Source organism: Ceratotherium simum, chromosome 17 (assembly GCF_057802395.1).
Source record: "Ceratotherium simum simum isolate JZ-2026a chromosome 17, ASM5780239v1, whole genome shotgun sequence".
In the NCBI taxonomy this organism is placed as follows: Eukaryota; Metazoa; Chordata; class Mammalia; order Perissodactyla; family Rhinocerotidae; genus Ceratotherium; species Ceratotherium simum.
The window spans coordinates 20,459,176-20,519,958 of NC_141916.1; the positions used below are offsets into that span (position 1 = coordinate 20,459,176).

At 37.5% G+C, this 60,783-nt stretch overlaps 2 protein-coding genes and 3 pseudogenes across 2 annotated transcripts; 1 reads left to right on the top strand and 4 right to left on the bottom strand.

The window, feature by feature from the left end:
* Positions 1 to 15,072: 15,072 nt before the first annotated feature.
* On the top strand, positions 15,073 to 16,008 carry LOC101393805 (olfactory receptor 8S1-like). The gene has a single exon (XM_004428947.2). The coding sequence runs from the start codon at positions 15,073 to 15,075 to the stop codon at positions 16,006 to 16,008; it is 936 nt and encodes a 311-aa protein (XP_004429004.2).
* Positions 16,009 to 27,266: 11,258 nt separating this feature from the next.
* Positions 27,267 to 28,217, bottom strand: LOC101405075 (olfactory receptor 8S1-like). The gene is given in 1 exon segment (XM_014786768.2): positions 27,267 to 28,217. A coding segment is annotated over 1 exon segment (939 nt). The 5' UTR covers positions 28,206 to 28,217.
* Positions 28,218 to 31,391: 3,174 nt separating this feature from the next.
* Positions 31,392 to 32,345, bottom strand: LOC101404817 (olfactory receptor 8S1-like; annotated as a pseudogene).
* An 8,587-nt stretch (positions 32,346 to 40,932) lies between these two features.
* On the bottom strand, positions 40,933 to 41,888 carry LOC101404558 (olfactory receptor 8S1-like; annotated as a pseudogene).
* A 14,757-nt stretch (positions 41,889 to 56,645) lies between these two features.
* LOC101404294 (olfactory receptor 8S1-like) lies at positions 56,646 to 57,581 on the bottom strand (annotated as a pseudogene).
* Positions 57,582 to 60,783: the final 3,202 nt, after the last annotated feature.

Sequence of the window (60,783 nt, forward strand, 5' to 3'; positions counted from 1 at the left end):
CTCCCCAAACCTACAGTAGCTCTTACACTCTTTCCTGTTCCCTCCTCCACCTACCTCAGCAGAGTCCATGGTGGAGGTGCAGTGGTAGTTTTGCAATAACATCAGAATTTGGGTTTTACAAAGAGTATAAGCGTAGGCCACCAAGAAACCACTATCTGTTCTGAAGTGTTCTCCCCTCTTCTTCTCAGAAAAGGAGTTGAGCTTCTGCATTTTAGCTTTCTTTAATCGTCCAGGGCCCCAGGCCAGGCAGAGTTTGTGTGCAGAATGCAGAATCTCTATTGCCAATGCTCATGACTACTCAGAAAAGAAAAGTAGTCTCTCTGGGCAGCTGAGTACAAGATCCCACCAAAGGGGAAAGGCAAGGAGCACTGATGCAGAGACAGATGGTAACAGGAGGCACAGCAGGGAAGAGATTCAAACTGAGAGGATATACCTTAGAGGAATGGGAAGAGAAGATCTGAAGAGGAGAGAGAAACAACTGGAAAAAAGCTGGAAAGACAGAGGAAAAACATTGAGAGAAATCATATCTGACCTACCAAGTTGCTGGCTTTTTTGGTATAGAACACTTCCGTTTCTCTCTCCTGTCCCTGATGAGCTTGTCTGAGGTCAGTAATTCTTCACACAAAAGAACCAGTTCTTCTAATGGAATATAGAAGCAGCACACAATACTTTTTTTTCTTGTAGAAAGCCACAAATAGGCAAGAAAATAGGGAAGGCGAAATTCTTGATATGCTCAGAGGAAAATCTTCATTATCCTTATCTTTGGGACACGTCCCCACAGTGAAAATAATAAGTGTAGAATTTCTCTCATTTGATCCTAAGCCCTGTCACTTAAACCTCTCTTCATTTATTTCTCATTGTACATCTATCTACAGTACTAAAGCAACATGAAAATGAGTGATTTTCAGATCTAGTCTTTTAGAATGACATCTATATGTAGAATGCCAATGTGTTGGCCAGTGGAACCTGGCAATCTAAGAGACATCTGGCCAATGACTGTATTCCCTGAAGTCACAGCCTCAAGCCAGATTTTAACTCATTGTCTAAGTAAAGTTAACTTCTAAGCCACAGGGAATTCTTTAGCATGTGGGACTCTAGGATCTTCTGGGTTGACACAGTATTTTTAACTCTTGGATGAATGTTCCTGAGGGTCTGTTGCCCCTCAGAAAGGAGGCAGAGCTGGAGAATTTCCGCATTTGATACTTACTGGCTGGAAACCTTGAATGTGAATTCCTGGGAGTTGTTCTGTGTACTATTCCTTGTTTCCGTAGATTTTCCTGTGGTCACTTGAGCTGCATTTCTGAACATAAACAATTTGATGATAAAATGAGTGAAACAACTGAAGAAAGAAAATTTTTTATGTGGATATTGTATTGGAGGAGTCTGTGAACCCTCAACCTATACAATGGGCCTGAAAAGGGCTAATGTGAAGACCGGCTTGAAGCTAACACACCTTTTCAGGTGCAGTTTTATCTCCAGATGAATTATCAAGAAAAAAATGCAACTACATGGTCAGCATAAAATAAATTTCTAGAATTATTTTTGACATGACTGTTTTGATGGCAGAAATGTCAAAATGCATTTTATATGATTCGTACATAGATCCATACATAATAATTAACACATAGAAGACCAGGTTACTGCATTACTTAAGAGCGAGAATGGAAGGTTAATTTTTTAAATATTAGCTAAAGAAACTTATATTTTCTTCCCTATCAATTCTTGGTACTGAGACATAGACCGGAGATTCTCAGTAAAATAAGATACACTTCTTGCTCCTGAAAAACTTACAATCTAGGCAGGAGTCTGACACACATCTCTAAAATGTTCTTCTTCATGAGAATAAATTCAGTCCCAATCTGCTGACTGTCTGACTTTATCTGATAGTATTGACTGAATGGATTAGCTCAAAATTTTTTCTATAAGTGGTCTTTTTAAAAAGTGCTGCCTTGCTGTGAATTTTACGTTATGTGATGATTATTAAGCTTTGGAGATGGGTACCACCTTTGTAAAGTGTGCTATGCAAAAGGGCGATTCCTCTACAATCATTTTGGAAACTTTCAAAGGACTGAACTTGCTTACAGCATTGGTCTAGTCCAACCAGGCCTGTTGAGTGAAGAACTGGCTCATAAGAACCTGGGAGGCATGTTTTGGAATATTGATGTAGTCATCTTCAGAGATGACCCAGTTCAACTTCTGTTCAAGTTATTCAAATAAATATCTTGGATCTAGAGAGAAGAAGAGAGACTGGCTCTAAGTTATACAGAATTTATGACCGAGCTAGGACAACATTTTCTTACATTTTTCTTTCTAATTTTCAATATGCCCATTATATGCAAAGAACTATGCACAACATTTAGCTGCCTCCAGGTTTAACTCTGACACATTTGGATGTATAAAACTAGTCAAACATTTATAATGTTTTATTGTTATTGGTAAATATCACACTGATAGACATTAGAAGAAAGAGTGAAAGATTAGGTAAATATTTGAAACAGAATAGAGAACATGTATGAGATATATAAACATATACACACAGACATATACATATATCTTTCAGTATATATATTATCCTTATCACACAAAAAATTATCTTTATCACAATTAAGATACTGACGATAACGTCTGAAGTCTTCCTTAGATAGTAGATTTTGATAAAACTATTTGATTCGTAGACTTGAATAAACTCACAATGGGCACAAAGTCTTGATGGCTTATGTGTATACTAATGAGAGTTTAGTCAGAAGTCCTATCTAAATATTTGCGGTTACCATTTTATAATAAAATGTTAAACTACTGTATTAAGAAAACTGAAACTGGATTATAGATAGTGTAAAATTTTGCTTTAATAGCACTTTTTAATTCATTTGTTAATAGTTCTGCACTTTGTATATAGTTAGAGAATTTAACTTCTATTTAGAAACATAAAGATATATTTTCTGATTCATATATGTGAAAGCAATTTATTTTCCTATTTCCTGTGCCTGCCAGAATATTGCCCTGGGCTTCTGCTTATCAAAAGGCATTTTAAAAGCCCAGAACGAGCTACAAACATAATTATGACAATGATTATGGGAAAGTCGCTGGTCTACAGAGATTTTGGTCATCTAATGAGGGTCATATGTATGACAGGGCAGTGATGGAGCAATGTGCTTATGTACTGAAATGGCAGTGTGCCAAATGCAATATTGATGTAGACAGAAGACACCTCTTACCCACCATGCTTGAAGATGAGTGGTCAGGTGGACAATTTGAATAAGTTAAAATATATGAAAATAGCATAATTCTTCTGTAAAAAATCATGAATTTAGTGATTCGAAACTGAAATCCATTAGATATGAGACTCTAGAGGTAGATTATCAGTGGTTTTATATTTCACGCTAAATAAAGTAACCTGGATTTAACTTCTCCAAGCACTGGACTTAAGATTTTTAGCTTAAGGGCTTTAAGGGCTGAATTCCTTTGCTACTTAATTTTTTTCAAGCCCAACTTAAAACCTGACCATCACTGTGCACTCAGACCCTACTCCTCCATGAGCTGTCTTGTCTTACTTGGCAACTCCTTACAGTAATCTTGACCTGTCCAAATGAACTCTTAATCTACCCCAGTTTCCCCAGAGTTTACCTGATATGACAGTCCGACACTGGTCTTGCCAACAGCATTCACCATAACAAATTCACTTCCTGCTGGGCCCATGAATGTCTCAGTTTCTGCTCTTCAAGGGTTTCCCCTCTTTCTCTTTTAAGTATTTAGTCAAGTTTCCATATTCCCAATTCTTATCAGAACCCAAATTCAAGTTACTTCTCAGTTTTGTCTGGTGTAATCTGCAGCCCAGGGTGGTGACTCAAAGTAATTCCCATTCTGCAGTGAAGAATGACCAGGTGAAGAAACCATTTTTTCTTAAATGTAAATTTGTAAAATTCTGTTGAAATAAACAGTTACTTTATATTCTTCCAGCAGAGAATTTTCTCTGCATTTGGAATTTACTGTCTGTTTTGGCCTAGATATTTGCTCCAATTTCTTCATATTTAACTTTCAATATAGACCTGGATATTATCCCCCCAGGAACCTGAGCACTCGGTGTAAGTGAACTCCAGCATGTGCAAAGGATATTGAAAAAGCTGTTATTTGAAATATTTTAAAACCTCTTTCCCATGCTAAAAGCCCGCACAACCAATCAACAAGGCAGGTGGAAGCCCAAGTTGTGAGATGCCATGATCTGCTAACCCCGGCCCCCAGGACAGATCCTCTGACTGGAGACACGTGAAGAGAGGGTTTCGTTTCAACCTTGCAATAAAAGGCACGCGCTAATTCCATTTTCTGCTCACTTATTTTGCAAGAGGAAATACTGCTGCTTCAATATACATTGAAGTCAAATTCTTATTTCTAATTTTACAAAAAGGAAAGGAGACGGGAAATTTGGTGCTTACATAGAGAAAAACAGATGAAAAGAAAGTGGAATCTAGTGAGATCGTCTTACTAAGGTCTGTAATTTACCCATTAACTTGAGTAGCTGTGTTTGAGTACTTGTCAAACAGGTCACTTTTTGGTATCTTGTGTATGTCTGTGAGATACTGTATTAAAGAGAAGTAGAACAAGACACGGCATTTTCTAGATCATTTTTTTAAAAATCCCAAATAATAGTCACCATTCATCCTATGATTTATATCTAAATTTATACTACTGTGAATTCATTCCACTTAAATTAATATATGCCAAAATTTAAAATTCAATTATTTCTGAAGACAAAGCACATTTAATCCTTTTATAAATTATTAACTCCTTTAGATCCAATGATCTTATATAATTTCCATTGAAATTGGTAACTGAGAACACTCCACAAAGAAGTATTTCACGATTTATCTATTCTATCTATTTGCAACCACACAGAAAATGTTAGTTAATTGCATAAATGACTGGATAGGTAGATTAATGAAAGGTAAGTCTAATGCTACAAAGCAGAAATGGTCTTGGTAACTGTTATGGGGACTTTAAGTCAGTCAGAAGAAGATAAAGACCCTGGGTATCCCAGGAACATCTGAAATGGGGAAATGGGCCACAACACTTGCCGCCTGTGTGTATGAAAACAAATTCCATATAACTCAATATTTTCCTTGGAAACTTGCCTGAAATGTACTCTTCCCCCTTCTCTTTTACGTCAATAATTTTGTTGGCCAGAGTTGATGGTGTGGTTAATAATAGCAGAAAAATAAACTATTTTTAGCTTGTGCATTTAGGGTCTAGAAGAGGAGGAGGACTCTAGGTTACTAAATCTCACTATCTACTCTGATGTGATTTTACCCACTCCTCCCAGACTGGGAACCTCTTAGCTCTCGGTCTCAGCTTCCCAGATCCATGCAGATTTTACAGTCAGTGTACGCTCAACACTTCTTAGAGAGCATAAAGTGGATTTATTTAATAGATTCCAAGAGCAGCTGAAGATAAGAGCCTCACAGTAGGTAAAGACCCATAAAGCCACTTAGCTTCCTTTGTGATTCCAAGTGCTGAACAAAGAATATCAATGAAGCAGGTGAGGTTCAGATATAATCTAGTGGAAAGGAAGCTAGTAATTTGGCTGACACAGCTCAGAATCTCAAGAGAGCAGTATTCCCTGAAGTCACAGTCTGAAGCCAAACTTGAATCTCATTACTTGGAAGAATTGAGGTTTCTACTAGTTGTAGGGCATTCTCACAGATATAGGCTTTGCAACTTTAGGGTTGAAGCTCTAACTGTAAACCCTAGGGTCTGGTGGACTTTAAAGTAGGCAGGATGGATAGTATTTTCCTGTCGTCAACTTTGGAAGGAGTCTTCATTTGGAAATTATCTAGGGAGGTGTGTAGTGAGATATGGTTCGCCAGGCAGGTTTGTTCCCCATATTCACATGAACCGTGTCTTTAGACACATTTGGTCTGAATAATCTGAGGATAAAATGAGTTTAAAAATCAGAAACGGTTATTTTTGTCTCTATCCAATTTACATCTGACACATTCGTGAGCCCTCATCCCACACAACTGTGTTGCAAAGAACAGTGTAGAGACTTCGGCAGTCACAGGATCCTGCTTTGAGTTAATGAATCTGCTTAGGGGAGGCAGCCTCATCTTTAGAAAAGAATTGTTTAATCAAAATGAGTATCTACTAAGGCAGTGTGAAATTTTTGTTTTAAAGGTTATTCCAAAAACAGAGATAGCACCGTTCACCTCTGTTGCAATAGGGAGAATGCCATAACATATTTTATATGATGACAAGTTTATTAATACACACAGAGGACTGGAGTCAGTGACTTTGGTCACTCAGAGGAAAACTTATTCAAAAGTCAAAAATATTTATTTACTTCTAGTACATTGTTGAATAGAAGTGGTAAAAGTGGGCATCCTTTTATTGTTCCTGATCTTAGAGGAAAAATTTCAGTCTTTCAACATTGAGTATGATGTTGCTGTGGCCTTTTCATATACGGACTTTGTTATGTTGAGGCAGTTTCCATCTATTCCTGGATTGTTGAGCATTTGGGTTTTTTTTTAACTCATGAAAGGGTGTTGAATTTTGTCAAATGATTGAATTTTGTTAAATTCTTTTACCACATCGGTTGAGAATATCACCCGCACTCCAACCCCACCCGCCCAGTCGTTCTAGAATGTGTTGAATTGCGTTGATTGATTTCTGTATTTGAATGCAACTTGCCTTCCTGGGATACATCTTGCTTGATCATGTTGTATAGTTCTTTTGATAAGCTGCTGGATTCAGCATATTTGCTAGTATTTTATTGAGGATTTTTCCATATATTTATAAGGGATATTGTTCTGTAAGTTTGCTTTCTTGTGATGTCTTTGGCTTTGGTCTCAGGGTGATGCTGGCCTCATAGAATGAGTTAACAAGTGTTCCCTCCTCTTTTATCTTTTTTAAGATTTCGCGAACGATTGGTGTTAACTGTTCTTTAAACATGTTGTAGAATTCACCAGTGAAGCCATCTGGTCCTGGGACTTTTTTAGTTGGGACTTTTGAATACTGATATAATCTCTTTGCTTGTTATAGGTTTGTTCAAATTTCTTATTTCTTTTTGAGCGAGTTTTGGTAGTTTGTGTGCTTCCAGGCAATTCTTCATTTTACGGCAGCTATCTAATTTGTTGGTATTCAGTTGTTCATAGTATTCTCTTATAATTTTTTAAATTTCTGTAGTATAATAGAAATGTCTCCACTTTCATCTGATTTTGTTGAGTCCTTTTTTTTAGATCATTGCAGCACAAGCCTTGTCAATTTCATTAATCTTTTCAAAGAGCCCACTTTTGTTCTCTTTGATTCTTCCTATTGTTTTTCTATTTTTTATTTCATTTAGCTTCACTCTAATATTTATTATTTCCTTCCTTCTTGTAATTTTGGGTTTAGTTTGCTCTTTTACTTCCAGTTCCTTGAGAAGAAAAATTAGGTGATTCATTTGAGATCTTTTTTTCCTTATATGTAGGTATTTACAGATGTACAGTTCCCTCTGAGTATTACTTTTTTTTTGTGAGGAAGATCAGCCCTGAGCTAACATCCATGCCAATCTTCCTCCTTTTTGCTGAGGAAGACTGGCTCTGAGCTAACATCTATTGCCAATCCTCATCGTTTTTTTTCCCCAAAGCCCCAGTAGATAGTTGTATGTCATAGTTGCACATCCTTCTAGTTGCTGTATGTGGGACGCGGACTCAGCATGGCCGGAGAAGTGGTGCGTAGGTGCGCGCCCGGGATCCGAACCTGGGCCACCAGTAGCGGAGTGCACGTACTTAACCACTAAGCCATGGGGCCGGCCCTGAGTCCTACTTTTATTGCATTCCGTGAGTTTGGTATGTTGTGTTTCCATCTTCATTCTTCTCAAAGTATTTTCTAATTTCCCTTATGTTTCTTCTTTGACCCATTGATTGTTCATGAGTGTGTAGTTTAATTTCCGTATATTTGTTAATTTTCCAGTTTCCTCTGTTACTGATTTATAGCTTCATTCCACTGTGGTAAGAGAAGATACAAAGTATCTCAAATTTATTGAGAGATGTCTTTTGGCCTAAAATGTGCTTTATTCACAAATGGTCAACAGGTGCTCAGTCATCATCAGAGAAATGCAAATCAAAGCCATAATGTGATATAACCTCATGCCTGTCAGAATGGCTATTATTAAAAAAACAAAGGACAACAAGTGTTGGTGAGAATGTGGAGAAATTTGAACCCCTGCAAACTGTTGGTGGGAATGCAAAATGGTTCAACTGTTATGGAAAACAGTATGGAAGGTCCTCAAAAAATTAAAACTAGAACTATAATACTATCCAGCAATCCCACTTTTGGATATTTTTTGAAAAGTGTTGATATCAGGATCTCAAAGAACATTAACTCTCCTACATTCATTGCAGCACTCTACAATAGCCAAGATGTGGAAATAATTTAAACATTAATCTATGGATGAATGGACAAAGAAAATGTGATATGTGCATGTAATGGACTACTATTCAGCATTTGGTTTTTTTTTTTATAATTTTATTTATTTATTTTTTCCCCCAAAGCCCCAGTAGATAGTTGTATGTCATAACTGCACATCCTTCTAGTTGCTGTATGTGGGATGTGGCCTCAGCATGGCCGGACAAGTGGCGTGTCCGTGTGTGCCCGGGATCCGAACCCGGGCAGCCAGTAGCGGAGCGCGAGCACTTAGCCACTAAGCCACGGGGCTGGCCCTATTCAGCATTTGAAAGAAGGAAATTCTATAATATGCAGCAACATGGATGAACCTTGAGGACGTTATGCTATGTGCAATAAGCCAGTCGCAGAAAGACAAATAGTGCGTGATTCCACTTATACGAGTTATCTAAAATAGTCAAATACGTAGAATCAAGAGTGGAATGGTGGTTCTAGGGGATGGGGGGAGAGGGAAATGGGTAGGCAAATGCCTAATCAATAGGCATAAATTTCCAGTTAAGCAAAAAGAATAAGCTTTAGAGATCTGCTGTGCAGCATTTTACCTATAGTGAACAATAACATATTGTACATTTACAAATTAAGAGGGAAAATCTCATGTCAAGTATTCTTACAGTGATAAAATAAAACGTTAAAAAACTGTAAAAACACACTCAAACTTTAGTAATCAGGGAAATACAAATAAAAATTATAATTAAAAATTATACATGTATTCATATATAGGCAAAAATTTAAAACTGAAACTGCTAAGTGTTGAGGATATGAAGCAGTGAGAATCCTATGCTAGTTTATAAAAATATCTTGTCTGTTGTTTGACTCCTCTGATCCCCACAATTTGTAACCTAGGTATTTATATTCCTAAACTCATATGGATGGAGAAAAGTAATTTAGAAGTAAGCTGTGGGACCATGCATGGCATCCCCGTGATCTCCTAAATGAAGTATCCAGCTCCTTACAGGTCCACAGGAAACTGCTACCCAGGCTTCCACCTTTCAAAGTCCACTAGACCTCCACCTAAGAGTCAAGTCCGTTGTTTTGACCCAAAAGTTCTGAGCACAACTTATCCTAAAGAATGCTCTATGGTTCTTACAAATCTCAACTCTTCTAGTTAATTAACATTTGGCGTTGGTGATGACTTCAGGGAATTCAGCAAATGGGCTCATCTGTCCCCTGAGCCACCAAACTCAGTTGGCCAAATTACTGATTGCCCTTCTGATGGATTATATCTGGAAATTGCTTTTTTCGCTGATACTTTAGCCCAGTATTTAGAATCACAAAGGCAGCTAAGAACAGATGCTCATGTGATTTCGTCTGGATCATTTGAGAGAAGTTTCTCTGAAGAATCTGAGTGTTTTCCGCTGTGGTGAGTTATTAAAAAAGGCCTACCCAAGTAATTTATTTGAAGCTCCTTCATCAGAGACAGTCTATTTTCCTTCCATAACTGAGACTTCCAACTAAGAAAAAAAATTGTCTCCTGGTTCAATGATTGGGCTTTAGAAGTATTGGTTCTTGTGGCAAAATGAGCACCTGACTACAGATGATTCTTTATTCTATGGAAAGACCAGAGTAAAATGATGTTTTCTGGGCCAGGAAGTGTTAGGAGATGGGTATGTTTCCCATGGTTTTTGTAATGGTCTTCACCTGACTCCTACCCCCACTGGAGACTTCCAGGTTATGTTTCTCTTCTCCTCCTGCCTTCTAGTCCTGACTCTCTGAGGCCACTCTTCTCATCTGCACCCTCTTATCACGATTTCCCTGTGATGCAGCTGAGCTCTGGACTCTAAGCACCAGTTATATCAGGGCTTTAAGGAATTTTTTCCACCAAGGGTTTTGTCATCAGCCACTCTTACTATCTACTCAAGAGTGCCTCTCTGTGCTTCCCGAGTATTGTTGAAAATTGATTTTGGTGATTTCTCATACTCTTGCTACAAAATTTGCCTTAATCTGGAAATTTCAGGTTTAAGGGAAGCGGAAACAAGCAGCTGAGAGGTTCCTATTGTGGACAGGTGTGGGGGGATCACATCAGAGTAGACAGGGAGTTCCTGGAGGCCTAGAATCCCCCTCCTCTTCTAAAAGTCTCATCACATATGCCAGAGAAGAGAGTTCACTTTTTAGCTTTTATTTACCTCCCTATCAATTCTAGCTGCCAATCATGTAGGTGGTAAAGCAGAAGGAGGAAAGGACAAAAGAATTTCAGGAAAACATACTGAGGTATGTGAAGTCTAAATTTCATGCACATTATTTCTCCCTATTTCGGGGGCCTCCCAGAATACCAGGAGCAGACAGGTTCTGCCTTCCTGAACGAGACCTCCTATCTTTCCTACTCTCCTCATTTCTCCATCTTCCCAGACATTTATTCAAATTACTAACATTTTCTGTGTAATTATACTGGGCAGATAAAGTGTTAGACATGGAGCAGGCCTCAGCTACCTATGTCTTTGGAAATAATAGGATAAGACTATTAGAACTATAGGATTTAATAATTTATAAATAAAATAATGTGTTATGTCTCCCAGAGCTGATTGAATTTTAAATTTAGACACAAATTATTTTAAGAAATGTGAATTCCCAGTAGTGAAATTCCAGCCATAAATCATCTGATTTTTTTTCTTAAAATGAATTAAATATTTTTCTTAAAGTGACTCAAAAAATCAACCTCATGCTTTACTTCTCTTTAAGATTGAATTTGAAAAAATGTAGACAAGATACTAATAAGTGACCATCTGAGAAGTGCTCAAGCAGAGCTATTCCTGGGAAATTGGCAAAATAAGTATTATATTAAGAGGAAAGCCCTGGGCTCCAATTTTGGGCCTACCACTCTTCTCTGTAAGCAATGAAATGTGTCCCTCTTCCTTCTTTCCTGATTTTCAAAAATAGTCATTCAGAAGTCAGTGTGAACTGAATCCACTGTGTTCCCTCTTTAAAGGTAAGTGAGCAGAATTTGGAATTTGTGTTTATCTTTCACTATACAGTTAAAATAAGCCTTGTCCTCATTTTGCCAATAGAGGATCTGTGTTGGTGACTGGGGTGAGAAAGTCTGGAATCCCACATATGGGCTTCTACCTCCTTTGCTGATGGGTTATGTGGATCTGTGCTGTAGTAGATCTAAATGTGATAGAATTGAAGCAATCATCAACTCAAAGCTAGGCAGCAAATTGAAAATGCTTAGAAGTTTTTCAATTGAATTGAATAGATTTAATTTGCTAATGTAGAAGTCAGAGAGAATGTTTATTTCAACAAGATTTTACAAGCACAGAGATGAGAAAAACACCCTAAAATTGTCTTTTCCTTTTGATTTTTATTCTTCACTGCAGAGTCTGAATTAACTAGGGCCACTAGCCTAGACCACACATTACCCCTTGGACACAACTGAGAGGTAATCTGGATCTGATATCTAACAAAGGCATGGAAGATACCTAAATGCTATACAGCATGACTGAAGAAAGCCAGGAAGAGCAAGGACTAATTCATGGGCTGTCCCAGCAGAAATAGAACTTGTTAATTTGAGTCCTATGGGCAGTGCCAACATCAGACAATTTCATATCAGGTGGAAGCCAAAGGATTCACAGTTTCAGTGGGCAAGTTAGGGTTACTGTAAGAAGTACCATTTCAGGCAAGAGGGACCTTGAAGGGGCAGAGTTTAAGTGTATAGTGATGGTCAGATTTCAACTTCGGTATGAAAAAAAAAGGCTAGCAAGGGAATTTAGCCCTGGATATTGGGAGAGTATTATTTGAAATCTAAGACAAATAAGTGCATTCAATCAACAGTTCATCAGAGGTTTATGCCAGGCTATCAATCAATTTATTTTAAGCACAGCACCCTGCACAATGTAATCTATACATACCTGTTGATTCCTGAGTGAATGAATGAATGAAAGTACGGATGAACAGATGGATGGATAGATAAATAGATGACTGAATGGGCAAATAGGATGAATGATGGAGTGGATAAGTGTAACATTAGATGGATAATTAATTAATGGACAAAAATGAATGAGTGAATAGATAGACGATCGAATGTTGTCGTTTTAAGCAATCTTCCTGATATGGACAGAAAGGAGATAGTATGTGTGATCTGCTCCCTGTGGATCAAGGTTCTGTAGGTGCTGTTTAGTTATCAGATGTCTTCTTAAGACCCTTTACAGCTAGAAGATAAGCTCCACACTCCTCCGCATTTATTTTCCTTTCCTGTCTCCTTCCTGGTTGGTTTGCTTTTGAAACTGGAATTCAAGTTGGGGATATTCCTCAAGGAGAGGCCCTACATTGTCTGTCTGATTTTATTTATCCTTCCTATTCTTTCTACATTTAACAAAGCTTGATTAAGGACTCATCATGTGCCTCACACTGCAATGTGTGTTCAGAGTATTCAAAGTAATATAGAGCTTAATCCCTATCCTCAAGGATCATGCAGTTTAACTAAAAGAGAAGAAAAGAAAAACACCCATTATTAAATGCCAAACTAAGATAGATATCCACGTGAAGGCACAAAAAAGTCCAGAGAATACATTACTGAAATAGGACATACAGTGGAGAGAAGTAGATATGCTTAAGAAAATGGGAATCAGATAGCCAAGGCAGCAATCACAGATATTGCAGTTATGTATGGCTGTAAGGCTTATCCTCTCATTTCCTCTGTCAGTACCAGCAAGTTTCCACAACATATTTTAGCTTCAGTTTCCTCATTTGTAAAAATCAGGACAATGCAACCGTCCTAGTTTTTGTTGTGATAAATAAATACGGGGGAAGTTAAATATTTAACAATATCCAGAACATAAATGGCACTAAAGAAATAATAGATGTCATTATATTTCACAGTGTATATGATTCCATATTTTTGGATTTCCAGAATAAAAAAAACAAATGCATAGTAATCAAAATCAGAATAGTAGTTTCATCTGATGGGGAGATGAAAAGGAACGTGACAAGATCTTTCTGGCATGATGGAAATGTTCTGTATCTTCATCAGTATGACAGTTAGAATGGTGTATACATTTTTCAAATTTAAAAATTTTTCAAAATATATACATTTAAAATTTTTGTATTGTAATGAATGTACATGTATAATGGTTTTCATTATTATTTACCTGTGTTGTTGCGTGTATCAATAGTTTGTTTATTTCTTGCTGAATAGAATTCCACTGTAGGAATATACTACTGCTTTTTTTTTATCCATTGTTTATCCATTGTCCTTGATGTTTATTTGGGTTTTTTCCCCCAGGTTATGGCAATTGGGAAAAAAGGTGCTATGAACATTTTTGTACAAGTCTTTTTGTCAAACATGCTTTCATTTTTCCAAGAGTGGAATTGCTGAGTCATAGAGTAAGTGGTTTACTCCTTTTTTTTTTTTTTTTTTTTGGTGAGAAAGATTAGCCCTGAGCTAACATCTGTTGCCAATCTTCTCTTTGCTGAGGAAGATTGGCCCTGAGCTAACATCTGTGCCCATCTTCCTCTATTTTATGTGGGATGTCTGCCACAGCCTGGCTTGATAAGCAGTGCGTAGGTCCCCACCTAGGATCTAAACCTGTGAAACCTGGGCCAATGAAGCAGAGCCTGCGAACCCAACCACTATGCCACCGGGGCAGCCCTACTCTTAGTAGTTGCAAGAAATCGCCCAACTTTCCAAAGTGATTATGCTGTCTTACATTCCCACAAGAAAAGCTCCAGTTGCTCCACACTTTTCACCAACACTGGCCAATTTTAGCCATTCTGATGAGTGTTTAGTGGTACCTCATTGTGGTTTTATTTTACATTTCCCTGATGACTAATTATGTTGTGCAGCTCTTTATCAGCCTACTGGCCATTCTGATACTTTCCTTCATGAAGGCTTTGTTCTATTTATTTGCCCACTGTTGTATTGGATTACTTTTCATTTTTATTATTGTAATATTTATTGTCATTGACATATTTATTATTGCTTCACAGGTATTTGTTACATATATGTGTGCTTTATTCAATATTTTCTCCCAGGCTCTAGCTGTCTTTTCTCTTTTTTAATGGTTTCTTTTGATGAGCAACTCAGTTTTATTTTACCTTTATTATTTTTTAGCTTTACTTTTTAACTTTAAAAACTAGGTTTAGCAATTTCCTCCCTATTTCAACTCCCCAACACAGACAGCTTTCGAAGTTGTTTCTGGGATTAAATGTTCCAAATATATGAAAGATATTAATAAAGAGGAAAAAGATATCACAAATAGTATATAATTGAGTAATCATGAACCAATACAGAGTTTCGAATGGGAGGTGCAAGACTGAAACTGAGATGAACAAGGAAGATTAGAACACTTTCTGCAGAAAGTGAGCTCTTGACCTGAAGGTTCAAAATCAAGGCCCAGTTTAAAGAGATAGAAAATTATTCAAGAGTCAGATTTGAAAAATTATGTGAATTTCTCTAGAGTTATTTGTACGGGAAGAGCAACAAATGCAAAGAGTTCAGAAGGTTCAGGGCTTGTGCACCAGGAAATCAACAAAGGAAAGGGTGGGCTTCAGGAAACTCCATGCAAGTTATGAGACAACTATGGCAATTACGGGCAGTTGAAGAAAAAAGTATGTGTACATAGAATGAGTGGAAACTCTGAGTTGCCAGAGGAGGCAGTGATGCTTCATTCCTCTTTCTGTTTTTTCCCAAAGCATTATCAGCTTTAAATGGCCTTGGGAAACCACAGCACCATCGTTGAGTTCCTCCTCCTTGGGCTGCCTGCTGATCATCACACCCAGGCCCTACTCTTTGTGCTTTTCCTGGCAATTTACCTCCTCACTCTGTCAGGGAATCTGTTGATGATCCTGGTTATCAGGGCCAATTCTCACCTTCACACCCCCAAGTACTTCTTCCTGAGTCACCTCTCCTTCCTGGATCTCTGTTACTCTTCAGTCACTGCGCCCAAGATGCTAGAGAACATCTTGTCTGAGAAGAAAACTGTCTCAGTGGAGGACTGGTTGACCCAGGCCTTCTTTGTGCTTGACTCTGGGGGAACAGAGCTCTGCCTCCTGGCAGTGATGGCCTATGACCGCTATGCCGCCATCTGCTACCCTCTACTCTATGGTCAGATGATGAGCAATGAGCTGTGTGTGGGACTGGCACTGGGATCTTGGGGCCTGGCCTTTTTCGATGCTTTCATCAACACCCTCCTAGCTTGCAATTTGGACTTCTGTGAGACTCAAGTCATCTCCAACTTCGTTTGTGAGATACCTTCTCTATTCCCTCTATCCTGTTCCAATAGCTCCAATAACTTTGCTGTCCTGCTCTGCTCTGTGCTCCTGCATGCCATTGGGACCTTTCTCCCGATTTTCTTCTCTTATGCCCACATTGTCTCCACCACCCTGAGCATCAGCTCCACCTCAGGCAGAAACAAGGCCTTCTCCACCTGCTCCTCCCACCTCACTGCAGTGACCTTATTTTATGGCTCAGGTTTTCTTTGCTATCTCATGCCAACCTCAGGTTCCCTGTGGGAGTTGGTTTTTTCCATGCAGTACAGTGTGATCACTCCCCTAGTGAATCCCGTTGTCTACAGCCTGAAGAACAAGGAAGTAAAAACAGCTCTAAGAAACATGCTGCAGAAAAGTTTACAGTATCTCAGGTAGCAAAGAACAGGCAGAGGATGATTGGGAAACAGGGCAGAATTACAGCAAGATACCTGAATAATAGACATTAAGGAAAATTTTCCTTTGCTCATAATGTCAGACATGACAAACTATCTTGAAAAGCCTCCTTTCTTGGAAATACACCAAAAACTAGCAGCAAAGTATTTGCCTGGTTTAGTTCATATTTTATCTTTCTCAGAGGCGGAAAGAAATGCATCAAATAGCTATTTTAATCTAGGAAATATGGTTACAGACATAGAGATATATAATTCCCTTTGTTTGTGAAACATTAACAAAATGCTTAGCATTGGGAAAACTGTTTATGTCCTGAATTATTACATGGATTCCTGTGGGTATGAAATTAGGGGTAAAGCTTTGCTATGAAGTAAAAAGCCAGGGTCTCCAAAGGAAGAAAGACATGGGCTTGAGACTCATGGAGGAGTGGAAGGTGGGTTTAAGATGAGCTTGGACTGAAGAGGGCGTTAGAGAGAAAGTGGATGCAACTGAAGGGGTCTGAGAGAGGAAGTCAGCTTGTAGGGATGAAGTCCAGGCTGCCAGAAGTCTTCCACAAGCTCTGTGAAGTGTTATCTGGTATGCGGCAAATGGTGGAGAATTCCATTCATTGTAGGGGAGAATAACATCCCTGCTTGTTACCCCCTCTGAGTTTTACTGGTGACTCCTTATCCTTCAGAGATCTTGTTCTGGAGAAAAATTTTGAAACATTATTGATTTCTGTACAGCACAAAGTAACAGACATCTTTTGCCTGATTGACAAAAGTTTTCAATTTAGAGATTTTGAAAAATACGAAAAAGATTCTGGTTCTCAATGAAAATGACTAACATTTAGTTCCATTTTTCTCCAAATTTTGTTGTGGAAAGATCTTTGGTATGCATTTTTAACCATAATTATAACCATATTTATATGAAATATTGTATCCAACATTTTAATTTATTATGAATAAATACTTTTCCATGTTTCAAAACATAATTTGCAAGTTCTATTATATTCCACTAAGCACATAGACATTGTATATTTAATAACTCTCCTACTTTTAAATGTTTCTAATATTGACCTACTTTATTAATCACGCAATTGTTCCAAAGACAATATAAAGTCAGAATTTCTGCCTTCCTTCCTTCCTTTCTTCCTTTGTTCATTTGTTTGTTTCTTCCTTCCTTCCATCTTTCCTTCCTTTTTTCTTTTTTTCTCCCATTTAGGACCACATGTCACAGAATTATAACCATAATCCTTCATTCATAATATATTATATTGGTCCACACATGTATGTCTTTTATTTTATTTTGATTCATTTTACTTTTTGTTTGCATATTTGTTTGTTTCTGTTTAATAATAGTTTAAACACTCCGTGCCCCCACCACTTAGCCTAAAAACTAAACTATTGCTAACAAAATGCATCTTTGTGAGTTTCTTCTCCATCCCAAACGATAGTCACCAAATATTTCACAAGTGTTTTTCATCTGACAAAATTAACAGTAAATTATCATATTAGTTTCAGTTTGGTTTTACCCATATTTAACCATTTATGTGTTTACCATTTTTTCTTGCAACTTAAACATCTTTGGGATTATTTTCCTTCTTTCTCAAGTACATTCATCAGATGTCTTTTAGAACACATCACTAAACTGTAAACTTTTTCAGTTTTTGTTTATTTGTGAATATCTTTATTTCTCATTCATAAAAGATTTTTTTTGATGGATACATAATTTTAGGTGAACACTTGTTTTCTTTCCACATTTTGAAGTATTTTTCCTTGGTAGTCTTTCATTATTGCTGTTCAGAATCCACTTGTCATTCTGATCCTTTGGGGAATATCTTCCCTTTTTTTCTTGTTGTTTTAAAGACTTTTTCTTAGTCATTGATATTATGTACTTTATGCAGCTTTTCACTTATTACTTTGATAAAAAGATAACCTTAAGAAATTCACTATTATAAGTAATATAATTTTAGACATTTTAGCCTTTTCTGTGTTTTGTATATCTTCCAGATGAGAATCACTACGTCAAAGAGTATGAGAAGACATCTCAGCCAAAGTGACTTGCAATGAGGATGGTAATAAATTACACTGAAATAGCAAACTATGAAATTGCCTTTTGCACCCCATCTGTAGTCACTAAATTAGATTTAACTTGTTTATGCAAATTGCAGTACCATGACAGTCAACTATATCATTGCAGATTTATTTTTTACTCATTTACTAGTGAAGTTGAATTTTTTCTGCATTTTCTTATCAATTACAATTTGAACCCATTATGTCCTAATTATACTATTTATGAAAATAGTTTGACATATTCTCCATCTATTGAGCTAATAAGGATTTAGTGAGTTTCTCGTAAGAGTTCTCTCTATAAAAGAATATTAATCATTACATCTATATTGGTTGCAAACATTTTTTCATGTCTCTTTTGTCCCTTTCTCTTAACTTTTGTGTTTGTTTTCTTTGAAATTATCTCTTTATTGTGCAAACTAGTGATTTAAAATATATTTGAACAACTTACATCACTCACTTTCTTTTCTTGGTACCATTAATTCTGCATTGGTAGCCAAATCTCCTGAATGCTGGTATATAGGGAGGTTACATAGCTGTAGCAGCTTCAATTTTTCATGTAGTCCTTATTTTTTGATCAGAAATTTTCGTTTCCCAGTTACTTTTACATAACTTCATTTCATCTTATAATGACAGCAGTGTCTTGCAACATTGTAATATAGAATGGAAGGTAACTTACTACATCCCCTAAAGAAGTAATCTGGTTTGGAGCTCATATCCATTATGACTTGAGACCACACTTGTTTCATAAACTTCAAATACTAAGCAACTAGTGAATATTTATCCAGGAGACTCTGGGTGTTGTGGTATTGAGACAGGGCTCCAGCCTCTTTTAGTAACTTGCATTCACCCAGTGAGAAAGATATTCATTGTCACATTCACTTAGTATAGTATTTATGTAGTTGTAACGATTCTTTGTCCGTTATTCATAGCAGCAAGAAATGTCATATTCCTTTATTTCTCTAAATCAAGCAAAGCCTTCTCCCAGCACTACTCTTATGAGTGGAAGAAAATTTCTTCACTCACAAGTGGACTCCCTATACCCATCTCTGAGATCATATATGAATTCCAGGCCTTTGTGTTTTTATTTGGCCCCTCTTGTGTGGCGGGTAAAGAACCTGTGTATGTGTCGGGTAACAATTTGGTGAGCCAGCCAGGAGCCACAGGCAAAGAGCCAGCAGCTGCCTAGGTGATTTGCCCTAGGGACTGTTCCCAGTACTTTCCGTCTGACCTGGCACCGCTGACCCTAGGCGCATTTTCTATGGCAAGGAAACAGTCTCTAGAATTGTTTAGTTATTTGTTTGTTTGTTTTTGCTTCTGCTGAGTCGAGGGACTTAATCTGCAATTGGGTAAGTAGCCTTGGGGATGCCCATGAACTTTCTTCCCCTCCATCTGGGGTCTCTTCTGTTCCTGGAGGGGCCATCTGGATGTGCATTCGGAGTGGGAACAGTTGTAGGACTTTCTACCTAAATCTGGGAACTGGTTCACTGGTGTCTGGTTTTTCTGTGTCTAGATCTGTGTGTCTGTCCATCTTTGTGTATGGGAATGGGGAATGTGCCATCTGTCCCCAAGTGGAGCTCATTGGGGCTGATCTGAGTAGATGGTCTGATTATAGTTATAAGCCAATGTCTAAAAAGGGATGATTTTCTTTTGTAACACCACACGGCCACAATAGTGTTTAGACTCTGGAGAAAAAATCGCCGAACAGTGGATCCTTAAATTGGAAAAGTTTTAGAGAGCTCTCATCGTAAACAGCTGTTTTATTGGTGCTTATGAAAAGGAAATGCAATAACTAGTCTTAAAAAACTAAAACTCGGGGTTTTGGCTTCCTTTCATGGTCTTACAGATGCTAATGAAGGCATTGAGCTAACTGAGGAGTGAAGGGAAGCTAGGAGAAAAAACAAAGGGACTCTTCTCAACAAGGTGGAAATTTTTAGAGGAGTTAAAAATAATAATAAGGTAAATAAGACGGTGGATTAAATCAGACAAATATTAAAGGGAGAAAAACAAAGAAAAATCAGAAAGGGAGGAATCACAGGACTCATCTCAGCAGGATGGAAATCTTTAGTTATTAAAAAGAAAATGGGATAAATGGAACAGTCATAAATGAAATCAAAACAAAGGTTTTAATAAAACACTGCCTAAGGTTGGATGAGCTAAAAGGGACCCCCTATTGGCCTCCCAACATTAAAGGACCTCAGACAAGCCTGTTCTATTCACCCTAACTTGAAAAATTTAAAAAGCCAGAAGGCAGAAATCACAATGAGAAACCTGACCAACAATCGTTTGCGGCAACAGTTAGGCTGCTCAGGTTAATATGATTATAAAAATTAAACTGTTTAAGCTAATATTATATGAAGAGATTATGTCAATTTTGCCTGATACCTTTTTGGAAATAAATATTATGTCTGGCTGGGAATGCTTCCCCTACACAGTATTGTAATACTGAAACTTGTTAATGGAATCCTGATAGAAGTTGCAATTAGAGGTATAAGAGTTGATAAAAGATGAAGTTTTGTAAAAGTTGGTATATTTAAATGGGCTTTATGTAAAATGATTACGTCTCTTTTGTCTGATTGTATTATAGATTATATTATGGGATAGACATTGTGTCTCAGTGGGGAAAAGGAACATTTCCCCTGCCTGATATTGTAAGAGCATATAAATCCACCCTTCAGACAATGTTAATTAAACATGCTAAAGGAGATCTCATTTTAAAATGGCCAAAATGGGGCAATTTCAGTTTACTCAAACTGGTATATTTGCTTATGCAATTGGAAAAAGCCAGCTACAAAATTAAACAACCAATGGGAAGCCTATTTTAATCTTTTGAGGCTTCTAAATGAAATCAGGAATACTGTACTGCCTCTTTAAAAAAAGATTAAATAAATAAATATGCCAGTAGCAGAAGCAGAAGCTGCTGCTCCTCTCTCCTCTCCTGCTGAACTCCCCTATTTCCACTCCTCCAAAATCCCTGGATTAAAATTAAGCAAGTGAAAATGAATAAACTTTTGAAATAATTTGGAATTGTAATGACTATTCTGGAGAACCTCTGTTTCAGAGGAGGCCATCTTAAGGGGATACTCTTAAAAGAGAGGATTCAAAACCTCCCACGATGGGATCCAGTCTTTGATTAACATACAGAAACTTCTAAAAGACAAAAAGATTTCAAAAGCAGCTGTAAAGAGGAGCCTTACAACAAGAAAGAATCTTTAGTAAATATTTTTGGCTATTTGAGCAGATCCACTTGCTAGAAAAATAGTTTGGATCTAACTATTCTTTTGAGTTTTGTACCTGAGACCTGGCTAAAATTTTGAAAATCTCTGTGTTTATCTGTCTCTACGTGTATTTGTTTGCCTCCAGACAGTACAGTCTCTAAAGGAACTCTCTTAAATTGTCTTGAATAAGTTATTTCTGAATGTAATATAGTGACTCTGGGTTTCTTTTAGTTGGTCTTTCGTGGTATATTTTTCTCCATCACTTTTTTTCCCACCTATTTGTGTGTCATATATTTGAAATTGGTTTCTATAGTTAGGGCTTGCTTTTTAGTGAAATCTGACAATATCTGTGCTTTAATTTATGTCTTTAGATGATTTATATTTAAAATGAGTTTTAGTATAGGTCGATTAAAATCTACCACCTTCTTAACTGTTTTCTATTTGTTCTGTTTCTTTTTTTTCTTCTTTTTCTGGCTTCTCTTGGTGTAATTGTGTATTTTTAAGAATCCATCTTATCTCCTTTATTAACTTATTATTTACAACTCTTTTAAAAACTTTTTTTAAAGTGGTTACCCTAGAATTTAACCGTGTAGAATTTTTAAATAATCTGAATCTATCTTCAAAAATATTTTCCCCCTTCATGTGTAACGTAAGGACCTACTCACAGTTTATTCATAATTCTTCCTTCCTATCCTTTCGCCATTGTTGTCATACATTTCACCTTAACATCTACTATAAACACACAATACATTGTTACTAATATTGCTTTAAACAGTCAATCACATGTTAGAGAAGTTAAACATTTAAAAAGATTATATTTTGCCTTCTTTTATTCCATTTTTACACTCTGTTTCTTTGTGTAGATCCAAGTTTCTAATTTACATCATATTTCTTTTCCTGAAAGACTTCCTTGAACATTTTTTATAGAGTAGGTTTGATGGCAATGAATTCTCTCCTGTTTTGTTTGCTAAGAAAGTCTTTGTTTACTTTTTATTCTTAAAGGTTGTTTTTGCTGGGTAGAGAATTCTCGATTGATAATTTCTTTTAGCATTTTAAAATTTTCATTCCATTTTCTCATTACTCACATGGTTTTTGACAAGAAGTCTTCTGAAATTCTTATCTTTCAACCTCTGTAGATAATATATGTTTTTTTTCTGACTGCCTGGCACATATCCTTGCCTTTTTCCCATAAATAGAACTTTTTTTCTTTTCCTCTCCCCCCGTTACAGTGGGTTTTCCCCAATGTCCTTAGGTTACAGTTTTAATTCCTTTCTTCCTGCAGATTTTAACCCTCTTTAAAATTACATTTTCAAACCAATGACCTGAACTTTTACCATTATAGGTAACATACTTTATTTCTTGTAAAGTTATTTTTGCCATAATATTTGTTTTTTTCTGATATTGATATAATAATTTGGTCCATATTTGTCTCATGTCTTTTTCCATCCTTTGATTTTCAATCTTTCTTTGTTCTTAAGTTTTAGAACTATCTCCTGTAAACAATATGCATATTTTTTTCTACAGTGTAATAATTTTTGTCTTTTAACTATGGAATTAAGCCATTTATATCTATTACGAATATGGTAGTATTTGGGTTAATTTTTAATATCTTTTTTTGTACTTTCTGTTTATCCTCCTTCTTTCACTCTTTTGACCTAGATTGAACCATTCCCCTTCACTCATATCTTTTTACTCATGTCCTTGGTCTCTTTTTTCTTTTCCTCATACTAGGTCTTATTCTTTCTATACTTTTCTTCTTGTAATAGGTAATTTACATGGTAAATTATGTATGTTGTTGCCTATATAATGCTTTGAATTTCAGTTTGTAAGAAATTTACTGAATGCATTACCAAGTAGCAGTTGGTAACAAATTACTCATTCATCCTCTCTGGCCGTGCATCTCTGCCTCAGGATGCTTGCTTCTCCCTGGGCTGGTTCTCCTCTGACCCACAGGCATTTCTTCCCCAATTCAATGTCATTCCTAAACCTGAGATGTATCAGGCTTATCCTCTGATTCTTGGACTGGTGGTTTGACACCAGATGATTTTATTTCATGTTACTCAGTGAACTTCAGACATGTGAGTTGGAAAAGTTATCAGTGCCATCAAGAAACTACCCAGGCCAATTATCATACATTTCTCCCCTCCTTCCTCCCTCCCTCCCTTATCCAGATATCCAGTCATTCTTTTACCAATTCATTATTTGAATTGTATTGAGTATTGAATATTTCAAAAATTATTTATTGAGTTCTTGATGTGCAAGACACCACACAAAGCACACATATGTCAGAGAGGTCTATATGCATTTGTTGAACTGATATGGAATTTAAAAAATGTAAAGAAAATCTATACAGTACTTAGTATGTGTCAGTCACTTCTAAATATTTTTCAAGTATTAACACATTTAATCCCCATAGAAATATCATATTATTATGGGATCACAGAAGGTTTAAAAAACCTGCTCAAGGTTACATGGCTCTAAGAGACAGAGCCTTAAACAAAACTCCAGGGTTTGTCTCTTAACCAGCACATTATGCTGCACCAGTATCCAGGTTTGTACACCCATGTCTTCATGCCAAGATTTAACCCTGCTCTGTAGCTCCAACTCAGGTTGGGCTCCTCTCCATGCTCTCACATTGGCAGGGAGCCTCTCAACAATATATTGACTTGTCTAGTGAAACTTTAAGGCCTGTCTGTAGTACCAGCTTTGGCTTATAACACAAACTCTGAATCTTTGGACTCAAAATAACAAGTTCCAATTCTGCTAAGCCAGGCAATTTCTCAGTTCTTCCTTCCTTCCCATACAATTCCCATTAAATAGCCATCCAATGTCCTATCCTCTTCTTCCTTCATAGGTCCAGTAACATCTGCATTCTAACCAGAATGGCAATCTTCAGCCTCAGGAGTCAAATCCAAATAAAGTGTAATCAGGAACAGAGAAGAACAACCAGCTGGTTGATATTAAGGAACTATTTTAATCTCTGGGCTTCTCAAATTCTGTTGAATTCAGATGCTACAATATCAAAATAAAATAATGAATTAAGTTAATTCTTCTAAGAATCTGAAAATTTCCAAGCTGTTGGAATTTACCATCTGAATTATCCAGGTCATCATTTAAGTTCTTCTTCACTCCAGTGTAGCCTTGTCAGAAGGTGCATTTGGTCTCTAAATCTCTAACCTGAGAAAGGTTCCAAAGCTGCTGGTTAGGCACCCAAATCTGAAAACTTCTATATTAGGCCAAAGGGTATAGAATCCCTTAGTGAGTCAAGCAGCAGCCTATGTTAGTGATTTTAGGCACATCACAGCTGACTGCCAAAACCAGAGCCTCTGAAGGGTAATAACTTCCTACGGGTGAAAAGAAGAAAGTCACAACAATACATATTTTATAATTTTATTTATTTAAATTTCAGAAAGAGGCAAAACTAAATTATATAAAAAAACCAAGGGAATAATTAACAAATTCAGAGTAGTGCTCAGTTTCGGGGAGGGGGGAGGGGTGGTAAAATGAATAATTTCTTAAACTGAGTAGTTGGCACATGGGCATTCATTTCAAAATCATTCTTTAACTGTACCTACGTGTTTTTCATAAAGGCAATATTTTTTATAAGATAAAATGATAAAAGAAATAGAATAGATTGCAAGAGTTTTAATAGTAAAAAAGCAAAGAACACAATGAAACTAAGGTAAAATTGAAAAACTTAGCATGAACTGTCACCTTGCAAGACTCTCTCGCTGGCATATTTGCTGTCTTTTTTGTCACCTGTCTTACAGGAAGAACCTTCAGGCCTGCTAAGGGAATGATATTCCTGGGAAATTAATACTGAGAATTTTCCCATATATTCAACCTCTCAATAATAAGCACTCAGGTGTATGCTAGGATTGTTACCAGTTACTTAAACTTCTTGGGAAGGCCAATATGCAGGCAGGGTCTCGCTGAATTTCTGGAGGCCAGAAGGGCATCAAAACCCTTGGGATAATGGTTAAGAAGAGCTTCTTTAAGGTCTTCTCTAAGGCTTTTCACTGATCAGCCACTATAGTAAGCAGTGGGGTAACATTGTGGGCACTGAAGTTCAAGGGTGTTGCTCCTCCAACAAGGAGAACACTGCTGAGCCTCTAGATTTGTAGGGAAGTTTTCACACAGTTATGATTTCATGTCTTTGACTTATACTAAAGGGAATTAGACTAAGTCTGTTGGTATCTTCCTCTTAGTCGCTGTCATCTGGTGGTATCTGCTCACTGACCTTCATCCCAGGGTGTAGTTCCTTGTGCTCCCCTTCACCACAGGAAGCTTGACCTTAGAGGGTTAGCTGGTGTTTCACCTTAGATCAAAGAAACAAAAAAATATCCTGTTGTCTGTGGAGGGGGAAAATGCATTTAGAGTTTTCTAGAGTATCAATTGAGAAAAGGCTTCAACTGTGACTTATCAGTGACCAGATGAGGATGAAAACCTTTTGTAACTGACAATTGGAACAAAGTGAGTTTAAGAGAGAAGGTTGAGAAAAGTAAAAGTTAAATATTAAGTAAATTCAATAATTTGTACTTAGTTTTTACCCCTTTTCACTGAATTACAATGAATTAGACAACTGTAAAATATAGATTAAACAACTCAGAAGCAATGTGAAATGGATTTATGTTGTATAGGTAAAAATGAATTATGCGTGCATGATGCAGTCCCTTAAAACCAGGAAACCACCAGCCCCTAAACAGCGACCAGTTGTTTGACAGCCAAAAGATGAAAGACAAAGATGGTTTCAGGATTCACTTGTGATGAGCTCAAAACCAGATTATTTGTCTAGGGCACATAGCCTGCACTCTATAAAGAAAAGAACACTGATGAGATCAGCTAATTGGAGAAATTATAAATCTGCAAGAAGACTATGTGAGAAATGAAGTTTCTAGAGCCACAGAACCTCCCCGCAGCCTCTCACACTGGAGATCTGGACACCACATGGCGCATACAGAAAAGTTGCTGGAAATTTTATCTAAGTCTGAGCTCTCCCTCGATATGTTCATTGTCTCTCTGCAGAATTTTTAGTTTTTAATGCCTGTCTCTATGGCCACCCAGTTGAAATTCTTTGTCTTTCTCCCTATCTACCCTTCTCTATGACTATTCTCTCTTACAGATCCCGGACCCTACATTCTTATCAAATGCATGACTTTTAGTGTATTCCCCAAAGTTGATTAAAAATAATAATAGATTCATGAAATTGATACCAAACCTCTTAATCTCAAGTTTTTGTACCCTATGTGCAGCAAGCCAAACAACTGAGACGTCGGTGCTTGGAGATGGAGAAAGGGTCCATTCGAGTTGACCAAGATGAGAAGGTGGGAGCATGGGTTCACTCAAATCTGCCCTAACCAGAGCAAAAAGCAGGAGGTTTTATAGAGCTAAGGGACTTGGCAGGAAGAGCTTCGGAGAAACAAAGGGGTCACTCTGGATAAGCCTCTAGGCGATCAGCAACGTCTGCTGGGGGCCGGCCATCTGGTGATCGTAGTCTCCCAGACGGCATTCTCTTTCTTCTGCAAAACAAACTCACAAATCCTCCAGACCCAAGTCACTCCTCAATTTAAACAAGAAAACAACAAATTGACAAGATTCATCTATGTCTGTGTTGGTAACAAGGTCAAAAGGCAATCATGTTCTTATTGAATATCTACAGCCACCCCCAGGTACTCACCTTCAAAACTAATGATTTTACTGAATGCGAAGCCTGAGGCAAATGTTTTAGAAGGAGAAAAATGAATCAATATGTTCATAGTGAAACTCTCTAGATTCTTATTATTTAATAATTTCCTTTGCCTTTAAAAGGAATTAAAGTGAACCATCCTTCCTGTAATAACTTGATGACGTTCTCTCATGAACTTCTAATTTAGGTTGCAACATTTGACATTGTAAATAGTCAAGACTACTCCTTACTACTAAACTCACCTAATGTCCTTTTGTATGCAGATCTTTTCAATCCTCTGTTTTGATTTCAGTACCTGATATGCTGTAAATACTTTTCCAAAGTTCTTTTCAGAGCTGCCTTCATCTCCTTGTTCTTCAGACTGTAAATGAGAGGATTCAGCATAGGAGTGACTACAGTATATTGCACAGAGAAGATTAACTCCATGAGGGAACCTGAATTTGGCATGAGATAGCAGAAGAACCCTGAGCCGTAGTACAGTGTCACTGCAGTGAGGTGGGAGGAGCATGTGGAGAAGGTCTTGCTTCTGCCTGAGGTCGATCTGATGCTCAGGATGGTGGCGATAATGCCGGCATAGGATAAAAAGACCAGAAGGAGGGTTCCCAGTCCATGCAGAAGAGTGGAGCAGAGCAAGACAATGAGGTTCCTGGAGATATCAGAGCAGGACAGAGGGAGGAGAGAGGGCATTTCACAGCCGTAGTGGGGGATGATCTTGGCCTTGCAGAAGACCATGTTCATAGCTAGGAAGATGTTGATGAGTGCGTCCAGAAAGCCCAGTCCCCATGAGTCCCACACAAGCTGCATATACAGGTGTTTAATCATGATCTGTCCATAGAGCAATGGGTGGCAGATGGCGACATAGCGGTCATAGGCCATCATTGAGAGCAGACAGGCTTCAGTCCCTGCAGCAACACACACAAAGAAGGCCTGAACCAGGCAGCCCTCTACTGATATTGTTTTCCTTTGTGACAGAAGATTCTCCAACATCTTGGGCACAGTGACTGACGAGAAGCAGAGATCAACAAAAGAGAGGTGACTCAGAAAGAAGTACATGGGTGTGTGGAGGTGAGATTCAGCCCTGATCACCAGCAGCAGCATCAGGTTTCACATGATGGTCAAGAGGTAAATCTCCAGGAACAGCGCAAAGAGCAGAGCCTTGACGTGGGGATTTTCAGATAGTCCAATGAGAATAAATTTGGTGATGGTGTTGTCGTTCCCCAAGGACATTTACAAAGGCCTTTCCCTGGAAATAATATAAAAAGACACGGCAGCCAAAGGTCTATGTTTTCCAAGGAAGTTTTTCATTGCATTGATTCTATTTTCATATCACTATCATTTAGTAAACATTTTTGCTTTCTATTATGACCTATGTTTTGTGTCAACCACTTAAAATAAAAAGATGTTTAAGATATGGTCCCGGCTCTTAATTTTGCCCCTGAAGAACATGGATAGAAAGACAAAATATAACTGTAATAATGCAATGGGAGCTCAAATTGTGATTTAGTGCAAGTCAATAATGACACTATGTTGGATGAATTTGACAAAATTTTTAAGAAAGGGTATAGTTGCTCTTGGAAATGTGCTTCTGACAGCTATTTAGTTTGCATGAACAATGCATTCAAAGGCTCAGGACTGAGGAAAATCAAGCTATGATTGGTAAAACATGAGTAGTTTTGAAAAACTGATGCCTAGGGAATATGTGGGCATCAGAAATCAGTGGCTGAACATGAGGGCTCCTGCAACAGACTAGGTTCAAATTCCAGGTCTACCACTAATTAGCTATAGGACTTAGCACAAGACACATTAAGCTCTTTGCCTTGATCTCCTTATGTGCAAATGCAGATAATAATAGTACCACAGAAAATTTTTAGGATTAAATGAGAGATTATATACAAAGTTCTTCAAAAGCACCTACTCCTAACTATCTATTATTATTCTTGTTATTCTTTGAGATTAAAGTCAAAAGTCACCTATATTCTCACATAGAGTGAAGTGTTATCAAAGAATCAAAGTTGTTGCTGCTAATACTGCTGTTGTTATTACTTTATATGCCTTTATCAAGAGAAGTGTAAGAAATTCACATTGAAATCACTCACAGTAGCTGCCCTCCTCTGCTCATGATCCAAGCTGGAAGACAAATTAGAAGTTTATTATTATTTTAGAGTGGAGCCTGTCTCTACTTTGCTGTTACCATGGATGCTTTCACTCAGAAAGGAGGGCATGTAATTCTTGCAATAGGTACAGCTGCAAGACTGCAGAGATGACAAGGGGGAGGAAAAGTGGTTGGGACTCAATGTAGGCCCTTGGGCTTTCCCTGCAGAGCATTACTAGGATGGATGTGTATCCCAGAATAGGCCAGAATCTCTAGAAAAGTAAGCGAAAGGAAAGCCCAGCCTCAAAATCCTTCCCACACCCCAAACACACATTACCTGTGTATCCTTTCCAGTTAGGCAATTTGCCGTCCAATTTGGCTGCAGCACTTTCATTTAGATTCATCTACTAAGAAGGAAGATGACCTGGAGAAAATGGCTTCTATGTCTTTTAGCATGGTAGAATTTATAAAATCCTATTGATGATGAAATATTTTATTGAATTCTACACTAATAAATTTAAATAGGCATAAGACAATTCCTTTTTTTCAAAGGATCTCAAACACTTTAGTTTTGTTTGTTTCTAAAATCATGTCTCAGTCACACATAGTATTGTTTGGGTTTAACCAGTCCACAGAGCAGCTACGTTTAGGCAGCTGATTGGTTTGATTTCTTGCCTGTGGCAGCCCAGGGCACGGTAAAGGCAACAGCTTTTGTGTTCTCTAGTCATAATCTGGAGTTGGATTTAGTTTTCAAGAACTATTTTCAACATCGAATTTTATAAGGATCAATAGGGATCTCTTATGTGTGGCCTTTGGAACAACTGAGTGATGAAATGACCTATAATCATTACTTCTACACTCTTCTGAGTCTAGTGGGAGTTGAAAGTGGAGAGTGGCCAAAGGGGTATTTGCCTGGCTCCCCAAGCAGGAAAGGAATAGTTTTCAGTTGACACTCTAAGGGATACGTCTTTTCTCTAGGACTCTCAGGCAAAACCAAATCCAGTTGAATTTGCTGTGTAAAAGTGATTTGTTGATCAAAATATAAAAAGACAAAAAAGTTAACAAGCACTGTAATTGCCTAACCTATTAATTCAAATTTATTTCTATTTAGATTTCTTTTCTTTTTTTTTTTTTTTGGGAGGAAGATCAGCCCTGAGCTAACATCCATGCTAATCCTCCTCTTTTTGCTGAGGAAGACCTGCTCTGAGCTAACATCTTTTGCCAATCTTCCTCCTTTTTGTCCCCAAAGCCCCAGTGGATAGTTGTATGTCATAGTTGCACATCCTTCTAGTTGCTGTATGTGGGAACGCGGCCTCAGCATGGCCGGAGAAGCAGCGCGTTGGTGCACGCCTGGGATCCGAACCCGGGCCGCCAGCAGTGGAGCCCATGCACTTAACCGCTAAGCCGTGGGGCCGACCCCCTATTTAGATTTCTACATAAGGCTCCGTTACAGGTTGAGTGCTCCCAATTTTGAAGTATTTAGTGAAGGATTTGTTTAAAAAGTTTATTGTAATCTTAAGTACAAAATGACTATTATATAAATCAAAATTTCCATTTATTATTTACAATGAGCTATAGGTTTCAGTCAAATTAGACTGTTCTGGCATAATTTTTTTTGTCTTAATTAAATAAGGAACAAAAGGAACACAATTGAACTATGTTTGGAATAATTAAGTCCACATTTTTAGAATATTTGCTGTCTTTGTTAATCTCTATGGATTTAAAGTGTTTTGTTTTTAATTATTTTATGATAATAACATTCTTTCATTCATGTATCTAAAAATTTATGCCTATATAAATTTGCATATTTAAGGATTTCGTGGTAAGAAATAACAGGGTTTTTGAAGGTTTATCTGAGTCGGTCTCTGTCCCAATATACGAACTCATTTTCTTCAGCATCTTGAGTTCATTTTGCATATATCCAAGGGCAAATCAGTAGAAATTCATTATTCTCTTCCCATGTGACCTAAAGTCTAACACTGATTTTACTCAACTGTCCAGAACCTTTACTTACTAGTGAAGTTATGGCTTTCGTTGAATTTCCTAAACGCAATTACAAATAATGATTTAAGACTCAAATTTTTCACCTAATAAGACGACCAAAGTGAATATTTGAGGAGTAGTGAGAATCAACACTTTCATTTCCATATTTTCTAAATTGAGATATAATGTATCCTACTATTTTCCCTCTATTTGTACTCAGCTAACACCCATATAATATCTTTGTATTCATTTCTTATACACTGTTAACTTATGTCTCAACATCTAACATTGTGTAGACCTAAGAAGATCTTCTTAATGCTAACTCCCATAATGTCTCTCTAGTGTGCTATATTCTGCCAGTAACATGGTAAGTAATTTCCCAGTGTTCTTCTCACAGCTGCTTTCACCTCCTTATTCTTCAGGCTGTAGATGAGAGGATTCAGCATGGGAGTAACCATGCTGTACTGCACAGAGAAGATCAATTCCAGGGGGGATCCTGAGGTTGGCATGAGATAGCGGAGAAAAGCAGATCCATAGAAGAAGCTCACCACAATGATGTGGGAGGAGCAAGTGGAGAAGGCCTTGCTTCTGCCTGAGGTGGAGCTGATGATCAGAAGGGTGGAGACAATGTGGGCATAGGATGAGATGATTGGGAAGAAGGTTCCAAGCCCATGTAGAAGGCTGGAGCAGAGCAAGACTATGAAGTTGGTAGAAACATCAGAGCAGGACAGAGGGAAGAGAGAGGGCACCTCACAGCTGTAGTGGCTGATGATATGGTTCTCACAGAAGCTCAGGTTGGCAGCTAGGAGGATGTTGATAAAAGCGTTCAAAAAACCCAAGTCCCATGAGCCCCACACTAGCTGCACACACAGCTGTTTTCTCATCATCTGTCCATAGAGCAAAGGGTGGCAGACGGCAGCATAGCGGTCATAGGCCATTGCTGAGAGCAGAAAGCCCTCAGTCCCAGCAGAGATAAACACAAAGAAGCCTTGTGCCAGGCAGCCCCTTACTGAGATGGTTTTTATCACAGATAGGAGGTCCTTCAGCATCTTGGGAACGGTGACTGAAGATAAACAAAGATCCAGGAAAGAGAGGTGACTCAGGAAGAAGTACATGGGTGTGTGGAGATGAGCATCAGCCTTGATCACCAGCAGCATCATCAGATTCCCCACTATTGTCAGAAGGTGAATATCCAGGAACAACACGAAGAACAGTGCCTAGATGTGGGGGTTGGCAGACAGTCCAAGGAGGGTGAACTCTGTGATGGTGCTGTGGTTTCCCAAGTCCATTTACAGCAGCCTTTCCCTAGAAATAGTATGAAAAGACATGGCAGCAAAGTTCTACTATCCTTGAAGAATTTTCTCATTGCACCGATTCTCTTTTAATATTGTTACTATTCAGCAAACATTTTTTGCTTTCTACTAATGCCTTAGACTTTGTGTCAGTCACTTGGAACATAAAAGTCATTGAGATGTGGTCCAAGCTCTTAAAATGCTCCCACTTGTGGTGACATCAGCAACATGGTATTGTAAGAAGTTTCTCCTTTTTATCTCCCTTTTTGATCAATGAATTAGATATCCATACATACACAAGAGCATCTTAGTGGGGATTTTCAGACTTTACGCCTTCCTCCAACTGACCCAAAAGAACCTTACCCACCAGTGTAGCTGATAGGAGAAAGACAAACCTCCATATGGGCTGTGGAACCAGTGGATCCAGGGACACTGCCTATAGGCCTCTTGCTGCTCTTGGGCAAGAATCGGGTGAGTGCTGAACTGGGAAGGCACTTACCCATGAGAGAGAACTTGCAGAAGTCCAGCCCTCCCAAAGGGAGAATCCAACCCACCATTGGAGGAAAAAAGAAGAGCATGTGTTTGGATGCAGTGGATGTGAGTCTGGTCACAGTGGAGGTGGGTACCCCACTTCCTGGCACCCCACAAAAAGATGCTGCCGGGGCTTATTTATATGACAGAGGTGACCTCTCCCTTGGGCAAAGAGGAAGGTGGTGATAGAGAACCCAGCTATCCCAGCTAGGCTGGATTCAAATGAATAAACCCATTTCTCTCTACCAGTGCCTGAAGTACTAGGGTGGGAGCTCTGCAACTGGGGGAGGGGAAGATATTGAGAAAGAGGCAGACAAGAATTTCAAACAGCCTTGAAGGGATTGTGCTCATCAGAAAGTCCACCTACATGCCTCTGGGAATGCCACTTCTGGGGATTTCTCTATTGGCTCTGTGGGAGTCCCAAATGCACCAAGTGCTAGACCCACATTTCCCTCAATTCTGTAGCCATCTCCTTGTGCATGCTCCCAAGTGTGTCTGCCAGAGTGAACTCTGGTAGACAAGGACCACTCTCAAAATATAGGCCACGGTTGGTGGGCAAGGGAGAAACCACACATTTGAGCTATAGCACCACCTTCTGGAATACGAAAGAGAAGTTCTAATAGCCAACCTGGTGAATTGCAAGAACCAATTAAGACATAAGAGCTTAGTTAATGAGGTATCCACTACTTCAAATGTGAAAGCAGTAGCACATAGCTACAAACAATATGAAAAATCAAGGAAACATGGCATCACAAAAAGAAAATGATAGTTCTTCATCAACTGAACTCAAAGACATGGAATACTGTAATCTAACTGGCAAAGAATAGCTGTTATGAAGAAATTTAACAAGTTATGTGAAAACTCAGAAAGAGAATTCATTGGAATCAGAAATAAAATTAATGAACAGAAGGAATTCTTTACCAAAGAGATTGAAATTATAAAAAAGAACCCAACAGAAATTCTGGAGCTGAAGGACTCAATGAATGAGATGAAAAATGCAATAGAGAGCATGTGTAGCAGGGCAGACCAGATAGAAGAAAGAATAGGTGACTTGAAAGATAGGAATATAGAAATAATACAGTTAGAAGAGGAGAGGGAACTAACATTTAAACAGAGTGAAGAAAGCCTACAAGACATACCAGATTCTATCAGAAAGGCAAATATCCAAATAATTGCAGTTCTAGGAGAAGAGAAGGAGAAGAGGGAAGAGTTTATTTAAAGTAATAAAAGATGAGAACTTCCCAAACCTGAGGAAAGACTTGGACATATAAGTCCACAATGCTAACAGAACACCCCATTATCTCAATACAAAAAAACCTTCTCCAAGACACATTATTACGAAACTGTAAAAAATTAATGACAAAGGAAGAATCTTAAAGGCAGCCAGAGAAAAAAGGAAAGTAACCTACAAAGGAATGCCCATTAGATTATCAGCAGATTTTTCAGCAGGAATTCTAAGTCCAGGAGAGAGTGGAGTGACATATTTAAATTGTTAAAAGATAAAAATTGCCAGCCTAGGGGCCAGCCCTGTGGCATAATGGTTAAGTTTCAGGCACTCTGCTTCAGCGGTCCAGGTTCATGGGTTCAGATCCCAGGCACGGGCCTACACTATTCAGCAGCCATGTTGTGGGGGTGACCCACATACAAAATAGAGGAAGAATGGCACAGATGTTAGCTCAGGGTGAATCTTCCTCAGCAAAACAAACAAACAAAAAACCTGCCAGTTTAGAGTACTTTATCTGGCAAAATTATCCTTCAGATATGAAGGAGAAATAAAGGCTTTTCCAGACAAAAAAAAGCTGAGGGTGTTCACCACCACTAGACCTGTCTTGCAAGATATGCTGAAAGGAGTTCATCAAGCTGAAATGAAAAGAAGCTAATCAGGGACATGAAAACATATGAAAACACATAACACACTGGTAAAGGTGAAAAATAGACAGAATTAGAAAACCGTAACTCTACATTAGGATGGTGTATTAACAGCTCAAGTATAGTATAAAAGAATATTAAAAATAACCATGGCTACTACAAACTTTTAGTGAATATATGACATAAGAAGATGTAAATTATAACATTAATAATATAAAAAGGAGGAGTAAAAGAGTGAAGACTTTACAGACATTCAACGGTAAGTTCCTATCAACCTAAAATGGACTGTTTATCTATAAGATGTTTTCTGTTATTCTCAAGGTAACAACAAAGCAAAAACCTAGAGTAGATTCACAAAAGACAAAGAGAGGGGAAACAGAGCATACCACCAGGGACATTAACCAATTTACAAAGGTAGGCATAGACAGAGGGAAGAAGAAACAACGGAAATACAAAACAGTCAGCAAGCAATTAACAAGATGGCATTAGTGAGTCCTCCTACATCAATAAGTACTGTAGATGTAAATGGATTTAATTCACCAATCAAAAGGCAAAGAGTGGCTGGATGGATTAAAACAACCAAACCCATCTATATGATGCCTGCAGGAGCCCCATTTCAGATTTAAGGACACACATAGACTCAAAGTGAAGGGATGAAAAAAGATATTCCATGTAGGAAGAAATCAAAAGAAAGTGGGGGTAGGTATACTTATATTAGAAAAAATAGACTTTAAGCCAAAAAAGGTGACAAGAGGCGAGGAAGGTCATTATATAATGATAAAGGGATCAATTCATCAAGAAAATATAACAATTGTAAATATATACACACCCAACATTGGAGTACCTAAATATATTGAGAAAATACTAACAGATATGAAGAGAGAAATAGACAATACAATAATAATAGGGACCTCAATATCCCATTTTCAACAATGCATAGATCATCCAGACAGAAAATCAACAAGAAAATGATGCACTTGATCCATACATTAGACCAAATGGACCTAGCACACACTTATACACCATCCCATCCAACAGCAACAGAATATACATTCTTCTCAAGCACACAGAACTTTTCCAGGACAGATCATATGATAGGACACAAGACTTTGCTGAAAGAAATCAAAGAAGACATAGATAAATGGAACAACATCCTGTGTTCACGGATTGAAAGAGCTAATATTCTTAAAAAGTCTATGTTATCCAAAGCCAGCTATGGATTCAATGTAATGCCTATCAAAACTCCAATGGCATTTTTCACAGAAATAGAAAAAACAATCCTAAAATTTGTATGGAACCACAAAAGACCTTGAATAACCAAGTCAATCCCGAGAATGAAGAACAATACCAGAGGCATCACATTTCCTGATTTCAAACTATACTACAAAGCTGTAGTAATTAAAACAGCATGATATTGGCATAAAAATAGACACACAGACCAATGAAACAGGGAGCCCAGAATTAAGCCTCCTGCATATGTGGTCTACTAATATTTGATAGGGGAGCCAGGAACATCCAGTGGGGAAAAGATATTCTCTTCAACAAATAGTCTTGGGAAAACTGGATAACCATATGCAGAAAAAGAAATTGGACCCCTGTCTCACACACACAAAAAATTGGACCCCACTCACAAAAATTAACTCAAAATGGATCAAAGACTTAAAACATAAGACCTGAAACTCTAAAACTCCTAGAGGAATAGATAGGGAAGAAGCCCCTTTACATTGGTCTTGGCTGTGATTTTTTTTTTGATATAACACCAAAGCAAAACAACAAAAGAAAAAATCAATGAGTGGAAAAACACCATACTTAGAAACTTCTGTACAACAAAAGGAGCCATCAATAAAATGAAAAGGCAACCTATGGAATGAGAGATATGTTTTACAATCCATGTATTGTATGAGGGGTTAACATCCAAAATATACAAAGAACTCATACAACTCAGTAACAAAAAAAATCTGATTTAAAAACGGGCAAGGAGCTAAATAGACATTTTTCCACAAAAGACATCCAAATGGCTAATAAGTACATGAAAAGATGCTCAACATCACTAATCATCAGGGAAATGCAAATCAAAATCACGATGAACTATCACCTCACACCTGTAAGAAAGGCTGTCATCCAGAAGACAAGAGTTAAGTTTTGGAACAGATATGGAGTAAAGGGAACACTTGTGCACTGTTTGTGAGATCATAAATTGGTTTAGCCACTATGATGAACAGTATGGAGGTTCCTCAAAAAATTAAAAATAGAACTACCATACCATCCATCAATTCCACTTCTGGGTATATATCCAAAGGAAATGAAAGCAGGGTATCAAACAGACATACGCTCTCTCATGTTTATTGCAGCAATATTCACAATAGCCACGATGTGGAAACACCTTAAGTGTCCACCAAAGAATGAATGGATAAAGATGATGTGGTATATACACACAATAGAATAGTATTCATCCATGAGAAAAAAAGGCAATCCTGCCATTTGAGACAACATGAATGGACCGTGAGGACATTATACTAAGTGAGATAAGATAGAGAAAGAAAATACCACGTGATATCTCTTATAAGTGGAATCTGAAAAAAACGAAATTGTAGAAGCAGAAAGTAAAATGGTGGTTACCAGAGGCTGGGGGACAGGGGAATGGGAGAGATGTTGTTTAAGGATACATACTTGCAACAAGTAGGTAAATAACTCCTGGAGGCATAATACATGGTACAGTGATTATAGACTACAAAACCGTTTATAAACATCAAACTTCCAAAAAAAGTTCCCACTCCATTGAAGAATGTGGATATGAAGGGAAGAAATTATAAAACAGTGTAATTAATGCAATGAGAGCACAAACTGTGATTTAGCAAGGATCAGTAATGATATTACATTGAGGAAACTTGAGAAAAATTTTAAAGAATGTATAAAATTGCTCTTGGAAAGCATGTTTCTTAGACACATCTATTTTGCATGAACAATGTGTTCAAAGGCTCAGGACCGAGAAAAATCAAGTCAAGTTTGATAAAACATGGGTAGTTCTGAAAAGCTGAGGCCTAGGGAATAAGTGGGCATCATAGACCAGGGGTTAAACATGGGTTCCTTCATTAGACTAGGTTCAAATCCCAGGTCTACCCCTAATTAGCTGTATGACTTGGAACAAGATATATGAAGCTCTGTGTCTCAATATCTTTGTGGATAAAATGTAGATAGTAACAGCAGTACAGAGGGTTTTTGCAATCAAATATGAAATTATACATAAAGCTCTTCAAAAGCACCTACTCCTAACTATCTATTATTGTTATTATTATTATTGTTATTATTTTATTTAAGATTGTAAGTATAGGCAAAAATCACCTGAATTCTCACATAGGGTGAAGCACTAGCAAAGACCAAAGTTGTTGCTGCTAATGCTGCTTTTGTTGTTACTTTATATGCTTTTATCAAGATAGGTGTAAGAAAATCACATTGAAATCACGCACAGTAGCTGCGCTCCTCTGCTCATGATCCAAGCTGGAAGGCAAATTAGAAGTATAGAGTTATTTTGGAGTGGAGCCTGTCTTTGCTTTGCTGTTACTGTGGGTGCTTTCACTCAGAAAGGAGGGCATGTAATTGCTGCAATAGGCAGAGCTTCAAGACTGCAGAGATGACAAGGGGGAGAAAGAGTGGTTGGGACTCAGTGTAGACCCCTGGGCCTGCCCTGAAGAGCGTTACTAGGATGGATGTGTATCCTAGAACACCCCAGAATCTCTAGAAAAGTCAGCAGGAGGAATGCCTAAAAAGGTTTCATGCCAGGGAATGCTTGAATGGGTATCCTGGCTGTAGCAGCAGACAGGAGAAAGGACTCTGCTCAGTACTACACATTCTGGACCATGCTCCCACACAGTATAGGAAACAAGTTTGGCAATCCATCCTGTAGGACACTGACAGTTTGACTCAGAGATCCTACTTTCTGTTAGAGACAGCCACTGCTGCTAATCCCTGCCCCACAAGAGAAGGCTCCACCCACTAACTTTTCTCTGCTCGTACTCAGAGGCCTGTCTAAAACAGGAATAGAGCATTCGATCCTTTATATTCCTCTGTCATACAGATATTTAGATTAACTCTATGAATTTCATCCTGAGACATTGTCCTCAGTCTTCATATCCCAAATTTCTCCTTCATGGCCAGGTTGTGTTCACATCCCTCAACTGTTTCTCCTAAGTTTTCAGGTCTGGGTTACAACCTTGCTCCATTTCCTAGAACACTGACTGCTTACCAGGACTCCCAGCTTTGGCCTTACACCCTAAAGTCTGACCTTGGGTCACCCACAGGACCTGTTTTGGTGGTTCAGTCATTTCCTGGTCCTGGCCATTCCCAGTAAGTCCAAAGCTCAGCTGACAGGTAGTTCTAATTCCTTATTTATTAACTCTTCAGCCATAAACTTGGCCTCAAAATTCTTCCCACATCCCAAACACACATTACCTGTACCTCCTGTCCAATAAGGCAATCTCTCTCCAGTTTGGCTGCAAGACTTTCATTTAGATTCATCTACTAAGAAGGAACATGACCTGAAGAAAGTGGCTTCTAAGTCTTGTATCATGGTAGAATTTATAAAATCCTATCGATTTTACTGAATTCTACACTAATAAATTGAAATAGACATAGGGCAGTTTCTTTTTTCAAAGCATTTCAAATACTTTAGTTTTCCTTGTTTCTAATATCATGTCTTGGTCACACACAGTATTGTTCGGATTTAACCGGTCTGCAGAGCAGCTATATTTAGGCAGCTGGTTGCTTTGATTCCTTGTCCTTGGCAGCCCAAGGCCTGGTGAGGGCAACAGCTCTTATATTCTATAGTCAGAATCTGAAGTCAGATTTAGTTTTCACGAACTATTTTTAACAGTGAATTCTATAAGGATCAATAGGAATCTCTTAAGTGTGGACTTTGGAACGTCTGGATGACGCAATGACCTATAATCATTAATTCTAAACTCTTCTGAGTCCAGTGGGTGTTGAAAGTAGAGAGTGGCCAAAGAGGTATTTGCCTGGCTCCCCAAGCAGGAAGGGAATAGTTCTCAATTGACACTCTAAGGGCTGTATCTTCTCTCTGGTACTTCTCAGCTGAAATCACCTCCAGTTTAATTTGCTGTGTAAAATGATTTGTTGGTCAAATAAGTAAAAGACAAAAAACAAAACAACAAAAAAAATTAACCAATACAGCTTTTTGCCTAAACCGTCTATTCAAATCCATTTGGCTTATGGATCCATTTGGAGTCCTACACAGGGCCTTGTCACAGCTTGATTACTCACAGATTTGGGAGTATTTAGGGAAGCATGTGTTTAAAGGTTATTATAGGCTTAAGTACAACTAGACTACTATACAAATCAAAATTTCCATTTATTTATTTATAACGAGCTATTAGGTTTTCAGTCAAGCTAGACTGTTCTGGCATAGTATTTTCCCTACTGCTACTTATCAAATAAGTAAGCAAAAAAAAAATACAGTTCAAGGATGTTTTAGAAAAATCATGTTCACTTTTTTAGAATATTTGCTTTCTTGTTTATCTATATGGATTTTAAAGTATTTTGTTTTTAATTAGTATTGCAATTATAACATTCATTCGCATATGTCTAAAAATTTATACACATATGAATGTGCATATTTAAGCGTTCCTTGGAAACATCATGGCACAAAACAATGAAGTGTTTGAAAGATTTATTTGAGTCTGTCCTCTGTCTCAATATACAAACAGTTTCTTTAGCATCTTCAGGTCCTTTTGACTATATCCAAGGGCCACTCAGTTCAAGTTCATGATTCTCCTGCTATGTAGCTGAAGTCTATTACTGTTTTTACTCAACCATCCAGAACTTTTACTTGAGTGTGAATTTGTGGCTTCCATTGACTTTTCCTAAAGTCTATTACTAATAATGGTCAAAGACAAATATTTTACCTAATAAGAAGATCAAAGTGATTATTTGGGGGGTATTGGGAATAATGAATTAACACTTTCATGACCACATTTTCTAAATTGAGATAGTCATTTAACCCATTGTTTTCCCTCTATTTGGATTAAATGAACACATTTCTGATACCTCTGTGTTCATTTTTTTATGGGCTGCTTATTTATTTTGTAACATTTGACATTGTATAGAGCCAGGAAGTTTTTCTTAATGTCAACTCACTCATGTGCCCCTAGTATCATATTATGCTGATTCTCCACTATCCTTTAGCTCTATTTTTCCCCTGGGAACGTGGCAAATACTTTCCCAGTGTTCTTCTCGCAGCTGCCTTCACTTCCTTGTTCTTCACGCTGTAGATGAGAGGATTCAGCATGGGAGTAACCATGCTGTACTGCACAGAGAAGATCAATTCCAGGGTGGATCCCGAGGTTGGCATGAGATAGCGGAGAAAACCTGAGCCATAGAAGCAGCTCACTGCAGTGAGGTGGGAGGAGCAGGTGGAGAAGGCCTTGCTTCTGCCTGTGGTGGAGCTGATGCTCAGGATGGTGGAGACAATGTGGGCATAGGATGAGATGATCGGGAGGAGGGTCCCAAGGCCATGCAGCAGGGTGGAGCAAAATAGGACTGTGAGGTTGATGGAGACATCAGAGCAGGACAGAGGGAAGAGAGAGGGCACCTCACAGCTGTAGTGGCTGATGGTATGGTTCTCACAGAAATCCAAATTGGCAGCTAGGAAGATGTTAATAAAAGCATTCAAAAAACCCAAGACCCATGAGCTCCACACAAGCTGCACACACAGCTGTTTCCTTATCATCTGTCCATAGAGCAGAGGGTGACAGATGGCAGCATAGCGGTCGTAGGCCATCACTGAGAGCAGAAAGCCTCAGTCCCTGCAGTGATAAACACAAAGAAGCCTTGTGCCAGGCAGCCCCTTATTGAGATGGTTTTTATCACAGATAGGAGGTCCTTCAGCATCTTGGGCATGGTGACTGAAGATAAACAAAGATCCAGGAAAGAGAGGTGACTCCGGAAGAAGTACATGGGTATGTGGAGGTGAGAATCAGCCCTGATCACCAGCAGCATCATCAGATTCCCCATTATGGTCAGGAGGTAAATGTCCAGGAAGAGCACAAAGAGCACGGACTGGATGTGGGGGTCAGCAGACAGCCCGAGGAGGAGGAATTCAGTGATGGTGCTGTGGTTCCTCAAGGCCATTTACGTAGAATACTCCCTAGAAATAATGTAAAAAGACATGGCAGCAAAGTTCTACTATCCCCCAATGATTTTCTCATTGCATTGATTCTCTTTTCCTATCACTCTTATTCAATAAACATTTTTACTCTCTACTATGGCCTAGGTTTGTGTGAGTCACTTGGAACATAAATATCATTAAGATGTGGTTCTTGCTCTTAAAATGCTCCCATTCAATCAAATAATGTGGATATAAAGCCGAGAAATAATAGCACCATATGATTTACACAGTGGGTGCTGTAATTGTGATTTAGAGAGGGCTCAGCAGTGACATAACGTTGAGGATATTTGAGCAAAATTTTTAAGAAAGCATATGATTGCTTTTGGAAAATGTTTATCAGAGACACATTTAGTTTGCATGAACAATGTGTTCAAATGCTCAGAACTGAGAAAAATCAAGCCATGCTTGGTAAAACATGGGTAGTTCTGAAAAGCTGATGTAAAGTGTGAGTGGGCATCATGGATTTATGGCTAAACATGTGGGCTCCTGCTTCAAACTAGGTTCAAATCCCAGCTCTACCACTAATTAGCTATGTGACTTTGTATAAAATACATAAAGCCCTGTGCCTCATTTTCTTTATGTATAAATGCACATGATAACAGTACCACAGAGAGGTTTTAAGATTAAATATTAAATTATACATAAAGCTCTTCAAAAACACTTATTCCTAACTATTCAATAGAAATTTTGAGAGGTATATATATACTATATGTATTATATATAATGGAATACTATATACATTTATATACATATATTTATTTATATATAAACATATATATATAATGGAATATTATTTAGCCTTGAAAAAGCAGGAGATCCTGCCATTTGGCAAAATGGAAGAACCAGGAAGACATTAATGCTAAGTGAAATATGTCAGACACAGAAAGAAGAATACTGTATGCTCTAATTTATTTGTGAAAGCTAAAAAGTTCAAATCAGAAGAAGCAGAAAGTAGAAGGGGTTTTACCAGGGTCAGGGAGGTGGGGGAAATGGGGAGATGTTGGTCAAAGGATACAGGTTAGAATTATGTAGGATGAAAAACTCTTGCACTCGAATGGGCAGCATGATGAATATAGTTAATAATACTGGACTGTATACTGGAAAAGAAAATGATGAAGAAGAGATTGGTTTAACATTTGTGGTTGATGTCCCTGTCTGCCAATCTAAGTGAAGAATTGAGCCAAAAAGGGAAGTAGAGACAGTTGGCAGGGCACAGAGATTGGGGTAGGGGTGGAGTGACAACAGAGGAGACGCCGGCAGCCAAAGACAGGGTGTGCTAAAGAAGTGCGAGTATCTGGTGCATGAAATGGACCCCTAGAAGGTACCTGGGCTTGAAGAGGTATACCTCACAGACAGAAGATTAAACTCACACCCAGTGTGTAAACACTCTTATGCTACTCTCTTTTCCTTTCCCAGCAACAGAGGATCTATGGCTTAGAAGTGGGAGAAGGAAAAGGTGTCTGAGAGACAGAGGACACTGCTTGTCTATATTTCAGGTGCTGGAGTGGGATGAGGAGTAGAAGAGTGGAAACCCTCCTACCCACTGCAGTTCCCCAGAGGCACAGGTCAAGCCTATGCTGGATTCAATGTACACTGAATTTGAGATTAAAATATTTGAGTGCACAGACTTTTAATAGCTGAAAGTGATTGGGAAGTTGTGAAATAATCCCAAGAGATCATTAAGGGATGGAAAAGGAATATTGGGTACAGCAAGGGGGAAAACAGAAATTAGAAAAAAAAAGTTTTGAGTTAAGACTTGTTTGATAAACCGGTCACACAAATAAATATATGTATCTCCTACCCACTCCCTCCACACACAAACACCATGCTTGTTTTGAAAACATTTGGTATTACTTTGCTTTTTATTTTATATCATTCTGCAACTTTTATTTTATTTTTAATCATATGCATGTATTATTTTGTAGGTTAAAGTGCAACTTTCATGGAAAAATTCATTATTGTTCTTATAGTATTATTTCTTGAGATTGAAAGTCCAGGCAAAAGTCACCGAAATTCTCACATAGGGTGAAGCACTATCAAAGATCAGTTATTGCTCCTAATGCTGCTGTTTTGTTATTACTTTACATGCCTTTATCAAGAGAGGTGTAAGAAAATCACACTGAAATCACTCACGGTAGCCGCCCTCCTCTGCTCACGATGCCAGTTATAAGGTAAATTGCAAGTTTAGGCTTATTTTGGAGTGGAGCCTGTCTCCACTTTGCTGTTACTGCGGGTGCTTTCACTCAGAAAGGAGGGCAGGTAATTCCTGCAGTACGTGCAGCTGCAAGACTGCAGAGATGACAAGAGAGAGAGAAAGTGGTTGGGACTTAGTGTAGACCCCTGGGCTTTCTTTGAAGAGCATTACTAGGATGGACATGTATCCCAGAACAGGCCAGCATCTCTAAAAAGTAAGCAAAAACAAAAAAAAGTAATACTTGAAAGGTTTCATGCCAGGGAATACTTGAATGGTATCCTGGCTGTAGCAGCAGCCAGGAGAGAGGACTCTGCCCGGTACTACACATTCTGGACCATGCTCCCAGACAGTATAGGAAACAAGTTGGTGAATTCATCCTGTAAGACAGTGAGAGTTTGACTCAGAGCTCCCAGTTTCTGTGGGAAGCAGCCACTGCTGCTAATCCCTGCCCAACAGGAGAAGGCTCTACCCACTAACTTTTCTCTGCTCGTACTCAGAGGCCTGTCTAAAACAGGAATAGAACATTCAATCCTTTATACATATTCCTCTGTCATACAGATATTTAGATTAACTTTCTGACTTTTATCCTGAGACGTTGTCCTCAGTCTTCATATCCCAAATTTCTCTTTCATGGCCAGATGATGCTCATGTCCCTCAACTCTGTTTCTCATAAGTCTTCAGGTCTGGGTTACAACATAGCTCTATTTCCTAGAACACTGACTGCTTACCCTGACTTCCAACTTTGGACTTACGTTCTAAAGTCTCACTTTGGGTCACTCATAGGACCCATTATAGTGGCTCATTCAATTTCCTGGTTCTGGCCATTCCCAGTAAGTCCAAATTCCAGCAAAGGTGTAGTTCTAATTCCTTACTTATTAACCCTTTAGCCATAAACTCAGCCTCAAAATTCTCCCCATATCCCAAACACACATTACCTGTATACCCTGTCCAGTAAGGCAATCTGATCTCCAATTTGGCTGCAAGACTTTCATTTAGATTCATCTAATGAGAAGGAAGATGACCTGGAGAAAGTGACTTCTAAGTCATTCAGCATGGTAGAATTTATAAAATCCTATCGATGATTAAATGTTTTACTGAATTCTACACTAATAAATTTAAATAGGCAGAGTGCAGTTCCTTTTTTCAAAGGGTCTCAAATAGTTTAGTTTTCCTTTTTTCTAACATCACGTCTGAGTCACACATAGTATTGTTTGGGTTTAACCAGTCCACAGAGCAGTTATGTTTAGCCAGCTGATTGGTTTTATTCCTCGTGCTTGGTAGCCCAGGGTATATCGAGGGCAACGGTTTTTATATTCTATAGTCACAACTTGAATTTGGCCTTAGTTGTCAAGAACTTTAACAACACTGACTTTTTTGAGGACAAGTGGGGATCTCTTATGGGTGTGATCTTTGTACTGTCTGGGCGATGCAATGACCTATAATTATTATTTTTGAACTCTTCTGAGTCTAGCGGGAGTTGAAAGTAGAGAGAGTAGCCAAAGGGGTATTTGCCTGGCTCCCCAAGCAGGAAAGGAATAGTTTTCAATTTTCACTCTAAGGGCTGTGTCTTCTCTGTGGGACTTAGGTGAAAACACCTCCAGTGAAATTTCCTGTGTAAAAGTGATTTTTTGATCAAAGAAGTAAAATGAAAAAAATATGTTAACCCGAACAGTCTTCTGCCTAAACTATCTAATCAAATCTATTTGCTTCGATGGATCCAATTAGATTCCTACACAGGGCCCTGTTATAATTTGTGTGCTCCCAGCTTTGGGTGCATTTAGGGAAGCGTTTGTTTGGTAAGTTTATTATAGTCATATGTAGAAATAGACTGTTTTATAAATAAAAATTTCTATTTATTTATTACAATGAGCTATAAGGTTTTCAGTCAAACTCGACTTTTCTGGCATAATATTTTTTCCCCACTGTCACTTGACAATTAAAAAAGTAAACAATAGTAATACAATTAAAAGATGTTTGGAATAGTCAAGTCCACTTTTCTAGATATTTTCCTTCTTTTTTAACTATGTGGAATTGTGAAGTATTTGATTTCTATTTATTTTTCTGATTATAATAGTAATTTATTCATCTAACTAAGGATTTATACATGCACATAGGTGTATATTTAAGGGTTCCCTGAAAGTCTGATATAACTATTTGTCTTTTAAGAAAATTATATGAATGCATCTTTGATTATATGTAGATATGTGTGTGTCCAAAAGAGAAAAATGTATGTTCAAAGAGTTATGGTATCTTTGGTAAAGTAAACTGTGATGAATGACATTTATTATGCATTTCTTTGCAGTTATTTCCTTAGACAAAAGATTAGTTAATTGAGCTACACTAAAATGAAAATTAAGAATTTCTATTAATTGAATGACAACATCAAGAAAGTGAAAATAAACCACCAATTGAGAGAATATAAATACAGTACATGTATGTGATAAGGAGATGTATATAGAATATAAAAAGGTCTCCTTCAAATAAATAATAAAGTGTCAAATAGCCAATTTAAAATTAGGCAAAAGAGTTAAACTGTCCTTTCACAAAAGAGGATTTCAAAATAATCAATAAACAAAATAACATACTGAACATTGCTAAGGAGATGCAGTTTAAATCACAATGAGATATTGTTACATATGCCCCATACTCTATCGTTTGCACATTTAAAAATTATTACTTAAACTGTATGCACATATTTTATACTCTTTTATAAGGAAAATATTTAACAAATAATAAAAAAAATAAATTACTAATATTTCAACAATAAAAAAGAAAAATACATAGAAAATTACAGTTAAATAAAAAACATCAGCTTGAACTGGTCCCTTTAAAAGATTCCCCCTCAAGAACTTGCCCTGCCTTTATTGTCACCCAGCTTGCAGGAATATTCTTCAGATATGATAGGGGGAGTGATGTTCCCAGTATATCAATGCTCAGACATGACCATAAATTCACTCTTCCTATAAATTAGTACTCAGGTATGTGCTGAGGTTATTACCAGTTATTTGCACTTGATAGTGCAGCTGACAAGTAACCAGATTCTCTGAGCATCTGAGAACCATATGGAATCCTTAACCTGGTCAGGAAGTATGGTCAACAGTGTGGGAGCATTAAAGCTCAAGGTAGTAGCCCCGGCATCATAGAGAGGTCTGCTGAGCGTTGGGATCTGAAGGGCTTCCTTTCCGCTATAACACTCTCTTACACTTTTCTCTTTCCCTTGTAGGGTATTTGCCTGAGTCTTTAGTATCTTTCTGTCAATCACTGTCATTCATATAATACCAGAACACTGACTACAACCAGCACACATGTAGTGTGATATCAACAGGTCACTCCTGACCCCAGGCTTTCTTTCAATCTAAGGAAGCATGGCCCCTGGAGTTGTAACTTGTGCCCCAACTTAGGTCCAGGAATGCAAGACAGAAATATTCCATTATTCATAGAGGACATATTCTGTTGTTCATGGAGGATTACAATGCTTATTGAGTTTTTTGTTTGCTTTGTTTGATTTTTGAGAGCAACTGAGAATAGACTTCACTTGGGAGAGGTCAAGGACAATGAGAGTAAGAAAAGCCATGATCATGACCAACTGGAATGAGGTGAGTGTGTTAAAGAAGCTTCAGAAAGTTTGAGTTAGCATTCTCAATTCTCATTCTGGAATTCTTACTTACCTTGTGGCCCTTGGCACTTAATGACAATGAATCAAATAATTGTGAAATTGGGAGTCAAGTAATCAGAAGCAACATGAAAACAAATTTATAAGTTTATAAGTAGAATAAGAAATACCATAGGAGACTTAAAACAACGGCCTTAGAACCAGAGAAACATAACAGCCTCTAAACATTCACCGATTGCCTGACAGCTGAAAGGAGACAGACAAAATATACTCAGGACCACCATAAATGAGACCAGAACTGAATTTTTAGTCTAGAGTAAATAACCCTCACAAAAAGACAAAGCACCCTGACCCCAGTACAGATGAGATCAGGGTAGTAGAAAAGGAATTGAGAAGAGGAAACTTTTCTTAGCAGAGAAAGAAGAGAGAAAATTTTCTAGAGTGGCAGAATCTTCTTGTATTTCTCTCACTGGGGGACTGGCCACCCACAGATACAGACAACAGATGTGCCCTCTCAGTGTGTGTGTATATGTGTGTCTGTACGTGCTTGTAATAAGCTGATATTTATATCAATAAATAGAATCCATTGAAATTTATTTCAGATTTCTCCTAAGACATAGGTTAAGAATATGGGTTATATATTTAGATATAACTGGATTTATATTCCAGTTCCGTTATTTATTTTGTGTCCATGGGCAAGGTTATTTACTCTAACTTAACCTCATTTTTGCCATCCATTTGCAAAGAATGATCATGCTTACTTTATATATTGTTGTCTGCCTTAAAGGAGATAGTGAACACAATGTATTTCACCTAGGCCTGGAAGAAACTAGGGGTTCCAGAAATGTCTGATATGATTACTCACCCACCCATAAAAACATTGTTTTTTAGTCTTAAGATAATTGGATAACTCCAAAGATAAAGCAAATCATTTATATACATAAAAATTGAACAATTATGTTTAGCATAAAAAACATCAGTTCTTAGAGTGAAGTTTGGGGTGATAAACGCCTACATTAAGAAACAAGAAAGATCTCAAACAAACAATATAAGTTTTCTTCTCAAAGAACTGGAAAAAGAAGAACAAACAAATCCCAAAGTTAGTAGAAGGAAGTAAATAACAAAGATCAGAGGAGAAATAAATGAAATAGGGATGAAAAAGACAATAGAAAAGATAAAAAAAACTAAGACCTGGTGTTTTGAAAAGATAAAGACATCTTAACCAGACTCACCATGAAAAGAAGAGAGAGAACTAAAATAAATAAAATCAGATAAGAAAGAGGAGACGTTACAACTGATACACAAAAACTCTGAATAAAATGGGTATAGAAGGAAAGTACCTCAACATAATAAAGGCCATATATGAGAAACCCACAGCTAATATCATCCTCAATGGTGAAAAACTGAAAAAGCCATCCCTCTTAGAACAGGAACCAGACAAGGATGCCCACTGTCACCACTCCTATTTAACATAGTACTGGAAGTCCTAGCCAGAGCAATCAGGCAAGAGAAAGAAATAAAAGGGATCCAAATTGGAAAGGAAGAAGTGAAACTGTCACTATTTGCAGATGACATGATTTTATAATATAGAAAACCCCAAAGAATCCACCAGAAAACTTTTAGAAGTAATAAACGAATATGGTAAAGTTGCAGGATACAAAATCAACATACAAAAATCAGTTGCATTTCTGTACACTAACAACGAAGTAGCAGAAAGAGAAATTAAGAATACCATCCCATTTACAATTGCAACAAAAAAAATAAAATACCTAGGAATAAACTTAACCAAAGAGGTGAAAGATCTGTACACCGAAAACTATAAAACATTTCTGAAAGAAATTGAAGAAGACACAAAGAAATGGAAAGATATTCTGTGCTCTTGGGTTGGAAGAATTAACATAGTTAAGATGTCTATACTTCCTAAAGCCATCTATAGATTCAATGCAATCCCTATCAAAGTTCCAACAACATTTTTCACAGAAATAGAACAAAGAATCCTAAAATTTATATGGAACAACAAAAGACCTCGAATAGCTAAAGGAATCCCAAGAAAAAAGAACAAAGCTGGAGGTATCACATTCCCTGATTTCAAAATATACTACAAAGCTGTAGTAACCAAAACAGCATGGTACTGGCACAAAAACAGACACACAGATCAATGGAATAGAATTGAAAGCCCAGAAATAAACCCACACATCTATGGACAGCTAATCTTTGACAAAGGAGCCAAGAACATACAATGGGGAAAAGAAAGTCTCTTCAACAAATGGTGTTGGGAAAACTGGATAGCCACATGCAAAAAAATGAAAGTAGACCCTTACCTTACACCATACACAAAAATTAACTCCAAATGGATTAAAGACTTGAATGTAAGACCTGAAACTGTGAAACTTCTAGAAGAAAGCACAGGCAGTACGCTCTTTGACATCAGTCTTAGCAACATCTTCTCAAACACCACGTCTGACCGGGCAAGAGAAACAATAGAAAAAATAAACAAATGGGACTACATCATACTAAAAACCTTCTGCACAGCAAAGGAAACCATCAACAAAACGAAAAGACAACCTAACAATTGGGAGAAGATATTTGCAAACCATACTTCTGATAAGGGCTTAATCTCCAAAATATATAAAGAACTCATGCATCTTACCAACAAAAAAACTACCAACCCAATTAAAAAATGGGCAAAGGACCTGAACAGACATTTCTCCAAAGAAGATATACAGATGGCCAACAGACACATGAAAAGATGTTCAAAATCATTAACTATCAGGGAAATGCAAATCAAAACTACAATGAGATATCACCTGACGCCTGTCAGAATGGCTATAATTAACAAGACAGGAAACAACATGTGTTGGAGAGGATGTGGAGAGAAGGGAACTCTCATACACTGCTGGTGGGAGTGCAAACTGGTGCAGCCACTATGGAAAACAGTATGGAGATTCCTCAAAAAATCAAGGATAGAACTACCATATGATCCAGCCATCCCACTGCTGGGTATTTACCCAAAGAACTTGAAAACATCAATTTGTAAAGGTACATGCACCCATGTGTTCGTTGCAGCGTTATTCACAATAGCCAAGACTTGGAAGCAACCTAAGTGCCCATCAAGGGACGAATGGATAAAGAAGCTGTGGTATATATACACAATGGAATACTACTCAGCCATAAGAAATGATGAAATCCAGCCATTTGTGACATCATGGATGGACATTGAGGGTATAATGCAAAGTGAAATAAGTCAGAGGCAGAAGGTCAAATACCGCATGATTTTCTTCATTAAGTAGTAGATAATAACAACAATAAACAAACACATAGGGACAGAGATTGGATTGGTGGTTACCAGAGGGGAAGGGGAGAGGGAGGAGGGTGAAAGGGATAATTCGGTACATGTATGTGGTGATGGGTTGCAATTAGTATTTTGGTGGTGAACATGATGTAATCTACGCAGAAATAGAAGTACAATGATGTACACCTGAAATTTTTACAATGTTATAAACCAATGTTACTGCAATAAACAAAAAATTAAAAAAAAAAAAAAAAAAAAAAGACATCTTAACCAGACTCACCATGAAAAGAAGAGAGAGGACTAAAATAAATAAAATCAGATAAGAAAGAGGAGACGTTACAACTGATACACAAAATACAAAGAACCATAAGAGACAACTGTGAACAATTATAGGCCAACAAATTGGACAACCTGGAAGAAATGGATAAATTCCTAGAAACATACAACCTACCAAAAGTGAATCACGAAGAAATAGAAAATCTGCACAGACCAATCACTAGTAAGGAGACTGAATCAATAATCAAAAACTTACCAACAAATAAACCCCTAGGACCAGATGGCTTCACTGGAAAATTCTACCAAACATTTAGAGAAAAATTAATGCCAGTCTTTCTCAAACTCTTCCAAAAAACAGAAGAGGGTTTTAGGAGGGCAGCAATATCCTGATACCAAAGCCAGTAAGGGCACTGTAAGAAAAGAAAATTACAGGCCAATATCCATAATAAACATATATGCAAAAATCCTTAGCAAAATATTAGCAAACCAAATTCAACAGCACATTAAAAAGATCATATGACATGATCAAATGATATTTATTCCGGGGATGCAGGATTGGTTTAACATCCACAAATCAATCAATGTAATATACCACATTAACAAAATGAAGGATAAAAATCATATGATCATCTCAATGGATGCAGAAAAGGCATTTGACAAAATTCAACATCCATTCATGATAAAAACTCTCAACAAAGTGAGTAAGGAGGGAATGTACCTCAACATAATAAAGGCCATATATCACAAGCCACAGCTAACATCATACTCAATAGTGAAAACCTGAAAACTTTTCCTCTAAGATCAGGAGCAAGGCAAGGATGCTCACACTGGCCACTTTTATTCAACATAGTATTGGAAGTCCTAGCCAGAGCAGTTAGGCAAGAAAAAGAAATAAAAGACAGCCAAATTGAAAAGGAAGAAGTAAAACTGCTACTATTTGCAGAGCACATGATCTTATATATAGAAAACCCTACAGACACCACATAAAAATTGTTAGAACTAATAAACAAATTCAGTAAAGTTGCAGCATACAAAATCAGTGTACAAAAATCAGTTACTTTGCTAAACACTAATAAAAATTGTCAGAAAGAGAAATTAAAAAAAATCTTATTTACAATTGGATCAAAAAGAATAAGATACCTAGGAATAAATTTAACCAAGGAAGTCAAAGACCTGTACACTAAAAACTATAAGACGTTGAGGAAAGAAATAGGAGACACAAATAAATGGAAATTTATTCTGTGCTCATGGGTTGAAAGAATTACTAGTGTTAAAATGTCTGTACTACTCAAAGTCATCTAGAGATTCAATGTAATTCCTATCAAAATTCTACTGGCATTTTTCACAAAAATAGAACAAATAATCCTAAAATTTGTATAGAACTACAAAAGACCCTGAATCGCCAAAGTAATCTTGAAAAAGAAAAACAAAGTTGGAGACATCACACTTCCTAATTTCAAACTATATTACAAACCTATAGTAATCAAAACAATATGATATTGGCATAAAAACTGACACATAGATCAAGAGAATAGAGGAGAGATCCCAGAATATATAGTCAATATAGTCAATAAATTTACAACAAAAAAACTAAGAATATACAGTGGAGAAAGGATAGTTTCATCAATAAATGGTGCTGGGAAAACTGGACAGCCATATGCAAAAGAATAAAACTGGACCACAATTTTATACCATACATAAAAATCAGCTAAAAATGGATTAAAGACTTGAACATAAGACTGAAACCATAAAAATTCTGGAAGAAAACATACGAGGTAACCTCTTTGACATTGATCTTGGCATGATTTTTAATTTGACACCAAAAGCAAAGGCAACAAGAGCAAAACAAATAAGTGGGACTATATCAAACTAAAAAGCTTCTGTATGGCAAAGGAAACCATCCACAAAATGAAAAAGCAACCCATGGAATGTGAAAAAATACTTTCAAATCATATATCTGATAAGGGGTTAGTATGCAAGACATATAAAGAACTCATACACCTCAATGGAAAAAAAAACCAAGCAATCCAATTAGCAAATGGGCAGAGGATCTGAACTGACGTTTTCCAAAGAAGACATAAAGAGGGCCAAGAACATGAAAAGGTGCTCAGCATCACTAATCATCAGGGAAATGCAAATCAATGAGATAATCACCTCTTACCTGTTAGAATGGCTATTATCAAAGAGACAAGAAATACCAAGAGTTGGCAAGATGTCGAGAAAAGGGAATTCTTGTGCACTGTTTGTGAGAATGTAAATTGGCATAGCCATTGTGGAAACCTGTATGAAGGTTCCTCAAAAAATTAAAACAGAACTACTATATGATCCAGCAATTCTATATCCGGGTATTTATCTAAAGGAAACAAATTCAGTATCTTTAAAGATATATGCACTACCATGTTCATTGCAGCATTATTCACAATAGCCAAGACATGGAAGCAACCTAAGTGTTCATCAATGGATGAATGAATAAAGAAAATGTGGTATATATATACAGTGGAATATTATTCAGCCAAAAAAAGGTGGAAATCCTGCCATTTGTGACAACATGGGTGGACCTTGAGGGCACTACGCTAAGTGAAATAAGTCAGACAGAGAATGCAAATACTGTACATTCTCACTTTTGTGTCCAGTCTAAAAAAGAAACTGAACTCCTAGATATAGAAAACAAATTGGTGGCTGCCAGAGGCAGGGGTGGGTGGTGGGCCAAATGGGTTTAGATGGTCAAAAGATAAAAACCTCCAGTTATAAAATAAACAAGCCCTGGGTATGTTATGTATAACATGGTGACTGTAGTTAACAATATTGTATTGTGTATTTGAAAGTTGCTAAGAGATTAGATCTTAAAAGTTCTCATCACAAGAAAAATAAATTTATAACTATGTGAGGTGATGGATGTTAACTAAACTTATTGTATCACTTTACAATATATACATATATTAAATATATCATTACACTGTACACCTAAAATGAATACAATGTTATATGCCAATTATATCTTAGTTTTTAAAAAGGAAGTGACACTTTCTCCTTCTAAATATATATTTTTAAAAATTTAACAATTCTATTTAACAGAAAAAACATCCTAAAGCACAAAGTCATTCTAATAAAATGAAAATTGGCATTTACCAAGACAGATCAGGTTTAGTGTATTTATCATGTCATTCAAATTGGTAAGAAAATCATTAACTACGCTGTATTGAGGTGGGTTAATAAATGAAGAAAATATTCCAGAAGAACAAATATAATTAGTAAATATACATAGACAATGTTTCATTGTCACTGATAGCCAAATAAATATAAATTTATAAAAACTCGTATAATTTCTTGCTTTTCAAACTAGTACAATTTTTTTTTTTGAAAGCAATGGTATAAATGCAGGGGAGAAACAGACATTTGCTTTATTTGTGGCATCAGAGTAAACTGGTCAACAATTTTGGAAAGCAATCTATCAATGTGTGACAAAAGACTCATCAATATTCTTACCCATAAACCCAGTAATTACAGTTCAGGAATGATTCTAAATATCAAAGCAATGTTCTGTACAAAGTAGTTTAATACAACATTGTTTATAAGGGTGAAAGTCTATCAAATTCTAGTCTATAAACAATATGAGGAAGTTAAATATAAAAGTTCAACAATTAAACATGCCTAATAGCTATAAACTTCAAACAAATCTCAGTAAACTTTGGGGAAGATGCTTAATAGAACTTTAAAATAACTAAAACAAATGTTTGCAATGCACTTACATTAACATGGAAAAATTCTCATGATATAATATTCAGTAGGTAAATCTGGATATAATATGGTGCATATTGTATGATTGTTCCTAGGCATAAAAATGCAGAATACTATAGAACATGTTGATTTGGACTTGTTCTGCTTTATATACAGTGCATAATAAAAGAAATGCAACTTCAAATACTTCGATGTGTACATTCTAAGTCCACTGGCAACAGAGTAACATCTCACTATACAGAAATGAATATATGGTAGGCGCTCTGATTGACAAGCTTCTAGACCAAAAATATAATCAAAGTAAATAAAAACAGCTTAAGGGCAACAAAGTTTCTAAAAACACATTTAATATATCATATAACAATGTCTGCTTGCTGATAAGCACTATTTAGAATATAATCTATAGGAGAAAATGCCTTTGGAGCAATTGGTTAATAGTTCTTGAAATTATACAACTACACAAAGGAGAAATACGTAACAAGATATTAGAGGGAATGAAATGTGTCTATGCAAAACTTGTGTTATGATTGAAAGAATGTATCATGATAGAAATTTGTTATTAGAAAAGAGGAAATTTAATGTTTCCTTTTGAGTAAATTGTTATTGATAAAGTGGGCAGCTAGTGAGATGTTGGGAAAGTTCTGCAGAGAGTAGAGAACAGAGCTGGATGAAAAGGAGCTGGGTGCACAAAAAGAAGGTAGAGAACATCTATTTTGTTCAGTTTTTAAATTCTGCCCAGAACTTGCGCTGTTTTCTCATACTTTAAAAAGCTACTGTAGATCCCTTTTATCTTAGGTCTCGTCTCTGAGCTTTATTGAGGAGTTCTGAGGAGAAAGACTTCCTGTCAGCTGCAGAACCAGGCAGACACTGGTCCAGTGATCATCTTGAATGAAACCATAGCTCAGAGAAGCCAGCGGTTCTACATTGTACCAGTAAATCTGGTTTTCCTTGTTCTATCTTTCCAAGAGTGTTCCCCCTTTTCAGGGAGGTGTGCCCCAGGTACAGCCTGGGAAAAGGAATGAGTAGGACTCCTCTGCAGCTTGAGAGGTGGAATTCTCGACGGGTCAATGCTGGCAAGAAACAGCAGTGTCTGACCTGTTGTCCTAATATGGGAACTCATTTTCTTCAGAACCTTTAGCTCCTTTTGTCTATATCCAGGGCCATTCCAGTTGCTGTTCATTATTCTCCTCCTCTGTGATCTTCAGGTCTATGATTTTTTTTACCCCATGATCCATATATTATCTTAATACTGAACTTATAGCTTTCAGTGTCTTTCCCTAAATTCAATTAAAAATAATGATTCAATAAATTTTTTACCTGGTAAGAAGACTAAAGTGATTATTTGAGGAGTACTGGGAATAATGAATCAATACTTTCATGACCAAACTATCTGGGCTGAAATAGTTATTTAACCCATTGTTTTCCTTCTATTTGGACTAAATTAACACCTCTCTAATACCTATGTGTTCATTTGTTACACACTCTTAATTTACCTCCTAGCATCTGACATTGTGTAGACCTTGGAAGTTTTTCTTAATGTGAACTAGAACAACGTCTGGCTTCATATCATATTATCCGATTTTCTGTTACCTTCTAATTTTATATTTTCACCTGGAATATTGCAAATACTTTCCCAGTGTTCTTCTCACAGCTGCCTTCACTTCCTTGTTTTTCAGACTGTAGATGAGAGGATTCAGCATGGGAGTGACCACACCATACTGCACAGAGAAGATCAATTCCAGGGTGGATCCTGAGGTTGGCATGAGATAGCGGAGAAAACCTGAGCCATAGAAGAAGCTCACTGCAGTGAGGTGTGAGGAGCAGGTGGAGAAGGCCTTGCTTCTGCCTGAGGTGGAGCTGATGTTCAGGATGGTGGAGACAATGTGGGCATAGGATGAGATAATTGGGAGGAAGGTCCCAAGGCCATGCAGCAGGCTGGACCAAAATAGGACTATGAGGTTGGTGGAGACATCAGAGCAGGACAGAGGGAAGAGAGAGGGCACCTCTCAGCTATAGTGGCTGATGGTACGGTTCTCACAGAAGTCCAAGTTGGCAGCTAGGAGGATGTTGATAAGTGTATTCAAAAAACTCAAGCCCCATGAGCCCCACACAAGCTGCACACACAGTTGTTTTCTCATCATTTGTCCATAGAGCAGAGGGTGGCAGATGGCAACATAACGGTCATAGGCCATCACTGAGAGCAGGCAGACTTCAGTCCCTGCAGTGATAAACACAAAGAAGCCTTGTGCCAGGCAGCCCCTTATGGAGATGGTTTTTATCACAGATAGGAGGTCCTTCAGCATCTTGGGCACGGTGACTGAAGATAAACAAAGATCCAGGAAAGAGAGGTGACTCAAGAAGTAGTACATGGGTGTGTGGAGGTGAGAATCAGCCCTGATCACCAGCAGCATCGTCAGGTTCCCCATTATTGTCAGGAGGTAAATGTCCAGGAACAACACAAAGAGCACAGACTGGACGTGGGGATCAGTAGACAGCCCGAGGAGGAGGAATTCAGTGATGGTGCTGTGGTTTCCCTGGGCCATTTACATAGGTGATCCCTAAAAATTATATTAAAAAATCATGGCAGTGAAGTTTCTTCCATCCTCCAATCATTTTCACATTGCATTGATTCTCTTTTATTATCACTATTAATCAGCAATTGAATTTTTAGCTTCTACACTAGGCCACTTATTATGTCAGTCTCTTTAAATATAATGGAAAACAAGGCATGGTCTCTGTCATTTTAAAGGTCACACCTCAATGAGATACATACACGAAGATAGGCAATTAGAAACCATTGTGAAATGGGAGATCTAAAGATGGTTTTTGGAAGAGTCAGTAATGAGTTAATATTAAGGTACTTGAGCAAAGATTTTAAGAAAATGTAAGCTGTCTCTAGAGAGACACGTAGATTGAGAGAACAGCGCACTCAAAGATAAAGAGTTAGGAAATGGGTTAGTTCTTTTTAGCTGGACCCTAGAGTGTGAATTAGCAGCACAGTGTAGTCACTCACAGGTAGGCATCAGTCGAGGTTCAAATCCCAGATCCACCATTAATTAGCTGTGGGAACTTGTTCAAGTGGCTTCACTGTTCTGTACCTCAGTTTTCTTGTCTGTAAAATGAGGTAATAATAGCATCAATCTCATAAGGTTTTTGCAAAGAAAAAATGTATATTTAGAAAAATGCCTACATAAAAAGCTCAATTATTATTGTTATTTTCATCACTATTATTACTTTAGGTTACAATTGTAGGCAGAAGTCAGGTAATAAATAAATCCCTTGCGGGGTAGTGCACTATCAGGAGCTAAAGTTTTTGCTGCGACAGTTACTGCACTTGTTCCTAAAGGAAGTGTAAGAAAATCATGTAGAGATCGCTAAGGTAGCTGAAGACAGGCATTTTAAAATCACCTTGGAGAGGTTCCCTTCCAAAGTTAAACCATTTTGCAATCTCTGAGGGCAATTTCATTCAGAAGGGGAGGGCATGTGACTGTTCTGGAAAGGAAGAGCAGCCATAAATGAGACAGGAAGTATTTATTAGGGACTCCAGGTGTACCTTTGGCATTTGCCCTTACATTATTGTCTGGGATGGATGCGTATCTCAGTTGGGCAGAGAAGTCTGGGCAAAGAAGGAAGCAAAGTATGTGAATGGAAATCATGCCCGTGCCTAGAGGAGCAGCCAGGATAGAAAACTCTCTGCAAAACAATACACTAGGGACAACTCCCCCAGACAGAGTAGAACAGGGAGAGTGTAAGAGGAGAAGATCAGGGACTCATCTGTTCAGTCCTGTGACAGCTTGTGCTTGACCCCTTGACCCTATCTTCAGTTGAAATTCTCGGTTGCTGCGACCCCTGCCCTAAACGAAATATAGCTCACCTTTCTTTCGCCGGTCTAGAGAGGCTGCTTAAAACGTTCAGTCCTGTATATACCTTAGTTGTGTACTTCTCTGATCTTGATCCTTAACACCTTCTCAGAGTCCAAATTCCAAGTCTCTTTCTCATGCCCAGATTATGTTCCTGTCCATAGATTCTACTTTTTCTAAAACTCTATATCTAGTTTATACCATCAGGGAGTCTAGTTAAACGATGTTACCCATAGTTTCCAACTCTGGCCGAACAGCCTAGAGCCTGTCATTTAGGGAACTTCCAAGATTCATCATGGTGCCCCAGCTTGATTCCTGGTTTTGACTAATCCTGAGTTGCTTGGTACCTGATAATGCAAGGGCTGGCCCAGACTTAATTGCTCAACAATGGTGACTTCTGAGCCCTTACTTATCAATTCTTGATCCACAATTTCAGCTTCAAAGCCCTTCCCATAACCCAAATACTGATTACCTGTGAATTCTTTCCACAAGACAATCTGAGGCCTAAAAAGACCGCAGGAGTGTGATTTAAACCCAGCTTCTAAGAAGATGAATGAACGGAAGAAGGTGGTTTTCTGCATCCTGAAACATGACTAAGTTCATATAATCCTATTGATAATTAAATGTATTTACCAGATTCTGCACTAACAATATGAAATAGCCACAGAACAGTTGCCTCTTTCCAATGATCTCAAATGTCTTCATCCAGGCATCTCTTCACTTGGATTTCTACATGATTCTTTAAAACATGTTTCAGCCACTCATAAGATTATCTGGTCTAACCTATCCTCAGAACAGCTGTGTTTAGACAGAGCATTAACTCCCTGGGTTAGAAACTCAGGGGAATGACAACTTTGCTGCTCCCAGTAGTCACAATTTGAAGTCAATCTTGTACTCAAGAACTTTAGCAACCGCACTCAAGAATATTAGCAAGTTTAAATTCATGGGACTTGCTTAAATGTGGCCTTTGATACTGCTAGGCTGATGTAATGACCATGAAGCATTATACATGAAACTTTGTTAGTCTAGAGGGTGTTGATTGGAGATAGATTTGACCAAGAGTATTTGACCGGTCCTCACGAAGCAATGGGAATTTACCCAACTCACTAGGTTGATTATCAAATGAGTAAAGAAAAAAAATCAGTGAACTCAATCACTTTTCTAAACAAGTTGACTCCCTGTGTGTGACACATTTGTGTAGATTCAGCTTACATAATGGCTCTGTTAAAGTTTGAGTGCTCACAGATTGAGATGTCACTTGGAGAATCATTTGCCTAAGTTTTCACGGTCATGACATAAAATAAATTTCCATTTACTTATTAAAATGAGTTATAAGATTATCAATAAAATTAGCTTTAGGAAAAAAAGTAATCCTTAATATTTATTAGGAAAGCACACAGATGAAATTCCGAGAAGACTGGAAAACTCAAGTCCACTTGTCTAGACTAGAGTGGTCCAACAGAAGTTTCTGTGATGATAGAAATGTTCTATATACGCACTGTCCAATAAAAGAGTCACTAGGTACATGTGGTTATTGACCCCTTGAAGTGTGACCAGTGAGACTGAGGAACTGAGTTTTTAGTTTTACTTAATTTTAATTAATTAAAAATTAAATTTAAATAGTCTCATGTAATTAGTGGTTACCACATTGAACAGCTCAGTTCTAGACCATTGTTTCTCTGTAGAAAATCTATGCAAAAAATAATATTTTCATTATTTCTCTGCTTATAAAAGTCGTGTATATGAAATCTAAGAATAGTGTATGTGACTCATGTATATGCATGTTTGTATATGTTTTTTGCAAGGTGTTGGTGTTTGCATACAAAGACTATGTGCAAAGTATTAATAGTAGTTATCTCTGGATGGACATTATTATATATTATTT

Coding starts and splice junctions, on each gene's coding strand:
- LOC101393805 (XM_004428947.2), top strand. CDS start 15,073: ATGGCCTTGGGAAACCACAGCACCATCGTTGAGTTCCTCCTCCTTGGG.